The 72089-nt window shown below is 39.5% G+C and overlaps 1 long non-coding RNA gene across 2 annotated transcripts; it reads left to right on the forward strand.

The window, feature by feature from the left end:
* Positions 1-13226: 13226 nt before the first annotated feature.
* On the forward strand, positions 13227-50372 carry LOC125103204 (uncharacterized). Of its 2 annotated transcripts, none has more exons than XR_007128314.1 (4): positions 13227-13262; positions 25683-25759; positions 45214-45288; positions 49909-50372. It is a non-coding gene; the product is annotated as an uncharacterized LOC125103204 (long non-coding RNA). The 2 variants fall into 2 exon arrangements; XR_007128315.1 differs by lacking the exon at positions 49909-50372 and adding an exon at positions 45558-46289.
* Positions 50373-72089: the final 21717 nt, after the last annotated feature.

The following is a 72089-nucleotide window of genomic DNA, read 5'->3' on the forward strand; positions in this document are numbered from 1 at the left end:
AAGAAGCAGAAGACAGGGAGAGAGGCAGACCAGGCTAGGAGAAGAGGAATTTGCTTTTACACATGTGGCATTTAATATGAGTATTAGTTATCCAAATGGTGACACCAAGTAGACATTGGTACATACAAGTTTGGAGCTTGGGCAAGAGGCCAGGCATGGGGATGTAAACTCAGGAGCTATCAGTGAATAGATGTCTACAACCAAAAGCCTGATTGGTATTATTCTAGGGAGAGAGTGTGTTTTGGGTATTTTCTATGGCCATTAGCCTGGGATGGAGAGTACAATCGAGCCCATCAGTAAGAACATCTCACATCAGTTTCCCACCAAAAGTAGTTTCTCTCTGCTGGATCATATGTGCAGGTCCAAGATCTGTAACACACTGAAGAAGACAAAAAACTGGAAGGGTGACAGGTCTCTTTCTTTCATCTTTATTTCTTTCCAAGTCTTTATTCATCAAGCAAGTTTTCTAATGAATGCCAAACACAAATTAACTGAATGGCCTTTCTAGTTCCTGCTCCAGGAATTGGGATAGCAATGGATAGAAATTATGGGAAGCAGATGAGAGAAATAAATGTGACTCCTCCCCGTAGGAAACTTAAGTATTCAGAAAGAAAGGAAATTCACCAAAGAGATCATCCACAGGTACGGTGTTAATGTGAGTTCAGCCCAGGAAAAAGAAACCACTGATTTCATTCAGAAAAAGATCGAGGAAGTGAACCAGATCTGTAAAAATGGCAGAAGCTATCAAGAGTTGACTCTACTGGCTCTTGGGACCGACTGTCGTAACAGCACAGCTGATCACCCAGGAGCTAGTAAATATGAAGGCAGCACCAGATTTGTTAAACTCAAGAACACACTTGAATAATGGCCATTCAGGAATCCAGAAGCTGGAATCCAGAAGCTACCAGCACTGTGCTATTATGAAAACTGCCTCTTGACATTGATAAAGCCAGAGAATGGGACATGGAGCTCTCATTCCCACCACCACTCTCCCCCTGCACGCATACACGACTCTTCTCGACACCCCGGAGAATGGACAAGGAATTTTGCTACAGAAATATTGTTCATCTCCACACACCTCCCTTTTTTGCCATTTGAAAACAGCCAGAAGCAAAGGAAGATGGTTTCCCCGCTCACTGTAACCTTTGAAATCTAGCACAAGTTCACATACTTGTCAGAACCAATTTCCTGTCCTGGGTCCCAGTGACAACAGAGTCTAAGAAATGTAACTTTCAGCTGTATTGCTGCTGAGGTTCAGGGAGGCACCCTAGGATTGGTTCTCAACTGGGGGTGATTTTGCTCCCCCTCCCCAGCCCCAGAGATATCCAGCCATGTCTGGAGACGTTGTTGGTTGTCATGACTGGAGGTGGCTGAGTGCTAGAGGCATCTAGTGGGTGGAGGACAGGGACATTGCTAACCCTCCTCTAAAACACAAGACAGCTACCACAACAAAAAATTACCTGGCCTCAAATATCGATAGTGCTGAGGTTGAGCAAGCCTATGACAGAAAGAAGTAAAACAGAGATGGACAAAACCAAAACTTTGTGTCAGACTATTAATAGAGAAGGGGCCACATTAGTTATAGAAATAATTAGTGTCAAAGTGCTTTCTTGTTTTTGTTTTGTTTTTTATTTTTTTATTTTTATTTTTTTTTAAAGAAGGTCAATTAGACAGGAGTTGGAGTGCTGAGAGAGAGTTTCACGAATGACGTGGGACTGGAATCACATTCTGAAACTTGTGAGGTATGAGTAAGGAAGGGAAATAGCATAAGGCTTTCAGTCAGGGATAAGGAGCCTGGTTTGGGGATGCCTGGGTGGCTCAGTTGTTAAGCATCTGCCTTCTACTCAGGTCATGATCCCAGAGTCCTGGGATTGAGCCCCGCATCGGGCTCCCTGTTCAGCCGTGAGTCTCCTTCTCCCTCTCCCTCTCCCCCTCCCCCTGCTTATGCTCTTTCTCTCTCTCTCTGTCAAATAGATAAAATCTTTAAAAAAAGGTTTATAAGATGAAGGCATGATCAGTCTGATCACAATGGGTCCCTGAAGTTTTAAAATAGGTGTTTAAACAGGTGGTGTTTCATTATCAAGAGCTTTGGACATCTGCCTGAAAAGCTTGGACAGTGGCGTGGTGAAGCAGAAAGTCTTAAGATCAGGGCAAACATAGACTTGAACCTGATTCTTCCATACTCTATAGTGAGACCCTGGAAACCTTTCTTAGCTTTTCCAGGATGCAGTTTCCTCTCAGAGAGGTACCAGGACAGGCTTTCTGGTTTAGGTGAGATCAGCATGGTACATGGCCTCATTCCTCTTTGCCTTTTTGACAAGAGGGACCTTTTGGAGATTGAGGCATTCGTCCATTCAGGAAGGAACCAGACAATTCTCCAACCTGCAAGCCATTCCTTCAATGCAACCCCAGTACTGGGTTGTCTAACATCCTTGTCAAAGGCCAGGCAAAAGAATAAATGATCACACTGTAATTTTTTATTGCACTTTGTGGACTACTTCTATTAATTTATTCAACACTACTTAAGATCATCTGCATATGTGGAGTCATACAAGTATTACACTCTAGCTGAGACTATATATCTGCAAGTATTAAGCTGGATTCTAGACTCTACGTGTGCAAAGTGATAGATTAACAACATAATTACAGGTTACCTTGAACAACATGGATTTGAACCACACAGGTCCACCTTTATATAGATATTTTCCCCATAAATATAGTAAGTACCATACATGTATTTTCTCTTCCTTATGATTTTCTTAATAACATTTTCTTTTCTCTAGCTTAATTTGTTGTAAGCATATAATATATACAACATGCAAATGTATGTTCATCAACTATATGTGTTATTGGTAAGACTTCTGATCAACAGTAAGCTATTAATATTTCTATTCATGCAATGCCCCTTTTTTTGAGAGAGAGCGAGAGAGCGAGAGCATGCACATGGTATGAAGGGAGTGGTAGAGGGAAAGGCGGAGGGAAAGAGAATCTCAAGCAGGCTCCATGCTGAGCGTGGAGCCTGATGGAGGGCTCAGTCCCAGGACCCTGAGATCATGACGTCATCTCAAGAGTCGAATGCTTAACCAACAGATCCAGCCACCCAGGCGCCCCACCAATGCCCATTGTTTGAGTTGTTTTTTATGGTTGTATTGTAAGAGTTCTTCATCTATGCTGAATACTAGACACTTGTGTAGGATTTGCAAGTGTTTCCTCCTGTTCTGTGGGTTGCCTTTTCACTCTTTCCGTGGTAACTTTTCATGACCGAAAGTTTTTCGTTTTAACAAAATCCAATTTATCTATTTTTTTTTCTTTTGTTGCTTGTGCTTTTGGTGTCATATTTAAGAAACCATGGCCAAATCTGAGGTCATGAAAATTTACCCCTCTGTTTTCTTCCAAGAGCTTTATAGTTTCAGCTCTTATATTTAGGTCTTTGATCCATTTTGAGTCACATTGTCTTTTGAACCACCTTGCCTTTTGTGGAACTCAAATTCAGATGTTGCCTCCACCCCCATAACCCTACCTCCTCCAACAAATGTTCCCTGTTCACTGCCTACCTACGATGGTCTATTTAGGTCTTCTTTCTCTGGATGGCTCTCTACACCCAAGAGATACCTTCCTAAAAGTCCCCCCACCAATCTTCTTTCACCAAGGCCCCTTTAGATATCCAACTATTTGCCAGTGGCAGTGGGAAAACACGGAATAAACTGGTGGGTACTTGGAATTCAGAACAGCTGACCCGTGGAAGGTTTGCCCTCTCTAAGATCTATTCCATTTTACCAGTAGACTTTTTAGAAAATAGACTTTATTTTTCCGAGCACTTTTAGGGTCCCAGCAAAATGGAGAGGAAGGCACAGAGATTTCCCATATACTCCCACCCCCACACATGCACAGCCTCCCTTGTTATCAAAATCCCCTATCAGAGTGGGCCAGTTTGATAAATTGATGAGCCTACTTCAACACAAAAGAATAAGAATATTGAATAAGAATTAGCTCCTTGTAGACTCTATGGGTTTGGACAAATATATAATGACAAGTACCCACCACTGCAGAGCAGTTTCATTGCCCTAAAATTCCTCCATGTTCTACCTATGTGTTCCCTCCTCCCCCGATCCCTGGAAACCACTGATTTTTTTTTTTTTTTTTTTACTGCCTTTTCTAGGAAGTCATGTAGTTGGAGTCATCCAGTACGTAGCCTACTAGGAATTTTTAAAGTCCGTTTTTGCCTTACTTCCAACACTGGATCCACAAACCCTTTAAGGGGATTGTGATTTGTCTTCACATGTGTGAGGAGGCACTCGGTCAATATTTATGGAATGTGTGAAAGAATGACTAGTCATGACATTTCCATATCTTAGCAATCACCGACATGCAACATCTTTGGCGAGTAGGGCCCTCTCTGAAGCATCGATTAATAATGAACACCTAATGGGAAATTAAAGCAGCAGCAAGAGTCTGGAATCATCGTGGAGGGCTTGGGCAACACTTTTCCAACAAAGGCTTGGACCATCTACTTGTCTAAGGCACAGAGACACTTTTAGAGTCTGGGTCACAGATAGTAACCACAGGTACACATCAGATAATAATTGTGGCTTATAAGATGTCTTGTAATGTGGTTTGTTCATCCTGAGGTTATCATTGAAGATTAGGAACAAGGGAACAAAGAACCACCCTTACCTTCATAGGATAACGTTCCTTTGTAGGAATAATTCATTCAAAGCACTTCAAGATTTCCTACCCCAGGATTATAAGATACACATACCATTCTTTTCCCTCAAAGAATTGCTTGATTTCTGTGACATCTTTTCATGAAATTATTTTGTCGATTGTATACTCAGTATTAGGGTGAATTTATGTTTTACTTTAGAGTTGCTTATTATCAGCCACTTGAAAGAGCTAAACCTGTCTTTGGTTAGGCAAAAACATTTTGCTTTGGTGATACAAACACAACACATTGCAAAAGGTCTTTGACGTTAAAATATGGGAAATCAAATATTTAATGTTCAAGAGTCACACAGAAGAGCAATTTATTTGCCGGGAATTTCTACACTGGATATCTATATCTCTATATATCTAGATCTATATATATCTATATCTCTATATATCTAGATACACACAACACATACATATATATATGTGTGTGTGTATGTATGTGTGTGTATATATATGTATATATTTATTTTAATTCAAATGTTGGGCGGTTCAGCCAACAAGCTAATTATTGATATGTGTGTGTGTTTGTGTGTGTGTGTGTGTGTGTGTGTGTGTGTGTGTGAAGGGAGGTATGCATAAAATTGCCAACTGTTTTTACCCAAAGAACTGAACGTTGCCGAAAAGTGATAATTATATTGCAAAAAAAAAAAAAAGAATTAAAAAAATTTTTTGCTTAAACTTGAACAATTTTTTCCGACTTCCCTTCAGTTGACTTCTCTGTGTGTGTGTATGTTTTGTTGATTTGTTTTACAGGCTGTAAATGGTGGGAGGCCAGGCCTTGTGTCATCCCAATTCATGCTCTGAAAGGAAAGATGATTGTTGGTAGCTCTAGAGGGAGGGTGGGGTGAGGGAACTGGTCAGCAGATAATTAGGGAGTAAAGCCCTCCTGCTTCCTGTAGGCCATAAAAGGTTAAGAAAATACTGAAAAGGTGACAAAGGATTATTTTCATTTCCTATGTCCTAAGTCCCACCATAAATCTGTCTGGACACATAGTCTCTGCAAGTGTCGCCTGATGGGGGAGAGAAACTTTGAGCATCAGGACAAGGGAATGACATTGCTGAGACTGGCCTCTGGGTAACCAGGGGAGGTTGCCCTTGACTATGCATTGGGCCTTCTCTTTTCATGCCTATGCATTTGCTTTGTAGTTCCCTTCTCTTCCTCTTTCTCCTAGCCTCTTTTTCTTTTCCTTGGATCTTCTCATTTCCTTGGATAATATGAACTGGAAGCACATTTATATTTTTGTATTTGTTAATCAAAATTATAGTTTTTTTCTCCAAAAATTTATTTTTTTAAAGACTTTTTATTTCTTTTTCTGAGAGAGAGAGAGAGAGAGAGCATGAGCAGAGGAAGAGGGAGAGGGAGAAGCAGACTCCCTGCTGAGCAGAGAGCCTGACACGGGCTCATCCCAAGACTTTGAGATCATGTCCTGAGCTGAAGGCAGACGCTTAACTGACTGAGCCACCCAGGCGCCCCTTTCTTCCTCAAAAGTTTATAGTGCCTCAAATATATTCTGCGCCATCCACCCTGGTCTCTCCCCAGTCTCTCCGCCCCCCTAGTTCCATAGGCTGGCTGTTGGTTGCTTTATACACTAGTTTAGTTATTCTTAACAGAAAAAAAACCAAATTTCCTAACTCTGCCTAAGAAATGCTGGTGGACCCATGAAAATGCTTGAGAACTGTTACACTGGAATACATCTCTTCACTATTTATTTGCTCATTTCCTGCCTAGTGGCAGAAATTATTAAGGATTGCTCTTAAAATCTGAATAATTTGGAAAGATAGAGCAAAGGAAAAGCAGATCAGAAATTGAGTCAAAGGAATAATAAAGACAGAAATTTCAAAAGTACCAGGAACGCATCATGTTTTAAACTTGCCGAAATTGGTTCCTCTTCTCATTTTGGCTAACGAGATCTAACGTCTCTAAAAGTCTCTAATGAGACTTTGGCTGAGGTAGCAGGGGAGAGATCATCTTTGGAGAAAAGATTTCTCACTGGTTGCCTGGTTCATTGTTCTACAATCGAAGTGGAGGAAGGACAGTCATCTTTGCTGAGAGCAGGTTTCTCTAACACAAAGGGGGGAATCAGGGGCACGAAGGAATGATGTCGAGGGCTAGAATCAGAAAACAATAAAGAACTTGAACTCTTCTGATGTCTAGAATTTGCCTGATGTATTACATCCTAGATTTCATTTTATCTAAATCAGGATTTTTCAACCTCAACACTACTGACATTTTGGGCCAGATAATTCTTTTTTTTTTTTTAGGATTTTTATTTATTTATTTGACAGAGAGAGATCACAAGTAGGCAGAGAGGCAGGCAGAGAGAGAGGAGGAAGCAGGCTCCCTGCTGAGCAGAGAGCCCAATGGGGACTCGATCCCAGGACCCTGGGATCATGACCTGAGCCGAAGGCAGAGGCTTTTAACCCACTGAGCCACCCAGGCACCCCTGGGCTGGATAATTCTTTACTGTAGGGGAAATGTCCTGTGCACTGTAGGATGTTTAGTAGTGTCCTTGCCCCCTACCTGCTGGATACCAGGAGCCTCCTCCAGTTGTGACAAGTGAAAACGTCTCTGGGCATGGCCAAATGTCCCCTAGGTGGCAAAATTGCCCCTCATTGAGAACTACTGATCTAAATGGATTTTAAATCTATCAGGCATCCCCATGAACTGGAGAGATTCGTTTTCTTCCTTCAGGGAGTGCGAAATCTTTATTTGCAAAATTAAATGCATGAATTTGAACATTCAATGAATGAAGGAAAGGATACGTTGTTAACCCCAGTAAGCCTGTTTCTTCTTCTGAAAATCCTTCAAAAAATCTTTATTGAGCCCTTGCTTGGTGCCGAGTGGCATTCATGGTAACTGTTTCTTTAGTCATCGTGAAGATCATGTGAGAAGACAAGTGATTTATTATTTATTATTATTATTTATCATGGCCTTTGTTATTATTGGCATTTATTTAAAGCTTCATAGGTTTCAGAGTTATTTGTTTTAAAGATTTCACTTATTCATTTGAGAGAGAGAAAGACAGAGATACTGAGAGACAGAGCATGAGTGGGGAGGAGAGGGAGAAGCAGGCTCCCTGCTGATCAGGGAACGTAATGCAGAACCCCATTCCAGGACTCTGGGATCGTGACCTGAGCCGAAGGCAGATGCCTAGCCATCTCAGCCACTGAGGCACTCGAGTTATTTTTAACTGTGTTCTCTCTTAATTGTCTAAATAACTTAGTCGGATCTTGTTTTGGCTCCTGTTTTATAGATGGGGAAAGTAACACTCACGGAAGAGATGTATCCTGTTGATAAATAGTAGGTCCAAGATTCAACTATTAAATACAACTTGTCCTACCTCCCCCATATTGTCTGCTAAAATGAGAAGAACTGGCTGGACAAATGCCACAGAGTGGAATATCCAGGGAGGTATGGTTGGGATATCTATGGACATCTGTCTTTCCCTTCCCAGACGCAACTACTCCTAGACACCCCTATGTTATCCTGCTAGAAAATGAGAATAAAAAACGCAATGGGACACATTTGTGTTTTTTCTAAAATGAGCTAGTTTTCTAAAAGCGTGTGCACCCCATTCCAATTTCTGCTCAAAGAGGCTTCGTTAGCAGAAATGTTGGTCTGGTTGATCAAATGTTGATCTAAAACAGTCATCTGGGCTTTAGTAGGGGCAATTCAGACCAAGGATTTCCTAACCTCCTTCAAAACCACTCAACCTTTTCCAAGAAAACCTTTGGCTCTCTACAACTATGTAATGGACCATTTCTAAGGTTCCTCCCTCAAGGCCTTGTCATCTGTGCTTATGCCAATTTCTGCACAAAAGAGAGAGATCCACTGGGCCTTACTACCAACAAGTCCTTGCTCCCACATAATGTGACTTCAGCAAAATGCAGTTGATAATGTGAGACCCTTCTCTGCCAGAGCTGCATCCTCAAGATTGTGAGTCAGCAGGGATGGTTGGCCAATAAACAAAGACGCCATGAGAAGGTTGAGGAATAGAAATCACCAAGCAAAGATGTGACAGAAGTTAGATTTGTTCTGAACGTCAAATTCGGGTTTGGGAGAATATTGACCTTTACCATCAGAGAATCAACAGACTCATTTCCCCTATACACTTAGCAGCTCTTCCTTGGCCCTCTCCCTTGATCGTCACCACTCTAGCTCCCTCCACCTACACATGCAGACCAAGAAAACATTTACAGCTTGTGAATATTTCAGCAGTGTGGTTTTAAAAGGTACATTAAATTTATTCTAGATGTTGTGGGTAATGTTACATGATGGAATAAAGATCTCCAAAGAGCTATTCCTATTAATAAATTGGCAGCTAAAATGTTAAGAGCGAGTCTCCACTCTTGATTCTCAAAAAGGGAATCATATTAGCATGATAGAACTTCTCCTAGGAGAGTACCAGGATCTCTTCTGCCTAGGAAAAAACAAACAAACAAACACAAAACATATTTTTTTTTCTGTTTTAAGAGTTATAGGAAAGGAGGAAATAGAAAGAAAAATAAAAATGAAACTTGTATTTTGAGAAACAAATACATTAAAATACCACTTGAAGCCTTTAATTCGAAAACCTGGGAGACATTCCTTGTTAATTTAAAGTTCACTAGATAATAAAAAGCTCTACATTAATTGCAAATACTATATCATACCATATTCTATACACACATACATGAATTATACATCCAGCAATCATTTACTTGATGCTTCGGAACACAATCCTAAATCCATATGCATCCCATCCAAGAGATTACAAAAGTAAAAATTATTATTTCCTGGGCTCAGAGTGGCAGAAGGAGAAATTACAGGTCTGGGACTTCCTTGTCCTCTATCACCGTGTAAAATCTTAAGCATTTGCAAATGTGGAAAATATCGTCACTGAAAGTTTCTAGGGAAAAAAAATGCTTTCCATTCATGACGCTGCCTACATGCTATCATAACTTGGACTTCCTAGAAGAAGAAGCTACATCCTCCTTAAGTGTCACCCATAGCATTTAATTTTTTAATTTAATTTATTTATTTACTTATTTATTTATAAAACTTATTCTTTAAATGCAATTTGGGTAACATATTATTATGTTAGGGGAGCCTGGGTGGCTCAGTGGTTTAAAGCCTCTGCCTTCAGCTCAGGACATGATCCTGGTGGTCCTGGGATGGAGCCCTGCATCGGGCTCTCTGCTTGGCAGGGAGCCTGCTTCTTCCTCTCTCTCCGCCTGCCTCTCTGCCTACTTGTGATCTCTGTCAAATAAGTAGATAAAATCTTAAAAATAACATACTATTGTGTTATTATTACATTATAACATATTGTTAGTTCCAGGGGTAGAATTTAGTGATTCATCAGTCGCATAAGACACCTAGTGCTCATTCCATCAAGTGACCTCCTGAATGCCCATGAATGTTTTAGATGAATTGGACAAACTTCTTCTTCAAAAAGGCAAAACTGTATCTGAACCTTTTCAATCGCCACAGAGGGCCCTGTCACATGTTTCGGGGTCTGGTTGATTTAACTCTAAAAGCACTAGAAATAAACTTTAGGAAAGTCACTGAGTTTCAAATCTGTCACCTGTAAAATGTGAGTGGTACTAATAGCTAATGTTTATTGAATATTTGCTATATTCCAGGCATATGCTGGGACTTTATATTGCTTATTTCATTTAATCCTTCCAGTAACCTTTTAATGCAGTTTTCATTATTGTTCCCATTTCCCAGATGCAAAACTGAGGCTTAGGGGTTAAGCAAATTGAAGACGATCATACAACCAGTGAGTGTCCTAGTAGGAATTCAAGACAAGGTACAGTTCAGTATGAACGCTTAACCATATTCTATAAAGTTAAATAACCCTTAAAATTTCCAGGACAGTGTCTGGCACAGATAGTAATAAAACACTGCTGTGAATTTGAAAATAAAATTTGCCCTTAGGTATCTTTGTTTATGACAGAGGTTCTCAACTTTGGAGTATATTCAAATCACAAGGGCTATCTTAAAAAATAATAAAACTTTTGCTCATAACCCCATTACATAAAAATCGAATCAGAATCTTGGGATGGAGACTTAGGTGTCAGTTTTCTTTTTTATTTTTAAAGCTTCTGGAGTTCTGATTCTCAGTAAGACAGAAGCACATACCACCCCATTTCTCTCGCCGAATGCAGTTACAAAACTTGAACAGATTGCATGGAGCAACTATTTGAAGGCTCTGAAAAGTAAAAAGTAGTAAGTAAAAAAAAGCAGGTAGATTGGAGAAGAACACCAAAATTCTCAGTCCCATTTATTAATGATTTTACTTTTTTTCTATGGTGATGGGAATTTGGGCTCAAGCCATCCTAAAACTCAGAAGTGACCGTTGGCACAGATAGAAAGATCCTCAGGAGAAGAAAACATATCCCAATATACAAGGAGAGTGGGGGAAATCCATGATTTTATCATTTTTTCCTTTATTTCTATGTTCTTGTCCTCCCCCCCCCCACTCCACCCTGGTATTAGTGGCCAATAGATATTTAAAACTCTGAAGGAGGGGCCCATCCTCTCAGTTGGGAGCAACTCTGGTCTCAGGAGGGCAAGGGGAACTCTGCTACTTATTTTTCTTGTATGTCTACCCACTTGTTGGCCCTAGAAACAGACACATTGTAGAAAGTACTTGCCAGAGTGGACAAATAAAGCCCCCAGTTTTCTGCCAGAAGACCAAAGAGGGGAGCCTCAAAGAACTGGAATGCATCATGGAGATGGCAGAGAATGAGAAGTTTGAGAAAGACCATATGAAAGTGTTTATGCACTTCTGGTCCCATGAACTATACAAATATAGATTTGATGCTAACCAGCATCTCATAGGCTTTGAGAGCTGAACTGTGGGATAAATTACTGCTCAGGTCCCAGAATGACCACTGGATGGTGCAAATGTAGGACTGAGCCAAAGAGTAATGCAAGACTTTGGAAATGGGACAGACAGCAAAACTATAGGAGGCTGTTTGGAACTTGTGACCTGAATCCAACTAGGTTGTTTGGCTGATAAAACGAATACTTCAAAAGTCTCCATAGAGTTAAATAAGACCCAGGGTCTCATAAAATAACTTAAAATACCCAGGATAAGACTCCAAATCACTCAGCGTAAAACCCAAAGAAGAACCAGTTAAATTTCAACTTGGATGGGAAAAGGCAATCAACAAATGTCAACACTGAGGTGATAGAAATATTGGAGTTTTTTGACAAAGACTTTAAAGCAGCTATTACACATATGCTCCAAGAAGAGTAAATCCTCTTGGATTGACTGGAAAGATGGAATGTAGATTTCTTATCAAAGTAATGGAAGCTACCAGGTGCCTGGGTGGCTCAGATGGCTAAGTGTCTACCTTCAGCTCAGGTCATGATCTTAGGACCCTGGGACTGAGCCCCAAGTTGGGCTCTCTGCTCAGCAGGTAATCTGCTTCTCCCTCTCTCTCTACCCCACCCCCTATTCATGCTCTGACTCTCAAATAAATAAAATCTTTTTTAAGAGAAGAAATGAAAGCTATGAAGAACAACTAAATAAAAAATTTAGACCTAAAAAGTAGAATAACCAAAATTAAAACTCAGTAGATGAGGTCAAGAGCAGAATGGAAAAGACAAAGAGTCAGCAAATTGAAGATCTATCAATACAAATGATCAAATCTCAACAACTGAGTGAACAAAACACTGAAAAAAAACATAAACAGAGCCTTATGGACCTACGTGACAATATCAAAATATCTAATATTCATGTTATTGGAGGCCTAGATGGAGAGGAGAAAATGAAGTGCAAAAAAGAATTACTTGAAAAGAAAATTGCTAAAAATCTGAATTTTGTGAAAGACATAACCCTACAGATTCGAGAAGCTCAGGTGACTCCAAATGGGGGGAGAGGGAGGAGGGAACCCTGCAGAGAAATCCATGCCAAGACACATTATAATCAAACTGCTAAAAACTCAAGACAAAGAAAAAGTATTAAAGCAGTCAAAGCAAAAATGACACATTTCTTATAAGAAACAGTGTTTCAATAACTACAAATCTTTCATAACAAATCATGAAAGCAGAAGGGCTTTAGAAAGGACTATGAATCCAGAATTCTGTATTCAGCAAAAATAATTTTAAACAATGAAGAGAAATTAAAGATATTCTCAGAAGAAGAAAACCTAAGAATTCTTAAGCAACAGACCTACCAAAATCAAAACACAAACACTTTCTAAAAGGAAGTTCAGACAGAAGGGAAATGATATCAGATGGAAATTTGTAATGTCAAGAATAAAGGAAAAGCCACAAAAAAATGTTATATGTGTAGGTAAATATAGTAGACTACTCTTTAGTTCTTTAAAACCTGTAAGTTGAAAAAATTATAACAATGCCTGGTTGGGTTTTAGAAATATATAGATGTAATACATAAGATGCCTAAAACATTAATGGAAGAAGGCAAAATAATCTATATAGTGGTAAGTTTTCTCCATTCCACTTGAAGTGCTAAAATACTGACCCTAAGCAGACTGTAAAAAGTTAAGTACAGGGCGCCTGGGTGGCTCAGTGGGTTAAGCCGCTGCCTTCGGCTCAGGTCATGATCTCAGGGTCCTGGGATCGAGCCCCGCATCGGGCTCTCTGTCAGCAGGGAGCCTGCTTCCCTCTCTCTCTCTCTCTGCCTGCCTCTCTGCCTGCTTGTGATCTCTGTCAAATAAATAAATAAAATCTAAAAAAAAAAAAAGAAAAAAAAAGTTAAGTACAGTTACTGTAATCTCTAGAGAAACTATTTTTAAAAAGCCCAAAAAAACAAAACTATTCAAAGAATTATAGCTAAATACACAACAGAAAAATTAAAAGAGAATACTAAAAAAATAATAATAATAAAAATTAAAAAAATTTTAAAAAATCAAATAACCCCAAAGAAGACAGGGATGGGGAATAAAAACAAAGATATAAAACAAAACAAAGAGTAAATTGTAGACCTAAGTCCAAACACAGTGATAGTTGCCTTAAATGTAAATAGTCTGAGCACACCAATTATATATTGCCCATGTATATGCCGTCTACAAGAAACGCACTTTGAATATAATGATAAAGATAGGTTAAATGTAAAAGGATGAGGAAAGATAAGTCACACACGCCCGAATCAGAAGAAGTCTCAGTAGCTATATTAATTGTCAGGCAAAGTAGACTTCATAAAAAGGAAAATTGCTAGGGATAAAAAGGGACATTACACAGTGATAAAATGATCAATTCACCAAGAAGATGTAATAGTCCTAAATTTGTATGCCCCTTACAACAACTTTCAAAATACATAAAGCAAACACTGGAAGAATTGAAAGGAGAAACAGACCCACCCATAGTCATAGTTGGAGACTTCAATGTCTCTATCAGTCATTGACAGAATATATAGGCAAAACAGAAAAAATCAGGAAGTTGGAGAAAAGGCAACAGAGTAACATTAAAATGAGCGATAGAGGAAGAAAGATGTTTGAAATATTGCAGGCAAATATCACCTACCTCACAGTTTGCTTTATATACCTCAGTTATAAGAATGAAAATCCATATAGTACTTTCACCAGAGAACATTTTCTACAAACCAGAGGCATCCCTCTAAGCATTTCAGTTTGTTTCCCTAAAATATGATTGACCTGAGGCAAGTCATTTCTTACTTCTCAACTTCTTTTTCCTCATGGGCAAAATGAGGGGGTGGGGGTTGCCCCCACTCACCCCACCCTCCCTCCCACATGACTAGATTTTATCCAAGGTCCCTTCTAGCTCTGTGATTTTTCCTCTGCTTTTATTTTCCGGCGAATTTTTCCCTAGGCTGGTGTTTTCAAATCATTCAGTACTCATGGAGCCAAAATATCTTTTCATCTTCCTATTGTTTAATTTGCAAAGAAAGTATTAAAGATAAGACAGGGTGGGGACCTGAGTCACTGTCATTCAACCAAAAGGCTGTGGTCTGGAAATCTCCCCTCAGACAATAAGATTTCAAAACAAAGGTAGAAACCAACATGGAAAAAAAAAAAAACAAAAAAACACAAAAGTAGAACAAGTTCCAGCCAAACATATTGCTTTATTTTCTGCTGAAATCTCTTTTTCCCCTGTCATGGAGACACAGCTTAGGCAATATTTAACCAAATATTACTTACGCGTAATGAGAAACATGGTTATACGGCACTTGGAAAGTTATAAGTTACAAACAAAACCTGACAACTGTTCCAAGTTTGATAATATGAGAAGAAACAGAATAAATTAAAAGGTAAACCACATTCTTCTCAGCTTCCTGATGGGTTTTGTCCAAACAGCTTGAACAATTGCAAAATATTGTTCAGGTGATTCCCAGGCATTCTGCTATGACCATGGGTATATGAACGAAGTTTATTGAATATTTATAGTATTGCTCTAGTTTTAGAGCCTTTAGAAGACATAGGCATGTAGAAGATACGGTCTCTATGATTTTCTAGTTATTGTGAGGACTCCTCACTGGGCTCTTAAATTTCAGGAGGGCAGAGAGTGTGGTTGTTTTGCATATCACCGTGTAGCCAGTTCCTGGGACAGTGTGGCAGAGAGGATGTTCTTAGTACTAGTTAGACGATAGTAGAGGAAACTGACCACAGAGTTAACCTCAGCTAGCTCCTTACCAGAAGGATGCCTCTTCATGCAGAAGTGGATTATATGTATATGCCTTTAGGCATAAAATACTCACATACCATGGCCGATTTGTTGTATGTACATAGGTAACACATGATAAACAGATTTTGGTATTTGTTTTTACCTCTAGAGACCTCCTGACCCCGACTCCTGAAAGTAACAAGACTGATGAAAATTTTCAGTTTCCCTACTGGTTTTCTGACTGTCCAAGAGCTTCTAAAACCAGTCACCTGGGGATCTTGTTAAAATGCAGATTCTGATTTGGTGGATCTGGGACAGGATCTGAGATCTGCATTTCTTGCAAACTTCCGTTGGCTATGGTCTGTGGACGACACCTTTGGTAACAAGAAAATGTCGGCATTGCCAAATAGAAATGGTGTTCGGGTCCACGTGGAGGAAGTTATCATGGTTACCATGTGCAGCCTGGATGGAGTAATGAACACAGAATTTTAAACTGGAAAATGACCATACAGCTTATTTTGGAAGCACAAACCCTTAGGCATAAGGAGGTTAAAAGTGGTCTTCCTAATGTCCTACAGGCTGCTGCGGTTTTGTTCCCACTGAGACTGGGCTTTGGGACTCCAGATTTTAATCCTGTTCTTTCCACAAGCTGCTGTGTGTCACTGGTTAAAAAAGAAGTTTAAAATCAGCCACCATGGTCTCCTGGATGGAGGAAGGGCATCTCAGTGGAGATAAAAGTTGTGTTCTAGGCTTGAAGCCAAGCCTTGTTTAGCATAACCCAGGTGACTTCTTTCCCCAGATCACTGGCCTGGTGGCCTGTGTCTGGTTGAGATGAGGCCCCATGCTCAGAGCACACCAGAAAATATTTTCTGCAGCCTGGCTGGTAGTTCTGTTTCGGGGCAGGCTAGTTCAAGTCCCTGCTGCTTAGCCCCCAGACTGAATTTCTAGGGTCATCTCAACAGTGTGGTTCTCTAGCCCCACCTTGGAAAATGTCTGACTGCCCATTCGGATTTTACAACACTGGGGAATGTTACTCCTAAATAAACCTGAAGCACTATTTTAACCTGGTTTTGTCTTCATCGGACTGCAGAGGCTGCCCATTGAAAACGTAAATAAAACCCACATTTTCCATGTTGCCGGGAGATAACCAGCATTCTTCATAAAGCATTCTATGGGAGATTGTTTTCAAGGGGAAATTTTCATGCTAACCAAATCTCAGGACACCTACAAAATCTTAATTCTGTTTGTGACGTGTGCGTCGTCATCCGATGGGTTACGTTTCGGCTCATTGGGGGAGGGGATGCACAGGCAGGAAACACCAGTAACAATTTGGGCTTTTGAGCCCAAGGAAGGTACTGGTCAGGCGTCACTGTTCAACGCTGGAAGGTTTAGAACTTTCTGAATCCCTGGAATCCTTGTAGCAGTGACAGTCACTAGCTTACCCCTGAGTGAAGGAAAATCTTGGAATAAATGAGTATGAACCTATTTAAGCATCCCCTTCTGAGAAACTGAGTCCTTTTCAGGGACTTTCTCTCTGGAAACTCTTCCTTTCTGCCCCCCACTCCACCACCTTCAAGTGTTGAGTTGAAAGAGACAAAGCAAGTCAGCAAGAGGCGCAAAATCTTCTCGGTACAATGGAAAGCCATAGGGAGTGGACACACATGTCTGAGTGTGGGCTGTGTCTGTAACCAGCTCTGTGACCTTTAAGTTGCTTAACTTCTCTCCTGTTTCAATTACTGGTAATAAAGTAAAGAAATTGGACTAGAGGGTTTAAAAATATATATTTTTTTTAGCCTGAAATATCTAGGTGCCTACAGCTTAGTTTCTTTCTAGAGCTCATAAGCCCATCCGTGGGGTTCTGACTTATGAGACAAAAGCTCATTAATGAGAACAGTGTCCTATTTAGTTTGACATTGGAATTCACTTTAAAGAAGTCAAGATTACCTGGGTGATTGAAACATATATTAAATCCCCACCAAAGTCAGGGGGAGACCATTGCATAGCACATTATTAATTTTAAACTAATCAACATGGTGGTTTGTGGTTGATGGTCTACTTCATGTTGTTGGTTTTCTTTCTTTTCCTTTCCTTTTCTTTTTCTTTTTTTTTAATCCTTTGAAGTGTTCTTTTCCCTCGTCTGTCCTCAACTTCATCTAAGGCTAGTTTAACTGTTAAATGATGGAAACTGAACCTTGACACACTCCGGTGACTCCTCTGTCAGTATCCTACCCCAGCCAGGGGTAGGGAAGGTTTCTGACATAGAAACACAAAACCCCATCATTTAACAATAAAACACTGATTCTCACAGGAAGCAGGTCTTGCTTTGTTTTAATAAAAACAGTCTTAGGGCACATACCCATGCACAAACCACACATGGAAAAAGTGTGTCATTTGTACCTTTGGCTGAAGGAAAATGTTGATATTGTACCATGGTTAATAGAAATTGAATCAATGTCAAATCTCTAAATGACTTTCCCTCCACTGCAAATGGGAGAGGCAGAGTTTAGTATCCCAGAGAGAAAGGCAGAGGAAACTTGATCTGAAGTGACTTGGCATTTTGGTTCACGAAGAACGAGGTGCTGGGAGTCAGAGTTCAGCCTACGGAAGGGAGGAATCAAAAACTATGACAAGGGAGATAACGGACAATTACAGCAGAACTCACTCCAACCCACCATGCGGCTCTGTCACTCTTCCTTAATAATGGTGGAAAATGAAATAGATGAGCGAGAGGTCTTCATGGAGTGTTGCTTCAGGGAATGCGCTGCCAAGCTCACATGTGGCATGCTGTAACTTTACTACTCAGAATCATAAAAGAGCTGGGCATGATTCCCAGAACATTGCTAACTTTTCTTCTCTCTTCTGCGGTCCACATATTATAATTGTATGATTTCTTTTTTCCAGGGCCATTTTCAACTCTAGAAATGGAGAGAGTATGCGATGCACATGTTACCTAAGTTTAGATCCATTCCCTCCCCACGAATTCTGCCCCAACGTTTAGCTCCCATGGGAACAGTGGTGATTTAGAGGGCGTGAGAAAGACGATCCACCTCAGTCAGACATGAAACAATACTAGCACCAGCAACCGGATTCAAACTCCTGGAGACATCATGGGGTTTGAATTCACCCAGACCCCTTGCTCCTGGCAGGTGATCTCTTTAGAATGTAAGATGTCAGCCAACTCATCTCAACTCATTCCTTTTTATTCACCCCCAAAGTTCTGGGGATCATCTCCCATCCTTGCCTTTCTTCCTCCATCTCAGAGAAGGAAGGATCCTTCCTCCCTGCCAAGCCACCCTCACCTTGTATGTCCTGAACCCATCTCCTCTCTCTGGACTCTGCGGTCTGACCCAGGCAGGCACTGGTGTGGGCTCATCAACACAACTATGGAATCCCTTTCCTCAGCTCACTCCTTTGTGCACCCTGGCCCCCTTGACCTGGGACCCCCTAGCTCTTTGGTTCAGAAAGATGGGAATATTGTCTCAGTTGTAACTGCCCACATCCAAACCTCCCTCCCAGCTCTGTGCTTGAGTCTGGAGGTCACAGCCGTGGATAAGGAAAACGAAAACAAAAAGATACCTGGGAAATCCATTTCCTTACAGGCCACGTCTCTGAGTTCTAACCCCTCCCCCCCTCATCTGCCTGCACGTCCCCAACTTTCAGAGTCCTTTTAGCATCGTTTCATCTTAGACAGAGTCAGGTCATCCCAATAATTTTACCTCTCCTCTGGGTCTCTGCTCGTGGCCTTCAAGCAAGCCCTGTCTTTCTAAAACATCCTTCTCTCCACCCTGCCGCCTACCCTGTCCCATCCTGCTCTCATCTTTGTTCTCTCCAAGCTCCTTGAAGATGTACTTTTCCACATGAATAGGTTCCATCTCTGGCATAGCAGAGCACCGCGGTTTACCTCTCCTACAGATGCTTCTAAAAACTCCGGACAAAATATAAAGAAGCCATTACCTGAAGAGAAAAATTAAGCCAAAGCAGGCAGATTGGAGATGGAAACTGAAGCTTGGAGAAGTGACCTGCAAAGGAATGAATTTATCAGATCGATCTCTCTCTCTCTTTTTCTCTTTTCTCATAGCTTTGCCCTGAGGGCAGCCCCAAGCACAGAGCTGGGGAAGGGGTCAGCACTGAAGCCTGCTAAAACTGAGATAGTATTTCCAATTTTCTGGACTGAGAGCTGAAAGAAGGGGGCCTTGTGGACCAGAGTATAGAGAGGGGAGAGTTACCAAAAGGGTCCCACCATTCTATTGATGACCCCACACAAGGGTGTGCTCGGTCAGACCCAAAATAACATGCAAGGCTTTGAGAGCTGAATACACCCAACGTGAAGCCCAGATCTCATGAAGCTCTGAGTAGTGCACACACAGAACACACTCAAAGTAGCATAACAAGAGCTTTAAAAGATGAACTGAGATTAGAAGCACCACCCACAGAAGGCAAAACAGAACTTTCAGCCGGAACTTAACTAAGTTGATTGTCTGATGAATCAAACAAACAAATAAAAAAAAAAAAGGTAACACTTTCCAGAGAATTATAATAAGGATCTACATAAGAATATTCATGAGGGCCAGGATAAAATCCAAAATTGCTTAAAAATACATTAAGCTAAGAAAATGCAACCAGTTCTCAAGGGAAAAGACAGGCAATATATGTCAACACTGAGATGACCCAGATGTTAACATTCTCAAGTAGAGACTTTCAAAGCAGCTATTATAACTATGATCCACAAAATAAAGGTAAAAATACTTACAGTGAACAGAAAGAAACGAGTCCTCAACAGAAAAATGGAAACTATAAAAAGGAATTAATCAGAAACCACAACTGAAAAATAAAAGATCTCAAAATTGAAAGATTCATCGGGTAAATTCAACAGCAGAATGGAGATTATCATCTCAAAAAGAAAGAGTCTGTGAGCTGAAAGATAAAGCAATAAGAATGATCCAATCTAAAGAACAGGGAGGGAAAAAATAAAATGAAAATAGACCTGTAGAACCATATCAAAAGGTCATGGGAATATATATGTCATGGGAATTCCAGAAAGAGATGAAAAAGAAACTCGAGCTGAAAACTTCCCAAATTGGAGAAAGATGTAAAGTTATAGATTAGAGCAGCTCAGTATACCCCAAACATGATTATCTCAAAGTAAACCACACCTGACAAATCACTATCAAACTACTGAAAGACAAAGATGAAAAAGAAAATCTTGAAAGCTGCTAGGGAAAAATGACACATGACATGTGGGAGAACAATGATTCAAAGGACTGTGAACATCTCAGAATCCAGAGAGGCCAGAAGATAGTGGATCAATGTCTTCAAAGTGCTGAAACACCAAGAATGAGACAAGGCTATATCTAAGAGAGGCTGTAATGCAGGCTGATTACTAACTGTGGGTTCAGGTCCAGGAAATTGGGACAGAAATCTAGAGATTCGTGTGGTGGTGGGAGTCAAACAAGAAAATCCCTGCTTGACAATCATCATTTGCCCTGGCAACCTGAACGTCAGATCTCACACACACACTCACACATGCATGCGTGTGTACACAGAGTCCAAGAACTCATCAACAGCCTAGGAGCAGGAGCTACAAGAAAGGGCTCACAGGGATGTCAGATCTGTCTAGACATTAGCTGTCTTCTATATGTGTCCAAAATGCCTCACCCTTATCTACATGATTCCCTCTGCCTCAGTCCCCTACTTGCTTATCTCAATGTGACTAATATCTACTCATTCTCAACGGCCTATTCACATGTAGCCTCATTCATTCTATAACAAAAATTCCTGAATACTTCCTTTGTACTAGGACCTGAACCTCTCCATTAAGTCTTTCCAGATCTTCCTACTGAGAGCAATATCCCCCTCTCCCGAATTTGTGTTCTGATTCATCATACTCATTTTATACTTTGTGTTTGAGCTAGCTATATTAGAGCTAGCATGTAAACTGTGTATTACCTGAGCCTAGAGGCTGGGAGTCACTCAGCTTTGTGTTACCAGCACGGTTTATCGTGGTAACTGAAAGGTACTCATTGTTCAGTACTTTACATGAATGAAGTGAGTGGATACCTTTTTTCTCCCTAAGCTAATTAAAAAACTACCAGTCATTAAGAGTAGCATGAATCATTTCTATTTTTAAAAAATCACTTGATAAAATAATTATTTACTCTAATTAGCAAATGATTTTTTAAAAAGGTGGAAGACCAAAAGAACACTGCTATTTCTTAGAATTATCTCTCATAATTCTTTGGCATTTACCCACTTTCGTAAGACTCACAGAATGTACGCAGGGCTGGAAAAGAACTTAAGTGTGAAAGACCAAATCTTTATTTTACAAAGTAGAAAACTAAAAGGTGAAGCGTCTGCTTCAACACTCACAATCATTGAACCAGACTAGGATCTAGATCTTTCCAGTGTTCTCTCTGAATTCATGCTTCCTCTAATTCAGGGCTGGGAGATACAGATTTACTGAGATAATAGAAGACCAGAGACTGGTTGCTTGAGCCAGATGGTTGATGACATCATTGGAGGGGCTGGTCGTCTCCTGCCCCCTCCCACCAGATTGAGGATCTATTGTGAACGTTAACCCAATGTTTGCCTAGTCCTTCCCAAGTGACTAAGACTGAATTCAGCCACTACTCCTGTCTCTCTAGCCAGTTACTCTAGTTACCATTTATAACCCCTTCACTTAAAGTGGGAGGGTGGTCAGTAGAGGACACTGCAGAACCCCTTACCGCCTTTGGTACCTCAGTGTCCCTACTTGTGAAGGGTCATTGAAAATACCAGTAATCTCAGACCCGGAAATGGAATGCGTATCAGCTCACCACCAAATTAAACAGATTTCGGAGGCAAATAGAAACAAAAAGCTGGAGAAGTAGAAAGAATTTTAGGTGTAAAAGAAAAAAAAAGAACTAAAGAGATAATCCCTTTAAGACGCTGAGAGTGTGTGTGTGTGTGTGATTCCCAAAGTAAGAGGGCCAAGGTAATACTGCCAATGTTTAACTCCAAAATAGATAAAAGGTTAAAAAAAAAAAAGAGTCTGCTCTATTGAGGAAAAAAAGTCCTGAAATAACCTATCACTGGTGTTCAGAAGTCACAAGGTCATCATTCATCTTTATAAAAAGGGACTGTGAACAAAGACAAACAAGGTAAAGGATTTACTTTTACATAACATCAGGATAGGTGAAAGAAACAGCGATCATTCTGCAGGCCTCCGAGCATGACAGAGAAATTTAAAGCTTTAAGAAAGATTCTATGAAATGCTGCACTTCTGGTTTTGACAAATGCTTGGAGACATCTTGAAAGTCCTTTTGAGATGGACAGAAAATTTTGTTCACTGCTTCTTTCAAATAAGTAAAAATATATATACATTTTCAAAATCTGCCTGTCCTCTCCCTGTCTTGACCTAAAATCAGTCAGTCAGTCAATCAATCTGCAACTTTAGAGGCTTACATCTCATTTTACTACCTTAGACCTTAATATTTCTGGACTTAAACGTGGAGTAAGGTGTTACTCTCATGGTAGTTAACATGGCCGATTCCATTACTACTACCCTTGTAGTGTTCTCTTAAATCTGCTTATGCACACACACAAGAACCCATTTTTACAAAATGAGGAATGGAAAGAAAAGTCAATGTATTAGTCCAGTGAAATCTTGACACAGAGTTATCCCTAATTCAGGGGTCAATGCATAGGAGACCAGAGTCACAGACTGACCTAGAGCAAGAATAAAATATCTTCAAACTCTCCTGTTAATTTAAAAAGTTATACAAATTTGAAACTATATGCATGATATGTGCAGTTCTCTTTTACTATTAAAATGATACCCCCCACCCCTACCCAAATTTTCTAGTAAAATGGCATCCTTCAGTATAGTAAGCAGAGAAAGAAAGCCCATACCACTTTTGGTTGTCTTCTAACTATTTTCAGGCTAAGTGTTTTGTTTTGTTTTCCCTTTTGTATTATTAAAATCTCCATACCCACTAATGCTCTGCACTTTGCAAAATATAATACTAAGAAATCTTATATTTTTTTATTAACTTGCGGATTTTTCTGGGGCAGGAATATCATTGAAATGTTCCCTAAGGAGAAACCAAAAGAGAGAGGAATTTTCCTGGGCTTTCGATTGTAGCTTGTAGTGAATGGGAAAATCAGTTCTCACTTAGATCTACAGAGCTGTTTGTGAGCAGAAAATAGTTTTAATTATTGTGCCTATGCAACCAAGATTTTCTGGGACAATCCCAATTTCATTCTTTTCAATAAATGTGAATTTCTGTTAAGCTTGTAGGAAATTGTCCAACACACATACTCACAGAGGTGATTAAAGTCCATTGTGGAAAACTGTTCACTGCAGCATTATGGGTAACAACTGGAAGCAAGTAAATGCCCTTCAGTATGAGAATAGTTTAAGAAATTTTGGTACTTCATCTAATGCCAAGTAAATTTAGGCAGAGCTTTACGAACTGGCATGGAAAAATATCCAAGATATACCGTTCATTGAAAAATAGCAGGTCACAGAACAGGTGTTTAGTATACACCCAACCACATCACATTTAGGACAATTCTACCATATATGTTTGTAAACAGAAATTTTCTGCAGGACATTCCAGAAACAAACCAAAAGATTGCCTCTGGAGTTGGGATGGAAGGTTCAGGAAAAATGGAAAACTCTTATCATTCCAATATCTTAGCTCCCAGTATTTCTATGCCTCCTTCTACAAATTAAACACTCCGGGATTCCTCCAGTCCTCATGGCTTCCCACCATGTGTGAGACTCTGTGTTGTCATGAACTCCTGCGGTCCTGGCCACAAAATGGGAGCTTGCATGAGACCGATGTGAAATGGTTGGAAAAGAACAGGAAGCAAATGTCACAGAACTTAAAGGGATTAAACTTAATGGGGGAACTTAACAGGAACTAGCAATGGGGTTGACTGCTGAGGGCTTCGGCCAACAGGCCAACGTTGTGTCTAGAGGGATTAAGGATTCCAGTCACCAGCAATGTCAAGAAAGTTCTGATCAGAGGTGGTTATAGGAACTGCCAGGTAGAAGTAACACAGGAATTCAAGCACATGGAAGCATCGTTATTCAAGTTGTCCAGTGTTTCCCTTGGACTTGGTTTGTGGTGGATGTGGCTGGCTGGTTGCAGTGTAGCCCAATATCTATTCTGTTTGTCTTCCTCATAATAGAGGCCAATTGTTGTCAGGGACTACAAAGTACTCAGGTCAAAACATTCACTTTCCAGGATGCCCAGGTGGCTCAGTTGGTTAAGAATCTGCCTTCGGGGGGGTGCCTGGGTGGCTCAGTGGGTTAAAGCCTCTGCCTTCGGCTCGGGTCGTGGTCCCAGGGTCCTGGGATCGAGCCCCACATCGGGCTCTCTGCTCAGCAGGGAGCCTGCTTCCCCCTCTCTCTCTGCCTGCTTCTCTGCCTACTTGTGATCTCTGTCTGTCAAATGAATAAATAAAATTAAAAAAAAAAAAAAAGAATCTGCCTTCGGCTCAGGTAATAAACCCAGGGCCCTGGGATCGAGTCCTGAGAGCCTGCTTCTCTCGGCTCCTGGCTCAGTAGGGAGTCTGCTTCTCCTTCTGCACCTCCACCTGCTTGGTTTTTTTCCTCTCTCTATCAAGTAAATAAATAAAATCTTAAAAAAAATTCATTTCCTCAAACTCCCTTAATACAGAGGTGGCAGGCACTGTTACTCAGTATTGGACAGTAGGTTGAAAGCAAAGAGTCTTCTGGGAGACACTTGCTGAAATTATTCTTTTCTTGATAAAAATAAAAAGGACAGACTCAGCTGACTTGTGTCTTTAGCCCTTCATCTCTCAACCTACCTGGGAACAGATTTGACGTCCACGAATGGAAAAAAGCCATCTCGTAACCACAAAGACGAAAACCAAACATTGAGGATGGTAGAGCAGGTCATCCTTGATGACGTAGGGCAGATTCAGAGGTCTGAGGCTGCTGCCTCTTCTGGAGTTCCAGTTACAGAGCTAAGCTGCTGTAATCATTTCTATGGTCAAAGGTAACCCTGACCAATTCTGGATCTTCCAACAAAAACTCTGGAGTTGAGGAAACAGAGGGCTGTCAAGATTCTGGATGGATCATGAGAGCTCTGGGCAAGTGGGCTGTGATGGGGCAGAGCAGGGAAGTCTGAAAAATGGACTGAGAACCTCTAGAAGCCAGGGAGGCTGCACCTGGGAATCATGATTCTGTTTGTAGAGCAGGATCCTCCAGGAAACAAAAGGTGGGAGGCTTCTAGCATGGTACAAAATGGGGTGGGAGAAGGTGTCACTCTTCCCAGGATGAGCTGCTTTCTGGGTCTGCAGCATGTGGGCTAGATTCATTTTCCCAGATTCTTGGTGAGGCCATTGTGATGAAATCTGCACACCATTTCCTTCGCTCCTCTGCCAGGACTCTACCAGAGCTTCGGGCCCCATTTGCATCCAGCTGCCCATGGGTGTCAGTAGCTGTTGGACTTAGCAGAGTCAGTAAGTAGCCTGGGGTTGGGTACAGAGAGCAAGAGGGAAAGAATTACCCTTTCCAGTCATCTGCCTCCTAGAAGGGCGTGCCATCTCCTGCTTCCTTCTGTTATTTTTACTAATTAAAAAAGAAAGAAAGAAAGAGAAACAAAACTCCATCGTCAAGGAAAGGTGAGTAAAAAAAGATAAATAAATAAATAAATGCTAGCTGGAAGAGTTTCTTTTTTTTAAAATTTTTTTTTTAAACTTACTCAGAAGAATGCATTATCTGTTAGTAAGTAGTGTAAGCAATTATCTTTAGCGTGGAACTGGTATATTTTAGGCAATCCTACTGAAATGGTGTAAACAACATTTCCTGTGTCAAAAGCAGGGATCCAAGTCTGTTTTAGAATGGTCCTAATCTCCATCTATTATAATTTCCACCAATAACTTGTCTTTTTATATATGCTGGCATCTGTGTGAAAGACAGCATCCCACATTGACCAAGTCTCCATCTGGTGACAGGCGGGGGAACAGGAACGTAGACTGTCACTTTATGCAGATGGATTTCTATTAATACAAACAAGTGACCCTAAAAGAGAAATTGGCTAGCTCCAGCATAACTTTAAGAAGATTGTTCTGAATTTCCTGAAAGCAGGTTATTTCTAAATACATGGTGTTGCCTTTTAAACACAGATCAGGCATTTTGTCCTTCTAAGAGCTTGTTTTACAAAATGGGCTTGCCGTTCTGAGCCCATTTGCTTGGGGAGGGCGTGGAAGGAAAAAGATTGCAATGAGAGGAAAAGAGAGGGTCTCTTGTGGGAACAGCCCCAAGTTGTCCTGATCACTGGTTCAGGACCCATTCGGTTATAAATCCTGGAGAGGACAGGGTGTGGGGTGAGGGGCACAAAGGGGAAGGAGAGTGGTTAAATTCACGATGACTGTTGGCCATCCCTCTTTTCTCCTTCCTTCCTTACCATGAGAATATGTAGCTTTCAAATATCCTCAGTGCATCCATTGGGTAAATTTACATTCTGAACCTACACCTAAACCTTTACCAAAGGAGTCTGCTTTCGGGAATCACTAGAAACTCCTTCATTGTCTTCTTCCTCCTCAGTGACCCACCTCTGGCCAGCCATGGCAAACAGGGCACCAAGTGGGCCATGGAGAGACTCACCAGAATAATAACTCCTAGTTGTAAGTAACCCAGTGCCCTATCAGTACAGATTGAGTGATATTAGATCCATGCAGCACAATACTAAGATGCAGTGAAAAATAATATTTTGGAAGAGTTTTTTTCAAACTGGCTATTTCAGTACTACTTTTCCCCAATGTTTGGCTCTACTATTCTATACTTAATACATTTCTTTAAATTGACTCAAGTTTTAAAGCACATATTCCCACTCATTCTTATCCTAAATGATGGTATCTATGACATGCATTTGATGCGCTGATTATATTTTTCAGTACCCAGTAACCTAAACAGGGAAGTATTAAAATAAAAAAATGTTCAACTGAGTCTTAGCTAAAATCAGCCTGAGTCACCCCAGTGTTATTCTTCCTACCTTTTGGGAAAAACCTGCTTTAGAAAACTACATGGTGTTCCTGGAGCAAAGTCTATGCTGTTACTTGAAAGAAGCAAACTGTGTGATCAAAAGTTTGTGAAAATAATGTGAGTGTGTTCGTGTGTGTGTGCATGTGTGTATGACAAAGATACATATGTATCCTCCCCATGTTAATAGTGGTTAGCTCTATTGGTCTCAGATTGACTTATTTTTTTGTTGTTGTTTGTTTTCTCACAAGTGCCACCTTGATTTAAAAGTGATGACTAACTCATTTTTTTAAACTTTATTGAGACATAATTTACGTACTATAAAGTTCATCTTTTTAAGGTATAAAATTTGATTTTTTTTTGCATATCCACAGAGTTGTATACTATCAACAATACCTAGTATTAAGACATTCCATTATCCCAAAAGGAAACTCTGTACACATTACAGCCACTCTCCCATTGTTCCCTATACCCAGACCCTGGCAATCACTAATCTACTTTCTGTCCTGTGGATTTGCCTTTTCTGGAAATAACATAGAAATAGAAGCAGACAATGTATAGACTTTTGTGACTAGCTTCTTTCATTTCAAGTTCATCTATGTTGTACCATGTAGTAATACTTCTATTCTTCTTGTTGTAGAATAGCATTCCACTGCCTGAATATCTCACATTGTTATTTATCCATTCATTAGTTGATAGACATTTTTTTATTATTTCTACATTTTGGCTATTAAAATAATTCTTCTGTGAACATTTGGGTGCACGTTTACATGGACATGTATTTTCAATTTTCGTGGTTCTATACCCAGGAGTAGAATTGCTGAACTACGAAATAACTCTATGTTTAACAGTTTAAGGAACTACCAAACTGCTTTCCAAAGTGGCTGCATCATTTAAAAAGCCCACCAGCAGTGTATGAGGGTTCCAATATCTCCACAACCTCCCCAACATCTGTTACTTATCTGTCATTTTTATATTAGCCATCCTAGGGGATGTGAAATGGTACTGCATTATGGTTTTGATATATGTTTCCCAGATGACTAAAGATGTTGAGCATCTTTTCATGTGTTTACTAGCCCTTTGTACAGGCTTTGCTTTATTGCACTTTACAGATACCACATTTTTTACAAGTTGAAGGTTTGTGGCCATCTTGCAGCAAGCACGCCTGTCAGTGACATTTTTTTTCCTGGATCATTTGCTCATTTCATGTTTCTCTGTCACATTTTGGTAATTCTTGCTTTATTTCAGTGGTCCAGAACTGAACCCACCATATATCCTAAGAAGGCATATATGTCCTTTTAGGAGAAATGTCTATTCAGATCTTTTGACTATTTTTCAATTAGGTTATTTGTCTTTTTATTAATGAGTTATAGAAGTTCTTTATATAGTCTATATACAAATCCCTTTCAGATACATGCTTTCAAATATATTCTCCCATTTCATTTTCTTGATAGTGTTCTTTGAAGCACAAAAGTTTTAAATTTTGATTAAGTTCCATTATATTTTATTTTGTTGCTTGTGGTTTAGATGTTGTATCTAAGAGTTCATTGACTAATCTAAGGTCACAAAATGTATGCCTATGTTTTCTTCAAGGAGTTTTATAGTTTAGCAGTTATATTTAGGTCTACAATCCATTTTGTGTTAATATTTGTATACTGTTTGAGGAAAGAGTCAGATTTCCTTCTTTTTCATGGATATCCAGTTGTTCAATCACCATTTGTTGAAAAGACTGTTTTTCCCCTATTAAGGGGGATTTTGGCACCATTGTCAAAAATCAGTTGATCACAAATTCACAAATATAAGAGTTTAATTCTGTACTCTCAATGCTATTCCATTGATCTGTATGTCTAGACTCACACCAGTACCTCACCATCTTGATTATTGTAGCTTTGTATTAAATTTTGAAATTGGGAAGTATGATTCTTTAAACTTTGTTTCTCTTTCTCAAGACTCTTTTGGCTATTTTGGGTTTCTTAAATTTCCATCTGAATTCTGGGTTCAGTTTATTTCTTTCTGCCCAACAAAAGGCAGCTAGGATTCTAATACAGGTCACAATGAATTTGTAGATCAGTTTGGGGAGTAGTACCACCTTAATAATACTAAGTCTTCTGATCCATGAACATGGGATTTTTTTTCATTTAGTTAGATTTCCTTTAATTTCTTTCAACAATGCCTTTTAGTCTTCAGTATATAAACTTATACTTCTTTTGTTGAATTTATTCCTAGGTATTTTTTTTTATGTTATTATTATAAGTGGATTCAAATTGAGTTTTACCTTCCTCTTTATCTTTTCCTAAATCTTAAAATTATTTCTACTGATAACCTGATACTCTTATAAGGAGAAAGAATATGAAAAATGTTTCAGCTTCATGAAGATTTGAGAATCCGGGATATGTATTTTTCTGAGGATTTTTTTTTTTTGATGTCTGAATTTGTGTTGTAGTTTGATTCGAATAATTCATGCAGTTTCTAATAGAGCTTTGAGAAATTAGCTTCATCTTAACTGCATGTTTAACACATTGTAAATATGCAAAGTACAAGTGTATTACTTGTAACATACCAGATTTTAGGCTCATTATTTAATGAAAATGAAAGATGTTTTGTTGGAAGTAAGATCAATAAACCCTTGCTTTATAACCTTTAGTCTATAAAGCAAGTCAAAGCACTTCATGGTCCTACGGAGTAGAGGGGAAAGGGGGATGAGGATCTCAGTGAGAAGAAAAAAAATATGTTTTCTTGGTCCAAATTTTCAATGCAGCTGACCCAACAGAGAAATTAGCTGAATCATCTGCCCATGCCCAAATCTCACTCCATGCTGTAAATTACCTTTCCCTTGAAGGTTTATTACACTGTAGCTTTAAATCAGCTCCCATCAGCTAACTGAATCACCAGGCCCCTTGGAGACCTCCATTGGAAATCTCAACCAAAGACTTGAATTTACGGTTTCAACCTGTCCTTCACAGTATTAAGGATTGGTTGATTGGTTGATTCGTTGGTTGGTTGGTTGGTTGGTTTTAAATCAAATAGAACTTTCTCAAATTAGTGACAGGACATTTCTTTTGAGCTGTTAGCTGTTTTAGTGAATATAGGGCTTGTTTTGTTATTGTAGTGGCTACAGGGAGTCAGGTCATCTGTAACAGATCTAAAAGATGCCCGGATCACAGAGATGGTCCCCTGAGGAAGGCTGATACCTCCACATCTAAAATCATAGCTCTCGGCGAGAAAAATCACAGGCCAAAATATTCTACAAGGAGAACAAGAGCCCAGCTGCAGCAGTCGCTCAGATGAGCTCTTGGAAAAATAGTCTATAACCTAGGACTATTGGCCTTTACCTTACCAGAAGGTGTACACTGAAACTCAGAATTTTCTCTATATATTTTATTTTATTTTAGAAACAAATCTATGGTCCTCAGCCTCAGAGAGACAAGAACACAGTTGATAATGGTATTCGAATCCTCTTAACAACTTCCAGCCTTTCAAACAAAAACCTGGGTAAATTGAATCTCTTCTCGCAAAACCTAGACTTCAAAAGTCCTGTATACCAATTTCTCTACCCTCTTTTCTCAACATAAAAAGGAACAAGAAAGAACTGAAGATGCAGTCAGTCCCTGGGGTATCTCTAAGATAAAACAGACAAGGTGTCCTGACACTCCTCTCTATAAAAGACCTATTCCTTTCTTTCACAACCAGAACCAGCCCAGAATTCTGCAGCCCTTCAAGGACTCAGATGCTGTGCACATCCAAATAACACTAATCTCACCTCTCAAGAGAGGAAATTGAGTCAAGGAGTCCAGGTAAGAAAGGTCAGGGTCTTCTACAGGCCCTCCTGGGGATGAGCAAGAGGCTATCACACTGAAAGCAAAGCGAATAAAAGTGTCAAGGTTTTAACCAATATTCTCCTCATGAGGTAGAATCCTGTGTGATAACATTTTCATCAGTACAAACACTCAGGCAAATTGTTCTGTTCCTCTCTCCCTGGGAAGCTTAACCCAAACCCTCAGCCAATCTTTTTCTCAGCAGTCACAGAACACTCTCTTGCCCTGCATCTGTATGATTTCTTTGCAAGACTTTCCCTCTGCAGATGGACTGATAGGTCCACGTTCTTCCCTTTACCGCTATGCCTGGCTCTGAGAAGCTAGGCTTAGCCAACTATAGGTCAGCAACTAGAGAGCCATTTAAGGTTAAGTCCTCAAAGAGAAATACTCTTTTTTTTTTTTTCCTGACAGTGACAGGGTCTAAGAAAGTGCCTTCAGGTGACGAATCATCTTGTTCTTAAATGAGGCAAAATAGAAAAGCAAACATATAATAGACTTTATAATGTTTCTTTTAGACTTTAACGTCACCTGTTTACAGAATGCGCCATGTTTCAGAATATCCTTCCTCATGTGAATCTTCATTTCTGCCTTGCATTCTCAAGCTTCAAGGCCAAGGAATCCTAGTGGAAGAAAAGCCTCTGGCTGGATTGATTTTTACTGTCATTAGAAGGTTATCTTATAGAATACCAGGTGAACAGGATTCATTTTATTCAGATAGCGAGAATGGACTCCACATCCTCGTCCAGTTTCCTGATGGGATCAGCCTGGCCTATAATTATATATCAATCCTTGCCCCTAATGGGCACACAGATTCCTTTAATGTGTGGAATCCCTTTGACAATTTTCAGCATACATTACCTGACTGAACACTTGTTGGGAAATTGAATGACAGGTTTGGCAATGGTTCTTTAAAATGTCATCTACAGAAAACAAGAAGAGTGAAGATTCATCCCTCTTGATCATTTCACCAGACATGTCTGCATGAATCCACAAGGGCTAAATGAATTGCATCATGACTCACTGATGGCAAATTGGGTGAACGTGGGATATACTTCACTTACATTTCTAGTCAAGAGGGATTATCACTGTCTATTAAGTAATCTTTACATATTTGCTTTTCTCTATTTTCATTTTTCCCCCCTCTATTTTCAAAATAAGTATTTTAAATTGGATTAAAAGACATTAGTTCCCCTTAAACTTACCCTAACCACAATGTCAGGTGCTTATTAATAATTAAAAATGTTAATTGAATGAATCCATAGAACAAAAATGGAGAATCAGGTGGTATAATGCTAAGTAAAAATGAATAACTTAAAATTGGAGTTATATTGCTAAAATATATAAAAATTGAATACATATATGGACAACTTTAAAAGACAACGGACAAATGAAAACATTGATTTTGTTATGGGGTCAAATTGAAGGAATTTCCTATCTTGACATATCTAACACTAATTACAACAAAAAATTAAGACTAAAACCAACACTAAAATTGGATGAATCTGATCATACACAAAACTATGTGTATGTGAGGCTATGAAATTAGAAAGCTAATAATATTACAGGAGTTGATCAAAAGATTTGAAGCATGGTCTCAAGGTATCTACCTCAGTTTACCTAGCCAAAAATGACAGATAAACTATAGATAAACCCTTCTTGACTGCCGTCTTTGGATAATCCTATATTTCAGTTCAATAAAGACTTATTTATTTATTTATTTGATTTATGAGTGAGAGAGAGAGAGAGAGGGAGAATCTGAGGCAAACTTCCCACTGAGTGCAGAGCAAGAGGTAGGGTTTGATCTCACCACCCTGAAATTATAACCTGAGCCAAAACCAAGAGTAGGACACTCAGCTGACTGGGCCACCCAGGCACCCCTAACAAAGACTTTTAAGAAGGAAAAGGAAAAAACTGGCAAGGTTAAAAAGAAAAACATCCTTTTCTAAAACTGGATTATATAAACCTCAAAGTGAGTATTAAGTTGAACTGTCAGGGCCAACAATAAGGAAATAGGAATAGTGGCCCCCTCTGATGTGACCCCTGCCAAAAGGGTACCAAGAGCATCAAACTTCCTTGCCTTCATGAATTCTTTCTCTTGACCTTAAATCTCTTGACTTGAAACTCATGAACTCTTAAAATTTTATGGATCCTAGTTTTGACTCTAGAGAAAATATGCACTTTAAGCATCTGCTCCATCATCTAAAGCTGAGAAAACTCCCACAAATATAGTCAGACTTGCTGTGTCCCCATGTTAATTTAGTGGCCCCCAATTTTCGTTCTCCTTGGCAGTATCCTTGGCAGACCATCTCACAATGGTCTCTTCTCTCTTTTTAGTACTATTATTTTTTGCTTTTATTGGAATTATATTGAAATAATTATAGGTTTAATGCAATTCTGAAAGATGATAGAGTCTTCATACACTCGGCCCAGATGTTCCTCCAATGGTAACATTTTATAAAATTATAGTGTAACAGCACAACTAGGATATTGACTTTGAGACAATCCCTGATCTAATTCAGATTGTGTCTAACTGTGTGTGTGTGTGTGTGTGTGGTGTCAAGTTTTTTTTTTTTAAATTCACATATAATGTATTATTTGCCCCAGGGGTACAGGTCTGTGAATCATTAGGCTTACACACTTCACAGCACTCACCATAGCACATACCCTCCCTAATGTCCATAAGCCAACCACCCTCTCCTTATCCTCCTCCCCCTGGCAACCCTCAATTTGTTTTGTGAGATTAAGAGTCTCTTACAGTTTGTCTCCCTCCTGATCCCATCTTGTTTCATTTTTTCCTTCCCTATCCCTCAAACCCCCCACTGTGCCTCTCAAATTCCTCATATCAGGTGGATCATATGATAATTGTCTTTCTCTGACTGACTTATTTCACTCAGCATAATACCCTCTAGTTACACCTGTGTCATTGCAAATGTCAAGATTTCATTTCATTTGATGGCTGCATTGTATTCCATTGTATATATATACCACATCTTCTTTATCCGTTCATCTGCTGATGGACATCTAGGTTCTTTCCATAGCTTGGCTATTGTGGACATTGCTGCTATAAACATTCGGGTGCACGTGCCCCTTTGGATCACTACATTTGTAGCTTTATGGTAAATACCTTGCAGTGCAATTGCTGGGTCATAGGGTAGCTTTATTTTTGACTTTTTGAGGAACCTCCATGCTGTTTTCCAGAGTGGCTGCACCAGCTTGCATTCCCACCAACAGTGTAGGAGGGTTCCCCTTTCTCCACATCCTCGCTAATATCTGTCGTTTCCTGACTTGTTAATTATAGCCATTCTGACTGGTGTGAGGTGGTATCTCATTGTGGTTTTGATTTGTATTTCCCTGATGCCAAGTGATGTGGAGCACTTTTTCATGTGTCTGTTTGCCATCTGGATGTCTTCTTTGCAGAAATGTCTGTTCATGGCCTCTGCCCATTTCTTGATTGGACTATTTGTTCTTTGGGTGTTGAGTTTGATAAGTTCTTTATAGATTTTGGATACTAGCCCTTTATCTGATATGCCATTTGCAAATATCTTCTCCCATTCTATCAGTTGTCTTTTGGTTTTGTTGACTGTTTCCTTTGCTGTGCAAAAGCTTTTGATCTTGATAAAGTCCCAGTAGTTGATTTTGCCCTTGCTTCCTTGTCTTTGGCGATGTTTCTAGGAAGAAGTTGCTGCAGCTGAAGTTGAAGAGGTTGCTGCCTGTGTTCTCTTCAAGGATTTTGATGGATTCCTGTCTCACATTGAGGTCTTTTATCCATTTTAAGTCTATTTTTGTGTGTGGTGTAAGGAAATGATCCAGTTTCATTTTTCTGCATGTGGCTGTCCAATTTTCCCAACAACATTTTTTGAAAAGACTGACTTTTTTCCATTGGACATTCTTTCCTGCTTTGTCAAGGATTAGTTGACCATAGAGTTGAGGGTCCATTTCTGGGCTCTCTATTCCTTTCTATTGATCTATGTGTCTGTTTTTGTGCCAGTACCATACTGTCTTGATGATGGCAGCTTTGTAATAGAGCTTGAAGTCTGGAATTGTGATGCCGCCAACTTTGGTTTTCTTTTTCAACATTTCTCTGGCTATTTGGGGTCTTTTCTGGTTCTATATAAACTTTAGGATTATTTGTTCCATTTCCTTGAAAAACATTGATGGTATTTTGATAGGGATTGCATTAAATGTGTAGATTGCTTTAGGTAGCATAGACATTTTCACAATATTTGTTCTTCCAATCCATGAGCATGGAACATTTTTCCATTTCCTCAATTTCTTTCATGAGTACTTTATAGTTTTATGAGTATAGATTCTTTGCCTCTTTGGTTAGGTTTATTCCTAGGTATCTTATGGTTTTAGGTGCAACTGTAAATGGTATTGACTCCTTAATTTCTCTTTCTTCTGTCTTGTTGTTGGTGTATAGAAATGCAACTGATTTCTGAGCATTGATTTTATATCTTGACCCTTTACTGAATTCCTGTACAAGTTCTAGCAGATTTGGAGTGGAGTCTTTTGGGTTTTCCACAGAAAGTATCATATCATCTGCAAAGAGTGAGAGTTTGACTTCTTCTTTGCCGATTTGGATGCCTTTTATTTCTTTTTGTTGTCTGATTGCTGATGCTAGGACTTCTAGTACTATGTTGAATAGCAGTGGTGATAATGGACATCCTGGCTGTGTTCCTGACCTTAGCAGAAAAGCTCTTAGTTTTTCTCCATTGAGAATGATATTCACTGTGGTTTTTTCATAGATGGCTTTGATGATATTGAGGTATCTACTCTCTATCCCTACACTGTGAAGAGTTTTGATCAAGAATGGATGTTGTACTTTGTCAAATGCTTTTTTCAGCATCTATTGAGAGTATCATATGGTTCTTGTTCTTTCTTTTATTAATGTATTGTATCACATTGATTGATTTGCGGATGTTGAACCAACCTTGCAGCCCTGGAATAAATCCCACTTAGTCGTGGTGAATAATCCTTTTAATGTACTGTTGGATCCTATTGGCTAGTATTTTGGTGAGAATTTTTGTATCTGTGTTCATCAAGGATATTGGTTGGCAATTCTCTTTTTTGATGGGGTCTTTGTCTGGTTTGGGAATCAAGGTAATGCTGGCCTCATAAAATGAGTTTGGAAGTTTCTATCCATTTCTATTTTTTGGAACAGTTTCAGAAGAATAGGTATTATTTTTCCTTAAATGTTTGGTCGAATTCCCCTGGGAAGCCATCTGGCCCTGGGCTCTTGTTTGTTGGGAGATTTTGGATGACTGCTTCAATCTCCTTACTGGTTATGGGTCTGTTCAGGTTTTCTGTTTCTTCCTGGTTCAATTTTGGTAGTTCATATGTCTTTAGGGATGCATCCATTTCTTCCAGATTGTCAAATTTGCTGGCGTATAGTTGCTCATAATATATTCTTATAATTGTTTGTATTTTTTGGTGCTGGTTATGATCTCTCCTCTTTCATTCATGATTTTATTTATTTGGGCCCTTTCTCTTTTCTTTTTGATAAGTCTGGCCAGGGGTTTATCAATCTTATTCTTTCAAAGAACCAGCTCCTAAAACAAACAAACAAACAAACAAACCCATCTCCTAGTTTTCTTGATTTGCTCTACTGTTTCATTGATTTCTCTTCTGATCTTTATTATTTTTCTTCTCCTGCTGGGTTTAGGCTTTATTTGCTATTCTTTCTCCAGCTCCTTTAGGTGTAGGGTTAGGTTGTGTACTTGAGACCTTTCTTGTTTCTTGAGAAAGGCTTGTATCGCTATATACTTTCTTCTTAGGACTGCCTTTGCTGTGTCCCACAGATTTTGAACAGTTGTGTTTTCATTATCTTTTGTTTCCATGAATTTTTTCTATTCTTTTTTAATTTCCTGATTGAACCATTCATCCTTTAGTAGGATGCTCTTTAGCCTCCATGTATCTGGGTTCTTTCCAACTTTCCTCTTGTGATTGAGCTCTAGCTTCAGAGCATTGTGGTCTGCAAATATGCAGAGAATGATCCCAATCTTTTGGTACTGGTTGAGACCTGATTTGTGACCCAGGATGTGATCTATTCTGGAGAATGTTCCATGTGCACTACAGAAGAATATGCATTCTGTTTCTTTGGGATGGAACGTTCTGAATAGATCTGTGATGTCCATCTGGTCCAGTGTGTCATTTAAGGCTTTTATTTACTTATTGATCTTTTGCTTGGATGATCTGTCCATTTCAGCGAGGGGGCGTTAAAGCACCCTACTATTATTGTATTATTGTCAGTGTGTTTCTTTGGTTTTGTTATTGATTGGTTTATATAGTTGGCTGCTCCCATGTTAGGGGCATAGATCTTTAAAATCGTTAGATCTTCTTGTTGGAAAGGCCCTTTGAGTATGACATAGTGTCCTTCCTCATATCTTATTATAGTCTTTGGCTTAAAATCTAATTTATCTGATATAAGGATTGCCACCCCAGATTTCTTTTGATGCCCATTAGTATGGTAAATTGTTTTCCACCCCCTCACTTTAAATTTGGAGGTGTTTGGGGGTTTAAAATGAGTTTCTTGTACATAGCATATTGATGGGTTTTGTTTTTTTATCCATTCTGCTAGCCTGTGTCTTTTGATTGGGGCATTGAGCCCATTTACATTCAAGGTAACTATTGAGAGATACGAATTTAGTTCCATCATATTGCCTGTAAGGTGACTATTACTGTATATAGTCTCTGTGCCTTTCTGGTCTACTACTTTTAGGCTCTCTCTTTGCTTAGAGGACCCCTTTCAATATTTCCTGTAGGGCTGGTTTGGTGTTCACAAATTCTTTTAGTTTTTGTTTGTCCTGGAAGCTTTTTTATCTCTCCTTGTATTTTCAATGATAGCCTAGCTGGATATAGTATTCTTGGCTGCATGTTTTTCTCAACTAGTGCTCTGAATATATCATGCTGGTTCTTTCTGGCCTGCCAGGTCTCTGTGGATAACTCTGCTGCCAAACTAATATTTTTACCATTGTATGTTACAGACTTCTTGTCTGGAGCTGATTTCAGGATTTTCTTTGTTGGTAAGACTTGTAAGTTTTACTATTAGATGATGGGGTGTGGACTTATTTTTATTGATTTCAAGGGGGGTTCTCTGTGTCTCCTGGATTTTGATGCTTGTTCCCTTTGCCATATTAGGGAAATTCTCTACTATAATTCTCTCCAATATACCTTCTGCCCCCCTCTCTCTTTCTTCTTCTGAAATCCCAGTCATTCTAATATTGTTTCATCTTATGGTATCACTTATCTCTTGAATTCTCCCTTTGTGGTCCAGCGGTTGTTTGTCTCTCTTGTCTCTTTTGCTCAGCTTCTTTATTCTTCATCATTTGGTCTTCTGTATCATTAATTCTCTCTTCTGCCTCATTTATCCTAGAAGTAAGAGCCTCCATTCTTTACTGCACCTCATTAAAAGCTTTTTTGATTTCAGCTTGGTTAGATTTTAGTTCTTTTATTTCTCCAGAAAAGGGATTTTATTTCTCCAGACAGGGTTTCTCTAAAATCTTCCTTGTCTTTTTTGAGCCCAGCTAGCACCTTGAGAATCATCATTCTGAACTCTAGATCTGACATAGTCCCAATGTCTGTATTGATTAGGTCCCTAGCCTTTGGTACTGCCTCTTGTTCTTTTTTTTGTGGTGACTTTTTCTGCCTTATCCAGATAAGAATATATGAATGAGAGAATAAAATACTAAAAAGGTGCCAAAGACCCCAGAAAAATGTATGCTTACCAAATCAGAAGAGACCCCCAAATTGGGGGGAGAAGAAAGGGAGTAAAAAAATTTTTTTTTAATTTTTGTATATGTATAATAAATTTTATATAAATATGTATAAATAAAAAAGTATAAATTTTGTATATGTATACTCTCTCTCTATATATATATATAATATATATATATATATATAATATATATATATATATATATTAGACTGGTGAATAGAACAGAGCCACCCACTTGATACTTGATTTTGGGTGTATTTTGGTTTCTTAGAAGAAACTACCTCCCAAAATTTTAAAGAAAGAAAAATTATATATATACAAAAATAATAGTAAACATGATGAATGTATAGAATATGACTGTAAAGATGACAATTTAAAAAGAAGTTCTAAAAAAGGAATTGATAAGATAAGTTTGTTGGAAAAAGAAAGAAAAAGAAAGTGGAGAGAATTTGCTCAGGCTGGAGACTAGAACAAAGCCCTGTGCTAAATTTAGGGTATATTTTGATCTATTAGAAGAATTGTATCCCAAAAATATACATATAGGTTATATGTATAACCTATATATGTATACACAAAATAAAGTTAAATACAATATGTATCTAAATTTATGTTAGATACAAATACAAAAATAAAGTTAGATACAATGAAGGATATAATATGACTATAATAATGAAGGCTCAAAAAAATTTTTTAGAAAGGTATCGTTACGATAAACTAGTTAAAAAACATTAAAAGAGGAAAGAGGAAAAGTTTAAAAAATTAGAATAAGAAAAAAGTAAAATTTAAAAAATTTAATTAACTTCACAAGACTAAAGAATCATGGGGAGAAAGCCATGAATTCCATGCTTTGCTTTCCCCTTCTCTGGAATTCCACTGCTCTCTTTGATCAGTAAGCTTGGTCTTGGCTGGATGTTCTTGCTGATCTTCTGGGGGAAGGGCCTGTTGTAGTGACTCTCAAATGTCTCTGCGGGAGGCAGAATTGCACCACCCTTGCCAGGGGCCGGGCTAAGCAATCTGCTCATGTTCACTGTCTGGAGGTTTTGTTCCCTGAACACTTTCCATAGAGCTCTGGAGGACAGGAATGAAGATGGCGGCCGCCCAGTCTCCAGCCCAGAGGAGCTGAGAGATCAGGCCCTGCTCCTCAGTGTGCCCTCAGAGAAAAGCTGTCAATCCCTCCTGTCTCCCTGGTCTCCTACCCCGCTCTGAGCTCACCTGGCCTATGACCGAGCATTTCTATCTCTGGCCCACAGCCTGCTTGACGTCTCCAAACCCAGCAGATTCCTACCGCGTGTTCCTGAGTTGCTTCTCCTGGAGGAGGAATGTAAGTTTCCTGAGATCTGCCACTTGTGGGGTTCCTGCTCAAAGAGCAATGGCCCAATTGTGTCACAGATCATAGTTTAAGGGAACCCCAAGCTGAGAGCTCACTCCTCAGCTCCATCTCTGCTGCCAGCTTCCGTGTTCTGATACCTGGCAACTCTGCCACACTCAGACACCTCTGATCCTTCTGTGACTCCATGGTACCTGAGACCACACTGTCCCTGTGAGGGTTCCACCCCCGCTTAGCCTCTGGATCACCATCCCTCAGTGGAGCAGACTTCTAAAAGTTCGGATTTTGTGCTCCATTGCTCCACCACTTGCCAGGAGCCAGTCCCTCCCTGCCACGGTCTGTCTCCCTGTAGCTTTGGATTCACTTCTCTGCATGTCCTACCTTTCAGAAAGTGGTCAATTTTCTGTTTCTAGAATTGCTGCTCTTCTTCTCTTCCATCTCCTATTGGGTTTGTATGTGTTTGGAATGGTTTGATAACTATCTAGCTGAACTCCTGTGACCTGATGTCTTCTCAGTCTGCTACTCCTCTGCCATCTTGACTCTCCATTTGTCAAGTTTTATACCATTTTTTGTGAGGCGAACATGATAACCACTACACTACGGAAACAAGTTTTATACCATTTTTTGGATGGCCTCCAGTTTTTGCCAAATTATTTCCTCTAATGTTCTCTTCAGTCACAGTGCATTCAGAATATTTTCAAAGTGCAATCCACACAACAATTAATCTGGAGTGTTCTGCATCTGCCCCAAATTGGAGACTCACTTGTTTACGATTCATCTGTTCAATGGTCCACATCTACTTTCTTTTTAGCATTACAGGGAATGAATTTTCTTGGACTTAGATGAATGTGAGTCATCTTTGGGTTAATCTGCTCCATCTGGGTATAGATTCCAACTTCTTCATGGTTTATTCATTCATTCAAAAAATATTTACTGGTTGATTACAGAGTCCTCAAAGTAGTGTCTGAGGAGCTCGGTGTACAGTGGGAAACAACAACCAGGATCTCTGCTCTCAGAAGACTTATGATCTAAGCATCCCAGATCATGCCAACTATGAACTTCTAGAATCAAGGAGGTAGGGATTAGCTGAAAGGGTGGATGTGCTTTTTAAAAGTTCAGTGCAATTTCCTCATTTGTCTTAACAAATAAATGACCTTCATCTGGCTTCCCTGGGAATCCACCTCCTTAAAGAAAGAAGAGAATATATTACAAGTGGGATTCAAAGAGAAATACTGTGGGAACATTCAGTTTCTGACATCTCAAGGGGTTACACAGCATAAGCCAAGCAACCTAAACCATTTTCTTGAACGAAAATTTCTCAAATTCTTGTCCTTTAGTGTGGCACCAGCCAAGCTTGAAGAACCTAGTCCATACAGTTCATCTAAGTGGAGAGAGGGGATCCTTTCCAACGAGAAGCTTGATGTAGAATGCCACAACCGGGAAAGACTTGGGGGGAAAAAAAAAACAAAACAAAAAACAAAGAGAAACAAATAAAAAGAGTTGCACTTATACCGCACATTCAGGTTATAGTGTGAGTGAAATTTGCTATCAGGCTACCTGAACATTAAAGAAACAAAAACTATAATCACCGAAAATATTAGAACTGTATCTAAAGTTCAACCAGAACAAAGTCCTTAGCCTCAGCCTGACTTATTCAGAATCTTGGAATATATCTTGGGGGTAACTCTTCAGGGTCCACCCTCCTAAAACTCATTCTCCTACCTAGACTCTGCATAGAGTATTTTACGGTGGAAATTACCAGATGGTTCCACCTGCCTTTTACCAGTCCAAACCTTACTCATCCGTTCCTTGGGCAAGGATTTGCAACCAAATTCTTGTTCAAGTGCTTGCCTTGACTCAAGGCTCTTTTTTTAGAGTAAATACTGCCTTTGCACCGACACCCTGTTATCAGCTGTTGTGCACAAGTCTGGTAGCCCCTTTTCTGGGCTAGCATACCAGTTAGGATACTAAATTTGCATAACAGAATGTCGTCTTTGCCACCTGCACACCTGTTACCTAAAGCATATGGCTCTCTCTTTAATCAACAGCACAAAACAGAGGCTCTACAAGCACTCCTAGGAGATTTCAGTCCTGCTTCTGATCCAGCCCTTGGCAATAGCTTGCTGGAAACATCTGATATTTGAAGGAGAGACTAGAAGACATGCTAACTACACATTCTTCTAGGTACCTAAGTAAAACATTTCCCTGTTAAGTGTAAATATTTCAAAAACAATGTACCTGGATGCTTTTCTGTGATCTACCCTCCCCCCATAGAAGCTCTTGCACTAAAATGGATTATGATGGAGGTAAACACAGATTTACGTGTGGTCTATTTCAGCATCATTTGCAACTCTGTATCTGATGAGCACCTTTGAAAACGCAAGATTTGCAGAAAGCTGGAGGAGCCCCTGTCCCTCTCGAATGTGTGGAGTCCTGGTGTGGTTCTCAGGTGCCTAGCTCTGAACCTCTTTTTTTTGTGTGAAAAATAAACATCTGAATTTTTCAAACCACTGTTATTTCGAGATTTTTCTGTTACATGCAGTGAGAGTCGTGAACAATCACAATCCTAAAAATCCTTTTGGTGTTCATTACTTCATTAAGCAATTTTTTTTATCACCCCAAATATGCTAGGCACCCTTCTAAGTATCTACAAATGGATAAAATATGGTCCCTATGCTGAAGGAACAAAGAAAATAATATATAACACAAGCCATGTATGTAATTGTATTTATTTATTTATTGAAAATATACACCTTTATTTATTTACTTTACAGGCAGTTTAAGTCCTTAAGGGGTACGGCATCTCACAGATTCTGCAGCCAATGGCTTTGGCAGAAAGATTCCTTTGGAATTCGGCATGAGCCTTGCCACTGTTTCCATAAGCATAAGTTACTTTTCCCCACATCGCTGTTTTGTTCCGTTTGCCAACAGGAGTCACTGTGTTGTCCTCTGCGTTGTACATGTAAGTGCATCTCTTGCCTAGAAAGAATTCAGTGTCATCTCGAGCATAAACATCTTCAATTTTAAGAAGAGCTGTGTGCTCCCGCTGGTTCTGGAGACCCTTGCTTATAGCCAGCAAACATGGCCTTGGACCACAGCCTTCCACACACATTTGTTGTTTTAGTTCTGTTCCCCAGGGGGACCCCACAGGCTCCAAGATGGTGGAAAGGGTACCACATGTATGATTTAAAATTTTCTGGTAGCCACACTTAACAACAAGCAAAAGTAGCAGGTAAAACAGATTGAATTATTTATTTTCTTTAACCCAGTATATCACAAATATTACTACTAAATCAATATAAAAATAGAGTAGTGATATTGACGCATTAGCAGATAGAGGTTTTGAGAAATGGGAAAATCATTGGAAATGCTGTCTTCATTTTGTTGGTTTCCTTTCTTATGCAAATGCTTTTTGGTTTGCTGTGGTCCCATTTGTCTATTTTTGCTTTTGTTGCTTATGGTTTTGATGGCGTATCTAAAAAATCATTGCCAAGACTAATGTCAAAGATTTCCATCTATGTTTTCTTCTAAGAGTTTTACAGTTTCCAGTCTTATGTTTAAGCCTTTAGTTCATCATTTGTTAGAGACTATCCTTTCCCCATTGGGTGTTCTTGATACCCTGGTTGAGGCTTAGTTCTGTTTGAGTTTACTTTTAGACTTCTCTTCCATTGGTCCATATGTCCGTCTTAATGCCGGTGCTGTGCTGGTTTAATTACAGTAGCTTTGTAATATATTTTGAAATAAAGGAGTGTGATACCTCTAGCTTTGTTCTTCTTTCTTAAGATGGCTTTGAATATTTGGGATCTTCTGTGTTTCCATATGAATTTCAGGATTGTTCTTTATATTTTTTATAAAAAAATACCATAAGGATTTTGATGGGGATAACATTGCATCTGTAGATTGCTCTGGGTAGTATGGATATTTTAAAGATAATAAGTCTTCCAATTAGCGAACATAGAATATCTTTCCATTTATTTGTGTGTTTTTTTCTTCTTTTTTTTAATTAAAATTTTATTTATTTATTTGACAGATAGAGATCACAAGTAGGCAGAGAGGCAGGCAGAGAGAGAGAGGAGGAAGCAGGCTCTCCACTGACCAGAGAGCCCAATGTGGGGCTCGATCCCAGAACCCTGGGATCAGGACCCAAGCTGAAGGCAGAGGCTTTAACCCACTGAGTCACCCAGGAGCCCCTGTGTGTGCGTGTGTGTGTGTGTTTTAAGATTTTATTTATTTATTTGTCAGAGAGAGAGAGAGCGAGCACAAGCAGAGGGAGTGGTAGGCAGAGGGAGAAGTGGGATCCCTGATGATCAAGGAGCTGGATGTGGGACTCACTTCCAGGACCTGGGATCATGACCTGAGCTGAAGACAGATGCTTAACAACTGAGTCACCCAGTCATCCTTCATTTATTTGTGTTTGTAAAATAAAATTTTCACCCTTGTACACTGTTAGTGGGAATGTAAAATGGTACAGCCACTATGGGAAATAGTATAATGTTTTTTCAAAAAATAAAAAAAATAGAACTAACGATATTCATTGCAGCATTCTTCACAATAGCCAAAGTAGGGAAACAATCCCAATGTATATCAATAGATAAATGAAGAAAGAAAATGTGCATATATATACAGGGAAATATTATTTAGCCTTTAAAAAGAAGGAAACCCTACCACGTGTGACAAAATGAATGAAACTGAAGAACATTATGCTAAATGAAATGGGCCAGTGACAGGACAAATACTGCATGATTCTGCTTATATGAGGTACCTAAAATACTCACACTTACAGAAGCAGAGAGTAGAATGTTGGTTGCAAGGGGTTAGGGGAGGGGGAAATGGGATTTTGTTCAACAGAAATAAAGTTTCAATTCTGTAAAATGAGAAACTTTTGGAAATCTGCTGCACAATACCATGTCTTAGGCAACAATATAGGGTTGTACACTTAAAAATTTTTCAAATAGATCTCATGTTAAATATTCTTATCAAAATTTTTAAAAGTGGAAAATACTAGTATTGAGATATTTTACATCTTTTTTTCTTAAACCAGGCCTTCAAAATCCAGTGTATATTTTATATTTATAGCACATCTCAATTTGGACCAGTTCATTTCTAGTGCTCAAGGGCATACGTGACTAACATTAAACAGTGCATATCTAGGTGAGTATATATATATGTGTGCACACACAATCCAATGTGTAGATATTACTTTCAATTATTTCTGTTATTAAGTATTATAATTTACCAGTTCTTTCAAACTATATAGTTAGTTATATATATTTCAGTTATATATAACTATATATAGTGTATATACATACATATATGTATATACATGTATATATATGTATATGTATATGTATGTATGCATTTGCATGAATTTGGGGGAAATCATGATGTAATTTTTAACTTAATTTTCATTTTTTCCTCAGCTCCACTATTTCCTACCTGTGACTTCTGCTCCCTTGTGGAGATAATTACTTTCAACTCTTCTGTTTCTTTTTATATGTATCATAATATTTTTAAACAATAGGCTTACACTACTATTTTATGATTTTTACATTTAACCAATCCTTGTCTTTCTTTTATGGAGATGAAAATTTAACTCTCTTATACTTTCTCTCTTATACATGTACACATACATACTTTCTTTTTTTTCATGTTCCCAGTAATCAGTATTATGTTTAAATTATTCAAATTGGGATAGAGAATGTGATATATTTACTGTCTCATACAAATTTTTGTTTTTCTAGAGTTTATAATTGCCTTAGTGTTTTCATGTGGTTTTCTATAATATCATGACTTTTTCCTCTTAGCATTCCTACATAGATATAAAATAAACTATCTTAGCATGGGTGAGCCATAAGCAATTGTAATTATTTTGTTTTTTCCTCATCAATATCTCTTGTGGAATTCTCTAACCACCTGATATAATGTGAACTTGACCCCTGAGCCTCAGACATAGCTTTCATCCTGGATCTTTTTTTCATCACAGCACTAGGATGTCCTTTTGATCCTGTTTTCCTCTCCTGTTGCTTGGATCTATTACTGTCTTCCTCTTTATTGGTTTACTCTCTTGCTTGGGTAGAACATATCCTCCTGTCACTTCATGAGACAAGGATATATGTAAAGTGGACTTTTGAGATCTTGTGTGCTACAACACATTCTATTTCCTTCTGATCCTTGGTTAATAACAGCTTTTTGAGTATAATTCTAGGTTGAACTGATTTTTCCCTCAGAATTTTCAAAATACCATTTTGTTATATGATAGCTACTGATTTTGCAGTTCAAAAATCTAGCTCCAAATGATTAGTAATCACTGGTCTTGATCTTCTCTTTCCTCTAGCAGTCTTTGAGTTTACTTCTTTTTCCAGGTTCTAAAATTTCACTATTATATGAGTTGATGAGTTTTTTCTTCATTTGTTTCAGGCTTCAATGGACCCTTTAAATCTGTAAATACGTTTTTCAGTTCTTGAAATTTTTCTTGTGTAATTTATTTGATATCTTCCTTTCATTTCTCTATTTTTTTGATTACTAGAACTTTTATTAATCTATCAAAATCCCCTAATTTACTTTTCTATTTTCCATATCAGTATCCCCTTATTATACTTTCTGAGAGATTTCCCCAAATTTATCTTCTAAGCCTTATATTTAATTTCTGTTATTCCATGTTAACAATTTTCAAAAACTCATGTTGATTCAATTCCACCAACATTTATGGAGTATCTCTTATTATAAGTTACTATATTTGGGGCTGGTTGTGGGGGAAAAAACAAAAATAAAAATATCTCTCAATTTGAAGATCTTATCATCTATAAAGATATGCACAAGTATTTATAAAATAAAAGCTACTTTAATTTGATTCAACAAATCTGAAGTAGGGAAGGAAGAAATGTCATCACTATTATTCTCATTTCTAAATCAGAACTGCAACTAATGAGCACATCAGCAAGTTAATTAAAATATATTACTAGTGATCACATTGAGAAACCTGGCAAATTTTCCTTTCAGATGGATAATACTCAAGGTAAAACTCTGATTGACATTAGTTCAGTAATTCTAATATATGTCTCATAGGCCATGATAGATATAATGAGTATAAAGTTAAATTCTGAAGAAAATCTATCCCATCCTGTTACAGAATATTTTGAGATCAAATAATAAAACTCTTTAAAAGTATGTAGGATATTCAACTACTGGCACACCCTACATGAAGACATCACTCAATTGGTTTTTGTCCTGGTTAAAAAAAGAATCCTCTAACCAAGGTCATATATGGGATTATTCACAAGTCTTGAATCTAGTAATAGGATGGATAATGGGAAGGCAAGAAGGGATATTTCACAGTTTTGACTCAAAATGTCTGAGCAGCATTTATAATAGAGCAACATAAAAGAATTGCTGTTTGACACAAACAGCAGGGGAATCCAATCCACTTGCCCAGAATTATGAAAGAAGACAGGGTTCTAGAACAGGAAGTTAGAAGTCAAGGCAGTATTGCTTTGAGCTAACCCATTCAAATAAACAGTAGCTTTTCTTCACCCTACTCCCAGCTTTATTGAGATATAATTGACATATAACATTACATAAGTTTAAGGTGTACAGTGTGTTGATTCAATACACTTATAATATTACAAAATGGTAACCACCATAGAGTGGCTAACACCCCCATCCTGTCACATAATTACCACTTCTCTTTTGTGGTGAGAACATTTAAGATTTATTCTCTTAACAATTTTCAAGTACATAATACAGTATTATTAACTATAATCACCATGCTTTATGTTAGACCCCCAGAACTTACTCATCTTAAAACTGGAAGTTAATATTCACTGGCCAGCATCTCCCCATTTCCCCCACCCTTCCCCAGCCCCTGATCACCACCATTCTGCTCTCCAGTCTTATGAGTTCAGCTTTTTAGATGCCATAATATGTTATACACTATTTGTCTTTCTCAGACTTATTTCATTTAGCATAATGACAGCACATTCCATCCATGTTGTCACAAATGGCAAGATTTCCTTCTTTCTTGTGGCTAAATAATATTAAAAAAAATATATATATATATATGTATGTAACATATATGTATAGTATATGACTAGGCAATATATACTATATATAATATATAACATATATTATATATATTACAATAATGTAATATCTTCTTAATGCAAACATCCCACTGATGGATACTTAGGTTGTTTCCCTATCTTGGCTATTGTGAGTAGTGCTGCATTGAGCATGGGAATGCAGATATCTCTTCAATATCATGTTTTCATTTCCTTTGGATATATACACAGAAGTAAGATTGCTGGATCATATGGTAGTTCTACTTTTAACTATTTGAGCAACCTTCATAGTGCTTTCTACTGTGGCTGGACCAGTTTACATTCCTATCTTCTTATTGGTAGTGCATAAGGATTCCCTTTTATCCACATCCTTGCCAGCACTTGTCTTCTCTTGTCGTCTTGATGATAGCCCTTCTAACAGGTATGAGGTGATAGTTCACTGTGGTTTGGATTTGCATTTCTCTGATGATGAGTGATGTTGAGTACCTTTTCATATGTATGTTGAACATTTGAATGTCTTCTTTGGAAAAAATGTCTATTCAGGTCTTTGGCCCATTTTTAAAATCAGATTATCTGAGGTTTTTTTGCTATTAAGTTGTATGAGTTCTTTTTATATTTTGGGTATTAACCCCCTATCGGAGATATGATTTGCAGCCATTTTCTCCCATTCCAAAGGCTACCTTTTCATTTTATTGATTGTTTCTTTTGCTGTGCACACGCTTTTTAGTTTGATGTAATTTTTCCTCTCTCTGTGTGTGTGTGTGCACGCGTGCCTGCCTGTGCGTGTTCCACACCACCAAGCCAATCTCTGACATTAGCTGGGTGTCCTACAATTTAATTCAGACACTATTTACCCAGAGTACCTGGAGATATCTCACAGGTTACAGGCTCAGCCCTCCAACACTGTCCCTCCCCCCGCCACACACTTCAGGCACCAATCCCAAATCCAGGTAGTTCCCTGAGCTTCTAACCCCCCGGCTATAGATCAGGTTCCAGCAAACCACTCCTTGGGTTAAATTAATTTGCTAGAGCAGCTCCCAGAACTCCAAGAAATATATTACTTATTTGAGTACTGGTTTATTATAAAAAGATATAATTCAGGAATAGCCATATGGAAGAAATGCTTAGGGCAAGATATGGCTCAGAGCTTCCATGCTGTCTCTAGGCATGCCACTTTCTGAGCCCCTCCACAGGTTCACCGACCTGGAAGTTCTCTGAATCTTCTCTCTTTAGGTTTTCATGGAGGATTTGTTATAGAGCATAGTTGATTAAATCATCAGCCATTCAAGACTGAACTCAGTCTATGGCCCCAGTACCCCATCCCAGATTTCAGTGTGGGACTGAAAATTCCAACCCTCTAACCACATGGTTGGGCCCTTTGGCAATCTGTCCACATCCTTAGGTGAGCTAAGGGGTTATCCAAAAGTCACCATTTACATAACAGTAGACACCTTTTTATGTCTCTCATAACTTAGGAATTTCCAAGGGTTTTGGAGTTCTATGCTAAAAAAAAGGGTAAAGACCAAATTCTTCATTATAAGCCACAATATCAGAGTCTTCAATACATTTCAAGTTAATTTTCATGAATGGTATAAGAGTCTAATTTCATTTTTCTGCATCTATTATCCTGTTTTCCCAACACCATTTTTGAAGAGACTATCCTTTCCCCATTGAATATTCTTGGCTCCTTAAATAACAACTTTTCATGCCCTAGGGTCCAGAAGCAAAAGCCAGCTGAAACTGGTGGATGCGAACATTGTTTTGTCTGCAGATATAAAAGATGCTTCCCCAAGGGCTATGCTGGCATTTGACAATGCTAAAGAAAGCCTAACTGTTCTGCGACTATTATTCCTCCTTGGACTCTTCAATTTCAAGGGCACATCATCCCCAGGTCCAAGTTTTGGGAGTAGCTGCAAGTGATACAGCACATAACTTTATTAAATGGTTTGGTCATGATCTTTAGCACCATGTCTGTTACAGCAAACAAAGTTCTGTTGAGGAATAAATCCACAGTAGGGCAGTGGACAGCAAAATGAACGGTGTTCTTGCATGCCTAAAATAAATAGGTCATAACAACCCATTTCATTGGCTTAACCAATTCAGACCTCTATAAGGCTGATCCAATCCTCTGTGTAGTGTTTTTTTTTTTTTAAATTCAATTTGAAGATCTAATTGGCTTTATAAAATGATTCATGAATCAGGCAGAATCACATCTTAAAAGTAGGGAGACAATCCAAAGTGCTCCCAAAAGGGAAAGGTTTTTAAAGGCAGGAAGTTATAAACAGAAAGAAGGGATTATTTCAGGTGAGGCCACCTTCATTTGGGGACCAAAGGGTCGTATGTGGATTATCTCTCCTCTTCCTTTGGGGAATGAAGAAGACCCATGTGACTGATCACATTATTGGTACTGACCAGAAAATTCTTGACTGACCAGTTAAGAATACATATCTGGGGGAGGTTGGAAGTGCAGTTAAGTTAGGTTTGAAGCCTCAGTTTGGTGACTTGGCCCAAGTGACACCATTTTGCATCTGTGGTTTTCTTTTGAATAGTGTCCATTGGCTAGTTACATGACATAAGAAACCAAATGGTTCATGTGCTTAGTAGATTTCTTCATTGAAAATGTCATCTTTGTATCTCAAGAGCCTAACACAGTGTCTGGCACAGCATAAGTGCTCCATAAATATTTGTTGGATAAATGAGCTCTAAGAAGTCTTGGACTAAGCAATTTGGTTCTCTTCTCACTACCTACTGTGCTAAAAATCTCCTTGGCTGATTCTATATGACACTTAGGAGACCTTTCTTGTTTTTTTACATTTCATATAAAAAAGGTTCAAAGAAAAAAGCTGAATAGTACTTCGGCATATATTTATGGAACACCTGCCATGTTCAAGGCACTGTTGGGGAAAGAAAACTCTAAGGCAATGTTTTCCCTACAATCGCTTAAAGCCTCAAAGAAAAAATAAGATATGAATATGGAAATGCATTCTCAGAATTACAGAATTTCTAACTAATAAATGCAGCCATATGAAATTGGTATGCCTCAAATATTGCATATGAATTACAAAGTAAGTCTCCTGCTTGTTGAATGCTTCAAGTTGTTGAATGTTGAGACCGAATAACCCTGAGCCATCCCTGGCCATGAGTAATGGTCTTATTTTCAGAGTTTTCCTTACTAGGTACAAGTACTCCCCAGTTTTTGAAAGCTTGCATTACACACTTTGCTTTTAGGAAGGGCCTACACTGGTATCTGCTTTCACTAACCAAAAGATACCTTGAGACCATTTCGTTTATAAGAAAAAAGGCAAAAAGTGAAAATAGCGTTCAGCAGGTTTTGCAGGGAGCCGTGATAGAGGCAGCAGGCCCCTGAGCTGCAAGAATTGATCCCCCCACCCCTCACCCAGGCTCCTTCTCCCACCACCCTCAGCCTCTCCGCATTGAGCCTCCATAGCTGTGAACCGTGTCTGGGAACATCTGTGCTTCACATCTATTTATTTTGTGCATCTATTAGCAAGATGTGTCCTAACGTATCAGGAAAGGATAAGAGACATTATTTGGGGGGGTCTGGAAAAGCTCAAAAGCGTTTACATACAAATGAATGGTAATTGCTTTTTCAAGTTGTGCCATTTTGGCTTACAAAAGGTTTCAAAGGAGCGTTCTACTTTCAAATGGGGGTGGGGGAGAAACCTATACTTTTTTTAAGTCAATTTTTTTAAAGATTTTATTTATTTATTTGACAGAGAGAGACACAGTGAGAGAGGGAACACAGGCAGGGGAAGTGAGAGAGGGAGAAGCACGCTTCCTGCCAAGCAGGGAGCCCAATGTGGGGTTCCATCCCAGGACCCTGGAATCATGACCCAACCCCAAGGCAGACGCTTAACGAGTGAGCCACCCAGGCGCCCAGAGAAACCTGCCTTTTAAAAAACAGCTGTAAAGTTGCTGAGTGTGGTAGTCTCCACTTGCCCTTTCTCCAAGCCATTCTCTTTTGTCTGCCAGCTGACCTCTCTCCACACCACTGACTACATCACTCAGACTCCATGGTCCACTGGCTTTTGGTTCCATTGGGCCATTGGGAGGCAGTGGCAGGAGATGAGGGGCACAGAGAGAAAGATCAGAGTGTTTATTCACCTCTCTGCCTGGGAACTGTTCTGATAACAGCTGGACCTCTCTTGATTACAGATCCCTTCTCGAGACCCGCTACTCCACCTCACACCAGGAACGCTCTTCACTTTTGCCCCCGTGATGGTTAATTTCATATGCCAAGTTGACCGGGCCATGGGGTGCCCAAACATTTGGTTAATGTTATTTCTGAGTGTGTCTGTGAGGCTGTTTACGGATGAGTGTTGGGCTGGCAGAAGGAAAGGGCTACTTAAGATGGCGAAAGTTCCCGCCACAAAACCTGAGCTCGGACAGGAGAACAAAGACCCAAGCAAGAATCTGAAAACCCCTTGCCCCGGGCTCCCGGGCTCCCGTGGACCAAGGGGGACCCTGACAAGCAGTAATCTGAGACCCCCGTCCCGGGCTCCCGTGGACCAATAGGAACCCGACGAGCAGGCCAAATATCCATATAAGGGAAACTTGCCAACAGACCCCTGAACTCCCCTCGAGGCCCCTTAAAAGCCCCCTCCTCCCTGCCTTGGGCGTGACTTCCGCCACTCTGCTTTCCAGAGTCTCCGAACCTCGCCCACCTCCTCCCGGCGCAACTTTCCTGGCTCCCCTTCTCCTGAGCCCTGAAACTTCGCCGGAGAGGGCCTTTAATAAATCTTGCCTTGCACCCACTTTGCCTGGTGTTGTGTTTATCTCGCGGGAAAAACTTTACAATGAGATTAGCATTTGACTCAGTGGACTGTGTAAGGGAGATTGTTCACCCCAGTGAGGGTAGGTCTCATCTAATCTGTTGAAGGCCTGAGTAAACTAAAAGGCTGAATAAAAAAGAATTCTTTCTCTCTACCTGACTGTCTTTGAGCTGGGACATCAGCCTTCTCCTGCTGTTGGACTCAGACAAGAACTGGAACCATACCGTCAGCAATCCTGCTTCTGCAGCCTTCGGTTTCAGGCTGTAGCTCAAACCCATGGGCTCTTCTGGGTCTCCGAGTAGCCCACCTGCACCTCTGGGGACTTCTTGGCCTCTGTAACTGCATGAACTAATTCCTAATTAGTTAATGAACTAATGAACATATTATATATATGTATATCTATATATAAATATATACGTGCATCCATCCATACATACGTACGTATCTTACTGGTTCTTTCCCTTTGGAGAACACTAACTAATACTCCCTTTCAGACCCAGAGATGTAACAGCTTCCCACTACTGTCAGCCTCTGAGTGCCTCAACATTGCTTGTTGGTTCCTTCAGCCCTGCTCACACCTCTGTAAATAGTCCCTGCTATAAAGTTTCTCAAAATCCCAGTTGAGGCTGCCATCTGTCTCCTACCAGAAGGCTGCCTGAAGCAGTTTCCCAGAACCATCTTCTTGTTTACTATACCAGCTGGGATGACACTGGAGTTCACATGCCTGAGCTCAGAGGTACCTTAACACCCACTTCCAAAACTGCCGGCCTCCAAACACTCCCACTCACGGAACTAGGTTTGCTCAGCAATGGCCAATCTCCCTCAGTCAAGTGAAGGCTGGGCATCACCTAGAAAATGAAGAATTTGTAGAGCTCATTTATTACAAGGGAGTTCTCCAATATGGGAGTGTTGGAGAAGCAACTGATGTATAAAGATTTTGTTTTATTTAAATATAGGATGATAACAGGTTACTCATGCTTCGGATTGCCTACTTTGTCTGAATCTTTTGTGAAAATACCACCGTAAGTTGAAAGACAGTAAGATATAGCTAAAATAATCCCTTTTCACTGTGTTTTGGGTACATGATGGATCAAACAGGTTTGGGTCCATTGGTTTTCATCCTTCAGGCATTTTTAATAATTTTATTTATTAAAGAAAACATGTTCTTTGTTCCAAACAACTGACTTTCATACTTTTGTTATGAGATTTCTCTTGTCTCACAATTGTTTGTTTATATATCCAGAGTAGTATACCTGTTCTCACAGCAACACCTTTACCTTATCATTTTATCTATAACCGTACTAGTAAACAAGTCACTCTAAGCATTCATTAAAGGGAAATAATGAATAAATAGCAATGAACCTTGAAATTTAACTCATTTATAAATTGCGAACACTGAAACTAACCAGTATCTCTCCTGTGGCAGAGAGGGCTCCTCTCTCCTTCCTGTAAATGGTCCTGCCCCTCATTTCTTTCCAAACTACTTCTTATCTATTGTATGTTGCAATTCTTTTTGAAGTTGATTAGCAACCTGTGAAATTGCACAAAAATTCCAAGGCAAGCTGTTCTTTCCCTTCCTGTGGCTTGCAGACTGCCTTTTACCAATGTAAATAAAAGTCTGCCATTTACAAATCCTCACCTACAAGCACACAAATCACAATACATCCCTTCTACTCTTCAAACGTTCATGTCGACACAGGAGAATTAACAGTTTCTATAATCATAGAGAAGTCTGAGTTTTGTTTTGTTTTGTTTTGTTTTTCCTCTCTCACTCTGCTGATATTTTATATAGTGATTTGGTGACTCAGTGGTAAACCTCAGAATTTTATTTATTTATTTTTTATTTATTTATTTTTGAAAAGCAGACTGCCACGTGCAGCGCCTCATTTGGGTGTGTCTGGAGTCTCGACTCTCCCACGTTCCCCTACAGATGGACCTTGAGAGCTTGTTTGGAAGTCCTAGCTGGGGAGCACAGCTACTCCTATACCCTTGACTGAAGAAGGGTCCTCTCCTCCATCAGGGAAGGTCGTCCTCTTTGACCGAGCACGCAGCTTCGGGAGGGACTCACATGGAGCAGTGAGGGAGGAAGGGGACACCCGCCTAGCCAGTCAGATCAGCCGAATCAACACTGGCAATCTATAGGGTGACAGATGTTGCAACCAGATCACCCTCACATCCAAACCTAAGAATTTTAAATTCCGGAACAAATTTTCACAGTGGTCTTCGTTACTCCTTGCAATGCAGGTTTTCTCCTGCTGTGTGTGTGTGTGTGTGTGTGTGTGTGTGTGTGTGTGTGTGAAATATATATATATATATATATATATATTCCCCCATTTTTTGAAGAGAGAGATGGAGGCAACTTCTTTCCTGCTTTTTGTATGTTTTTCCCAGGTACAAGTGTCAGTAATTAACCCTCAGTAAACGGAACAATCTATCACTTGCCACTCCTTTGGCCTATAGAGTTCAACAGAAATGGATGTTTGCTCGGTCTTAGGTGGAGACACAGGGAACTCTAGCAATTCTCTGAAGCTATTCCTTGTTGAATTAGAAGAACTTTGATGTATTAGTAGCCAGAAGTTAGTTATAAAGCATCAGTGGCTTACCGCAATAGGAGTGACTTGATACTCATTGAACAATCCAACGAAGGGTTCCAGGTAGGTGGGCAGATTTCCTCCAGCAGTGATGCAGGGACCCAGGCTCCATCCATATCAAAGCTCTTCCATGTAGTAGGAACTGAGTCCTTGGAGACCAAAAGCCAATGGGAGAAGAGCATGGAGCGTGTCCAATGAGAGCTTGTTCACATTCCATTATGGAGACCTCGGCCATGTGGCTCCAACTCAACCCAAAGAAGCTGAAAAACTTGGGCCCCAGCTAAGCAGCTACTTCCCAATCGCAACACCCACTGAGAGAAAAGAACACAGGTATGTCTGTGGTCCACAAGTTGACTCTGCCACAGGAAGCAGTGGGCCCAGGGGATCTGACCCCCAACAGAATTCACATAGACTGAGGGAAGAGGCAGGAGCTAAATCTGAAACTGGGAATGTGAGAGATATCCTCAGCACGTTGTTCTTTTGGTCTACACCACAGGGCCTGGTATTGTTGTTATCTCTCCTTTGAGTGGGAAGTCCAGATGTCTCACCTCCCAAGATATGGAAGACATATACTGGAGATAGCAGTCATTTCCTCCCTGCACCCATGCTTCCTTCTTGGAGAACAATCCACCCCTTCATTCTAATGGTCTCACCATACAAACCCCACTGAGAGCAATGGATCCCGTGTCTTATTCCTTTCATGCTTGGTCACAGTTGACTAGAACAGGGTTAGACACCAAGTCAAGCCAAGCTAATCAGGTACCATCTCCCAAAAACTGAGGTTTGGGATTCAAAGATACTTAGTTGGTCTGTGTTAAACTCCCCGGTGAGAAAAAGCTGGTATTGGCCATCTCTGGTTCAGCCTGTGTTATAGCTGCTCAGAAAGTCAATCTGGGGGGGGGGTGCCTAGGTGGCTCAGTCAATTGAGCACTGAACTTTGGCTCAGACCATGATCCCAGGGTCCTGGGATCCAGCCCTGGGATTGGGCTTCCTGCACAGCAGGGAGTCTGCTTGCTCCTCTTCCTCTCCCTCTGCCCCTCCCCCTGCTTATGTGCTCTCTCTCTCTCTCTCTCTCAAAAATAAATAAAATCTTTAAAAAAAATAAGAAAGTTGATCGGGGGTAGCATAGAGAAACAGAAAGACTGAGAGAAACACTGAGTCCTAACATCAGTTCCTGGTTCTCTCAGGTTAGCAGCTCCCAAAAGTGTCTTTCCAAAAGATATCTTTTTGAGTTGGAGCTATCATGAATGAGTTTAATTCCTTATAGTCAATTAGCCCCTAAAATTTTTTTCTACTTGGTTGCAGAGCATTATCTCCCTAATGACAATAATGGAGTATAATTGTAAAGTAAACCACATCCACGGGATTTATTACCACACTCCAGAAATAGGACCCATTCTATGCCCAAACATTAAGAACATTCCAGGGGTAGCACAGAAAAAGACAAAGTCAAACACAGTGCCAGTTGCAAGCCAAATACCAAATCCTGTGAGCTTTCTTTGGATGGTATGGAAAACCAGATAAAGTGAAATCATGGATTCCCTGGAAAGTGTTCTTGAAGACCAGAGACTAAAAAGCCTACAATGTTTTTCATGACTATGTATGCCATTGTTAGTGTGGCAAACAAAGAAATGGTTCCCAAGGTTGTATGCATCTTAATCCTCAAACCTGTAAATGTTACTTTGTATGGCAAAAGGGACTTTGCAGATGTGATTAAATTAAGGATCTTTAGACTAGGAGATTATTCTGGATTACCTGGGTGAGCCTAATATAATTACCAAAGGCCTTATAAGAGGAAGGCAAAAAAATCAAAGTATAAGAAAGAGATAGGACTTAAGACCCATTTCAGACTTCTGATCATGAGGAATAGTAGAGATTAAATTTGTCTTGTTTTATGCAACTAAATCTGTGGTAATTTTTTGGTAGCAGCAATAGGAAACTAACACAGGTAGTAAATAGTTCCTTGAATATATTTCACAATGAGCTCAACAAAGGTATGAAAGAATGCACCCTACTTTTCCTGGCATTTTATGGAGGAAGGAGGGGAAGCCTCCTCACCAAATGGCTCTTTCAAAAACAGGTTGGAGGGGTTGCTTATGCAGGAAGATAAGAGTAGGTCTTTATCTTCAATTCCAAAAATGCTGAGTCAGGAAGAGAAGTAGTTCTCATAGAGATCATTCCTTTTTTACAGACAAGTGGGTTTAGAGACATGACCTCTTCACCAGGTATATCAACCTTCTAGAATAAATAAAGTTCTCCCCTTGAGCACTTTTGTAGAGCACATAGAGGTTACTAGGCCTCTTTATATCTTTATCTCTTTAATGAAAAGGTCCTCTTCTTGATACAGATTTGTTGGCAGTTGCTCATCTTGGAGAAGAGAGGATTACTATCTTTCATAACTTTCGGTTCACCAATAGGAATTTTTTGGCCTCAGAGCATCCAAGCTTTGCAAATTGAGACAGACAGGAAGGAAGGAAGGAAGGAAGGATACATTCAGATCAATTATAGTTTCTTTTTCAGACATTTCTCTTGCAGTAGACAATGGTAGTTATTGGTTTCTAACTTCCTAAGAAGATTTCCTCCCTCATTCTCTTCTTCTCAGAGCCTGCCTGTCCACTACAAGGGTAGGCATGTGAACAAAGCTTAGCTAATCCAAGTCCTCAATGGGACTGATACACAGATATTGGAATTGCTAAAAGAGACAATACCAATCTGGGGTATCTTCCCACCACAATGGTTGAGACTGTCCTTAGAATGGCTTGAAGCAGAGCCTAGTATATATAAGCAGAGGAAAGGGACAAAGACCTATGGCATGGAGTCTTAAATGTTAATCCCTATGTTCCTGTCCTAGAGATTTCTCTTCAGCTTTGTGAACCACCCCAAACTTCTTTTCAGCAGCATAAGCCAATTCGTTCCTTTTTTGCTTCAGTTAGTTTGAATTGTGTTTCTGATTCTTTTGACAACTAAATGAGCACTTCTGGTTATATTAGAAAATATGTCAATATATAAAAGTTAAATTTTATTTCCGTGAGTTCCAAAAACCTATTTTGTAGTCAAAGAACATATTTTGTATGATTCCAATCCTTTTAAGGTTTAATAAGAGTTGTGTGATAGTGCAAGCTACGGTGTATCTTCATGAATGTTCCCTGTGCACTTGAAAGGAAGGTTGATTCTGCTGGTGTAGGATGGCATGTTCTATAAATGTCAGTTAGGTCAAGCTGGTTAATAAGATTGTTCAAGTTTTTTAAACTCTAACAGATTTTCTGCTTACTTGTTCTATCAGTTATTGATAGAGAGGTATTGGAAGCCCCAACTATAACCGTGAATTTGCTTATTTCCTCTTTCAGTTCCATCAGTTTTCACTTTGTGTGTTTTTCTGTATTATGAAGTGCATATATATTTAGGATTCTTACATCTTCCTCCATGAAATGATCCATTTGCCATTATGAAATATTTCTCTTTACTCTTCATAATATTTCTTGTTCCAAAGTCTACTCTGGATATTAATATAACTCTTCAGTGTAGCTTTCTTTAATTGGTATTTGCATGATCTATCTGTTCCATGCTTTCACTCTTAACCTATATGCATTTTTATATCAAAAATTATATTTTATACATAACATGTAAGCAGATCTTCCTTTGTGATCCAGTCTGACAATCTCTGCTTGTTAATTATAGTGCATAGACCATTTACATTTGATATATTTTATTTTATTGGGATTAAATCTATCACCTTTTTAGTTATTTTGTCTTTGTTTTATATATTCTCAGTCACCTTTTTCCTTTCCTGCCTTATTTTGGATTACTTGCACATTTTGGGGGATTCCATTTCATCACCACTCCACTATTGCTAACCTCCTCTGCTTTATTTTTCAGTGTTTGCCCCAAGGTTTATAATATACTTCTTTAACTTCTTACCATAGTCCATCTTCAAGTGGCATTCTATCACATCATGTATAATGTAAGAGCCTGAAAATAGTATACTTCTACTTCTACTCTCTTGTCTTTTATATCACTGTTGTCAAACATTTGACTTTGATATATGTTATAGACCCCAAAATGTATTTCTATTAATTTTGCTTTAAAAGTAAATCACCTCTTAGAGTGCCTGGGTGGCTCAGCTTGTTAAGTCTCTGCCTTTGGCCCAGGTTATGATCCTAGGGTCCTGTAAGCAAGCCCTGAGTCAGGCTCCTTGCTCAATAGGGAGTCTGTTTCTCCCAATCCCTCTGCTCCTCTCCTGTTTACACTCTCATGTGTGCACATTCTCTTTCTCTCTCAAATAAATGAATAAATAAAATCTTTTTTTTAAAAAGCAATCATCTCTTTTTTTTTCTTCAACTATTTTTATTTATTTAAGATTTTATTTATTTATTTGACAGAGAGAGAGAGAGAGATCACAAGTAGGCAGAGCAGCAAGTGGGGGGGACGAGGAAGCAGAGAGCCTGATGCGGGGCTCGATCCCCAGACCCTGAGATCATGACCAAAGGCAAGGCTTAACCCACTGAGCCACCCAGGCGCACCCCCTCAAAAAGCAATCATCTCTTAAAGACATTTTAAAAGAATAAGACATTTCTTTTATAATTACCTATACATTTTTCATTTCTTTCACTCTGCATTCCTTCATTTTTGTATATAGATCTAAATTTCCATCTAATTAATGTCCTCTAGCTAAAGAGTGTTCTTTAAAATTCTTGTGGTGCAGTTCTATTGGGAAAACAGTCTCTCAGCTTTTATTTGTCTGAAAAATCTTTATTTTGCCTTTATTTTTTAAAGGTATTTTTCTGAGTATAGAATTCTGGATTGACAGGTTTTCTCAGTACTTTAAAGATGTTGCTCCACTGTTGCCTAGCTTGCATCATTTCTGACAGAAAGTCTGGTATGTCATTCTGATTTTGTTTTTCTATACATAATAGGTCTTCCATCTCTTCCACCCCTGATGCTTTCAGGGTTTTCTTTTTGTTACAGGTTTTAAGCAATTTGTTTACAATGTTCTTGTACAGTTTTCTTCGTGTTTGGGTTCAGTAGGCTGCTTGGATCTGTAAGTTTATACTTTTCATCAAGTTTAAAAAATATTTAGGAAATATTTCTTCAAGTATTTTCCTATTCCTTCTTTCCTTTCTTTTGGGATTCTACTTATGTGTTTATCAAATGTCTCGCTATTTCTCACAGGGCACTGATTTTCTTTTCATTTTTTCTAGGCTTCAAAAAAATTTTCTGTTTTATTTTAAGAGTTTCTATTGCTGTGTTTCCAAGTTCACTGCAATATCCAATCTGCTGTTAATCCTATTCACCATAGTTTTCATTTCAAGTATAGTGTTTTTCATTTCTAAAATATTTATTTTGTTCTTTTCTTTTCTTTCTTTCTTTCTTTCTTTCTTTCTTTCTTTTTTTTTTTTTTTTTTTGGTCTTTCCTTTCTCACCTCATCATATGCATGTTTTCCTTAATATCCTTAACCATATTTATAAGATTTATAATAGCTGCTTTGGTGATCTTGTCTGCTAATTCCATCATCTTTATTATTTCTGGGTTGATTCTATTGATTAATTTTTTGTTACAAGTCATATTTCCCCACTACTTTGAATGCTTGTTCACCTTTTCACTGGATACTGGATATTGTGAACTTTACATTATTGGATGCTGGATTATGTTGTATTCACTTAGTGTGGAACTTTGTTCTGGCATACAGTTACATAGTTTCAGATCAGTTTGATCCATTTAAGGCTTGCTTTTAACCTTTGCAAGAGCAAGGACAGAGAGGTTGTTAGTCTAGGGCTAATTTAGTTCCACACCCAGGAACAGCACTCTCTGAACTCTGTGCCCAAAGCCCATTTATTACAAGGTTTCTCCCTTCTAACTGGTGGAAAGTGACCTACTCCCAGTTTTATGTGATATTGGGAAATTTTCAGCATTCTCTCCAATGGCTCTTTCTCAAACTTTTTCTGCCAAAAAATTGAGAGGATCTCTATGCACATATCTGGATCTTCCTCTCTCTCTCTCTCTCTCTCTTTCTTTCCTTCTCTTGCTCCCTTTCTCTCTCTCTCTCTCTCTCTCTCTCTCTCACACACACACACACACACACACACACTACTTTAAGACCACAGAAATATCCTGCTTTTCAAATTTTCCTGTGAAATTTATCATTAGTAATGCTTCTTGCCTGATTCCATTTTTACATGGATGCTTGCAAAATGACTTTTGAAATTTTACTAGTTGATCTCTGGTATTCAACTTTAAGCAAGGACCCTCTCTTATCTCCAAATTAATTATCTGTTATTATCAGTACGAATGTATGATTTCTTATTTTTCTATGGTTTACATTTCAATACTATACTATTATTTTTATATTTAGATTTTCTCAGACTGGGCCATTGAGAGTTCCTTCAATTTGAGACACATCCCTGGACTTTCAACTGCTTATTTCCAACAAGATTAAGATGCAGGGAATAAGATTCCTAAGGTCAAATCACCAGACAGTCCTAAAAGCTACTATTATTTTCTCATTATACAGTTCCCTATAGCCAGGATAGACATTAGCCATCAAGCTAATGAGTTCAATTTATATTTTTTCAAATCTTCAAATCTGACACATTTTTTTGGTATACTGATGTTACAAGTTCATATCTGTATATATGAAATCTGAAGAAGGTGCTCCTATACCTCAGTGGCTCAGTTGGTTAAACGTCCCACTCTTGTTTCTGCTCGGGTCATGATCTCAGAGCCATGAGATTGAGCCCCCTGTCAAGCTCTGCACTCAGTGGGGAGTCTGCTCAATATTCTCTCTCTTTCTTTCCCTTTGCCCCTACTCTGCTCGTGCCCTCTCTCTCTCTAAAATAAATAAACAAATCTTTAAAAAAATCTGTAGATACAACTCTGTCTGTTTGTTAGATCACCATAAGGCAAGATCTGACATATTGTACATTAGTTCACATGTGTTTATGCAAGAAGCCATCTCAAAGTATGAACCTCATGGCTACATAGTCTGATGATGATGATGATGATAATGATGATGGTGTAGGTGTGTGTCCACTTTTGTTAAAAAACCATCAAACCATCCTAAGAACAGGCTGTCAGTTGTTAAAACCGCAGTGAAGGTAGCATTGTGTACCACTGGTTATCAAAACCAGACTAGGCTTGATGCTTGCAAATAGTTGCTACTGGGATCAGTGAAGTCCAGCAAAACATAGATGAGGGGGGAAGCTGGAATTAAAGCTAAAGCCATGTCCAAAGTAGAGGCTTGATATAAGGTACAAAGCATAAGACTCTGGCCTCCAGGTCAGGGAGAAGCAGAGGGGAAAGCCCAGTACCCTGGATAGCTCCTAGAACAGGACAACTTCATGGACTAAGGCTTATCTTTAGAACACCATTTTGATTCTTTGCTCTATCTGAAATTCTCAAGTTCGTGAAAAACTTTTATACATTCAGGTACCCACTCCCTATATGCTCAGACTTTTAATGGTTTTCATTCTTGTGATGGTTGATTTTATGTGTCAACTTGACTAGGCCACAGAGTACCCAGCTGCTTAGACAAGCATTATTCCAAGTGTTTCTGTGAGGATGTTTCTGGATGAAATTAACATTTGAATCAATATACGGAGTAAACCAGATTGCCCTTTCCAATGTGGGTGAACCTCATTCAGTCAGTTGGGGGCCTGAATAAGAACAAAAAGACTGAGTAAGAGGGACTGATGAACTGCCTTCTGCTGGGACAGACTCAGATAGAAACATTGGCACCCCTTGGGTCATGAGCCTGCCAGCTTTTGGACTAGAACTTATGTCATTGTCTCTCCTGGGTCTCCAGCTTGCTGACTGTAGATATTGGGACTCTGTCTCTATGACTGCATGAGGCAATTCCTTATAATGAATCCATAGATACATAAGTAAATAGGTAAATGATAGATGATAGATAGATAGACAGACAGACTATTGGTTCTATTTCTCTGGAGAACATAAACTAATGCAATCCTCTTAAGAGCTTTTGCAATTTTTACATTGAGTGGAGGGATTCTAATGGAATATTCGTATCTTTAGATCTACAAAAGCCAGAATAAAGACCAGGGAATGTAGCATCAAACAAACAAGAAAAAACATAATTAATAACGTTTCCCCTTTACCTCTATGTGAATGTGGCAGCTGAGTGTAGTCTCTCGGGATATCTTCCTGCATGTATGTGCAGCATGTGAAAGCCTCAGAGGGCTATGAGCCAAGCTCCCACAAACTCATATTTTAACCCTTTCCTGTCATTCAGCTTTTGACATACAACAGCACCATGGTCCACGGCTCTGCCTTCCCAGCGAAGCTGCCACATGTCACCAAGCCCTGCATTTCTCTCTCGCACATTTTGCATAATCAGTTTCTATTCTGTCGTGTTCCCTCACACATGGTGCTCAGAGACTTTTCTGGAAAAATAGAGAATATTTTTCAGCTCAGATGAGTAGCATGATTTTACGTTGCTCAGACTGTTTGGTAAATGAAGTCAATTACTCCTATATCTGTCAGTTGAAGAGAAAGACACATGGGTGAGTAGAACCTGCTTTTGGATCTGGAGACCACCCCTTTGCCTACATGGTTATTGCTTGAGTCTCTGCAAAGCCTTCTAAATGTTTCCCTCCTTTTAGCATATTCTGTATTCTATAAGCTCCTCTTTGAACAAACTGCTAAAAGTCCCCTTTACTATTTAACTTAGAGAACCAATTTCATCAATGACGGGCTACCCAATCTAGTAGCATCACCTCTTCTCTGAGCCTCACCTTTCTGAGATGTAACAGTGGGATAATAACATTGTGCCTTCACTGAAGGGTTGTTAGGAGCATTTACTGAGACTGTACGTGAAGAGCTTTGTGAATCATCTGGTCTTAGCGGGTATTCATTATTTCTCAAAATTTTTATATGGCTTCTCATTACCTAAAGTTCAAACTCTACCCTGGCATTTAAACAACTCTAAGACCCAAATCCACCCAAACACCTTCTTATTGTTTTTACTTTCTATTACTCTGAGATATGAATCTTCTTTCCAAGTTAGCCATGTGTACCTAAGTTCTCACTTGGTGTGCCTGATGTGGAATAATCAAGTCTGAAGAAATTCAGAACATTGAGGAAATGTGACAGAAACACCAGATGAGCTGGCAAAACTTAGATTTAAATAAACATTTTAGACATAGATCTTTTTTTCACCCAAATCGGAATGGGAGAGTGCAGCAACTCAGTGTACTTAACTTGGCAAAAATGACCAGCGTTTGATTTCTAGGCACTGATATTTTCCAAGTGCATGGCCTTAGGAAGCTTATTTTAACTCCCTCAGATTTCCTTTCTTTCCCTGTTAAAAAGTTTGAACCTTACCAGATTGCTGGGAGGAGTGGATGAGGTAATATATGTTAGGAAGAAGAAAAGAAAGAATGAGAGAAAGAAAGGAAGGAAGGAAGGAAGGAAGGAAGGAAGAGAGGAAAGAAGGGGGAGTAGAAAAGAAGAAAGAGAGAGAGAGGGAGAGAGAGAGAGAGAGAAAGAAAGAAAGAAAGAAAGAAAGAAAGAAAGAAAGAAAGAAAAGCTTCTAAATGGTAAAGGATTATGCAAATGTTGATTTGCCATTAATGGGTCATTTTGAGGACTGGAGAATTCTAAATGCTTGACAGACACCTGCAGAGAAGTTCTTTTGATCAACAAATCTTCCTGTAATCCCTGGGGGTAGATAATCCCATTATTCCCTCAAGAGGTCCATCCTCAAATTCTGTAAGCAGTGCCATTCTAAGGGCAGATGAAAAGCAGCCCAACAACCTAAAAACACTAATATTTCCTAAACTTGAAGAAACAGATATTATCTGCTCAAGGCACTGCCTTGCCTCCCAGCACCCAGGGATGATTCAAACCTCCTTCCATTTACAGCCAGGTTTTGATCACTGAGGGAGTGTCCACTCAGTTTGGGGCTTTGTTTTTCTCCCTCTTCCTGCCCACTGCATCCTTCTTTTTTTTTTTTAAAGATTTATTTATTTATTTGACAGACAGAGATCACAAGTAGGCAGAAAGGCAGGCAGAGAGGGGTGGGGGGAAGCAGGCTCCCCACTGAGGAGAGAGCCTGATGTGGGGCTCAATCCCAGGACCCTGGGATCATGACCTGAGCTGAAGGCAGAGGTTTTAACCCACTGAGCCACCCAGGTGCCCCCACTGCATCCTTCTTAATCATCCCCTACCCATTAGGGGAGTGGCAGAGGGAGAAGCAGACTCCCCGCTGGGGAGGGAGTCTGAAGCCGTCTTGATCCCAGGACTCTGGGATTCATGACCTGAGCAGAAGGCAGACGCCTAACCAGCTGAGACACCCAGGTGCCCGATACGTTTGCTTTTAAAAGTTTTGTTTAGAAGTGACAGCTCTTGCTCTAAAATATTTAGATCAGCATGATCCTTACTTCTAATAAAACCTGACCAAATTCCTCAAAAGGCCCCCAGACTGTTAGATGGGTTGGTAAAGGCAAACTCTGGTTGAGAGAAGGATCCCGAAAGGCTCGACACACAGCAGGCTGTGCAACATAAAGAACTGAAAAAGCTGGGCAGTGACCAGCAAGGAGGCACTGCGGGGTTCCCGCCTCGACGTCCCAGGCCCTAGGGCCGCCTGAGAAGGTTCTTCAAGGGAGATAAGTCAAAGGATAATCAACTACACCAGTTTCTGCTGAACCAACTCCGCAGGGCTTGTGCAGGCCAGCAGGAGCGGCCTCTCCGTGGGTGAACCAGGAAAGAAACAATTGATTAACTCCAGTAAGTCCATATGCATACCTTTTAACAGGTTAAGCTGGTGAAGGAGCAGGTCAGGTAAGATGTGGTTTGTGAGCACTCTATGAGCTTCATTCATCTTCGACCATTCTTCCCACGGATCGCTAGAGGTGGGCTCTCCTGGAGCCCCTCTGATAGAAATTCAGCTTCTTTGGCAAAGAGCCACAAAGCATAGGGATGGTTGTGGGGGGTTGCCTATATGGCTTTTTTGTTTCCTTTTTTCCTTTTACATATAATGAAATGCTACTTGATAGGCTGGCTGGGAAACCGGGGCTCCAAAATGGCGAACTATCCCGCCACCCTCACTGCGGCCTCCTCGTCACTGTCAGGAGACTGAAACTCTCCACCCAGGAGCTTCCAAATTGCAAACTGGCCATCACCGCTCCATACCTTCCTATCACCACATATCCAATGGGCGGAAGGCTATGCCCTACCTCAACCCGATAAAAGGACCTCGCCAACTCCCTCCCAGTGCGACTTCCCCGACTCACTATCCCCCTCTCTCTCTCTCTCTTTCTGTGAGTCACGGAACCTCGCCCGAGGGTGCTTGCAATAAAGTTCATCTCTCGGATCCATTTGCCTCGTAGCCTCTTTTCTTACCATCACCAGTGGGAGCAACTTTCCACTACTCAGTTCCTTAGGGCTCTTTGAACATTGAAGGACATCAGGCCAGGAAACAGGATTCATCCAGAGTGTGGCTCCCCTGGAGTAGTGGCCTTCAGAACAGGAGTGAGCAGGACTGAAGGGAAAGTGAGCATCCTTCAGCCAAAACCTGATGGAGCTAGTATATTCCTCACCTGAGTTGCATTCAGGAAGCATACTTCCAAGACATATTTGCTCCCCTGAAAACAAGATGCCTAAACATCTGTGGGGAGACAAAGGAAAACATGGGGAAGGGACCCAGAGATGAATATTTCAGCAGAAACGTGGGAAGAAGTACACTGCAACTTGCAAACAGCCTTCTGTACTGCATGCCATAAATTAACACAATATAAATTTATACATATTTACACCACATAGTCTCTAACTATATAAATCCTCAATACTCAGACTTGTGGGGTAGGTGTAAGAGAACAGTCCATATGTTTATTCATGTTCTGTGCAGCTCTAGGGAACTCAGTGATTTTTACACACACACACACACACACACACACACACACACACACACACTGTATAACTAAAGGTGATTCTAAATGTTGAAATCAAATTAATGCCTACCAGCAAAACTCTATTTTTCAAAATGTTGCCATTTTCCAAGATATGCACAGCCAAAGAGAATTTTAATTCTATTTAACTGAGTATTTATCTCGTTGCCTTATGTGTCCCAAAACTTCAACAGTTACTGATGTACACATAAAGAGTGTGTGGAATCAACTTTTTATTGATGAAAGAGAGGATATAAGTCACTCTTCCCTGGGCTCTTCCACTGCAGGAAAGGAGCAGGATTAAAATACAAGATCTTGTCATTTCTACTCTGAAGCTCCTTCAGGGACCAGACTTTGTGATACCTGGGATGAGGGTGGGGAATTGGTGAGATCAGAGTCAGAAGAGCTGAGCAGGTTTGGGTCCTGGCTCTGCCATTTGCTGACATGTTGTCCTTGGACGAGTCCCTGAACCTCTGGGAGATCCAGATCCTTGGGAAGATAATAACATCTGCCACGGGTACCTCTAAAAAAATGGCAAGAGTCAAGACACAAGACTCAGTGTAAAAGTCCTTGGCAACTGTAATGTTTTCACATATACTGTCAAGTCATTGTTATGGGTTCTTTCATAATCTGATGCTAAGCAAACAAAATGCATTCAGTCCCTTTTACAGCTTTCTTGGAAGAAATCTACAGCTGAGTTGCTGTTGACACTCTTTGTTTCAGAAGAATGCCATCCACAATGGTCAGAGAAGCCTATCACAGCGCCGATTGCCAACTGGCTTTGGCACATGCACGTGTGTGGGCAGGGACCGTCAGTATGCTGGACACAGCCCAGTACCCAGTGGGCACTTATTAAATTTGGAATAACAGTGCATATTTTCGGGGCAAATGGCTGTCTAACACAAACAAGGCAGCAATTTCCCCACGTGTCACTACTTAAAGGTATAGCGGATATACAGTGAGCAGAGCCAGTGAATAACGATAAAATAGTTACACTCATTACAGCCAAAGTAACAAAGTAACTGCTACCCAAGGAAGAGTGGAAACTTCATCGCTGCTCTGCTTTACAAGGACAGTATATAGAATCCTTTTCAGATAACACTTTGTCTCTGTTTCAGCATGATTTGCTTCTCCCACTTGGTGCCTGAGATTATATTAGTAATACATTATTTGAAGGCTGGAGAGGAAAAATGTTTTCTTCTGCTCCCTGCCCACATCCTTATAGGCATGGAAAAGGGCTACACATCACAGAGATGCCCTTAGATTCCATGTGACATCCAAGACATAATCAAAAGGGCACACAGAATCATTGAGTGAGGCTATGTTCCTATTGATACCCCTGTCCACACCACCATCGCAACCATTGCCACCTTGCTGAGTAGGGCACTGAGCAGCACTGCAGAATCACCCAGCCCCGTGCTCAGTGACATCATCTGGGGTTTCCTTCTGAGGGTTAGAGTTTGGCATGTGTATGAAAGAGGAGCAACACATGAAGGACACACAAGAGTGACATCCCCATCTCAACCTCATCCCCTGAAGTGGAGGAAGGACCAATGACGAACAAAAGATATTTAAAAAGTTCTCAAGTTCTCATTCTCAGGTTTTCTTTTACTCCACCCACAGACTGCTGGGGATTACGAGGTGAAGTTCAGAATGCCCAATCAAGAGTAACATTTGAAATTTTGAGCTCACACATCGCTTTGCTAAATCTGATGAAATCCATAGATGCCCTTCCTAGAAACATACATGTGACACAATTTGTGGAAACAATTTTAGGAGGCTGATTGCCACTTCTAACCCAGTTTAAGAGTTGTGCTCTGAAGAATCAAGGGGAAAATAGCAAGGAGTGATGATTTATTAGGCCGATTCTTTCTCTCGGGCCAACATGGGGAAGAGGGGGGTACTACTTCCTTATTGCCACTGGAACACATCATTACAAATTATCTGGAGGTCAGAAGCCTAAAATGGCTCAGTAGGGCGTGTTCTTTCTGGAGGCTCTAGGGAAGGATCTATTTCCTTGACTATTCCAGCTTTTAGAGCCTGCTAGAATCCTTTGATTCACAGCCACACTTCACGCATACCTCATCTTTCATCATTTTCTCTCCTTCTCTGACTCTAACCCCCCATACCACCTCTTATAAAGACCCTGAGATTGCAGTAGACCCACTGGGATAATCCAAGATAATCTCATTTCAAAATCTTTAACTGAATCATATCTGCAAAGTCCTTCTTGCCATGGAAGGTCACATATTACCAGGTTCCCCAGTTTAGAGAATGGACAGCTTTGGGGACTGCTATTTGGCCCACCACAGGGTGCTTCAAATGTTTCATTTTGCACATGACCATTTGATGTTTGGGCTTCAGGGCAGAAAAGCTGGCCAGAAATTGAAAATGGGCATGCAATTATTAGTTTTCTCCAAGGTTCTATCTCAGGAAATTTGCCAAATCTGGGCAATGGGAAGAAATTATTTTACCACCATGTTTGAGAAGCCAAGATTCTCTTTCAAACCGTAGCTCCAGAGAAAATCACTTGGGCTCACTCTATCTTGAATGAAACTATGCAAACTATTTGAATGATAATTTTAATGGTAACAACACAAAAAGAAAACAGAGAACAAGGAGATGGTCAAGCTAAATTGAGACTGTGGGCTTGGAGTAATTTATATCACTCCCCCCTCCATTTTCTGTATCTTTGAAAGTCATTTTTTTCCTTAAGTAGCTACATTACCTAGCTAATCTCCTCAACTATCCCCTTCATTTTATTTAGATAGCTAGGATAATGTACAAGCTGGGATCTGAATGCATAGAAAAAAGAAATGTACATGGGCCAGAATGTGTTAGGACTTCACAATTACCTGGAGAAATTTCTGCAGATTTCATATAACATGAAGAGGGCTATTCTTAGCAAAATTCACACTTGGTATGCTCAGTTTCAATATGAACTCAATATTTGAGGAAGAGGAAATTAAATCAGCATTTGGGTGGTTGTTTTCTTTTCTGATCTACACCAGACTGGTGTGTCTGGATCCTGTGATCAAGATAGATTTTCATTATCCTGGTTTTTGTCTGTGACCTGTCAGAGCGGGCGACTGGGCCTGAACTGAAAGGCACCACATATGCTTCTGAAATGCTTAATTGTAGCAACACAGAAACATTGAATAAGCTTCACATTGAAAATGTTGTCAGTTCTCTTCCTAAGCCCCTCAGTGCTAAAACTGGGCAAAAAATAGACGGTTGAGCAAAGGCTGTTGTTTCCCTGATGTTCTCAGAAGCCAGTTCTCAGTTCTTGGCTTAGCCTTAGTGCCGAGTTTGAACTGAGGCTGGTGAGCAGGAAAATGCCATACAATTTCCCACAATGGAAATCAATTGTAGGCTTTGCATTTTTCTGGGGCATTGCACTAGAGTTCTGTTGATCTGGTTCTTTTGCTTTAAATGGAAAACCCTCCAGGGAAGTTTTGTGTACTCTAAACAAGATCTCTGTAGGATCAGATAATAGGATCTGTGTGAATGTAATACAAAAGAGAGAGAGAGGCGCATGCTAATGCAGATTAGAAATTATTCAGCTGAGACTTTCATTTACTGAGGCACATAATATAAAAATGCCACTCTCTCAACTGCCATTTTATTGTGATTTCTCAAAAGCTTTGGGGAAACTTATTTTTAAAACAAAACCAGTTTAACTCTCAAGAAGTCAGGTTGAAAAACAGAACTTAGTATATGTTTCCCACAGATACTTGTCTATACTATTTATATTTTAAATTGTACATGCCTTTAAGGTAACCTTTGAAATAAACAATAGTGGATATTCATATGATTATCACTGATTTCATTTGGGTAGTCAAGGAACAATTGATTTGAAAGGGGATCTTTTTTTTAAAGGGAAATATAATTAAATATCCTAACTTAATGTATAAGGAAATAATGTATACAGTGAAGATACTACTTTTAGTACTATGATAACCAGTAAAGACTGTGTCATGAAATCCCATAAATGCCAAGAATGTTAATCTTGGCATATCCAAATGTGTCAAAAATGTTAGTTCTTGGCACATTCCTTCCTGAATTAGTCAGGGTTCTCCAGAGATACAGATCAATAGGAGATAGATAGATAGATAGATAGACAGATAGATAATAGATAAGTTTATTAGAAAGAATTGGCTCATGCAGTTATGAAGGACCACTAGTCCTAAGATTTGAAATCAGCAAGCTGAAGATCCAGAAAAGCCAACCACCATCAACAGTTTGAGTTTAAAGGCCTGAAGACCAGGATAGCTAAAGGTGTTCTAGTCTAAAGACCAGTAGGCTCAAGACCCAGGAAGATCCAAAGTTTTAGTTCAAGTTTGAAGGAAGGATGGAACAATGTCCCAGTTCAAAGACAAATAGACAAGAAGAATTCCCTTTTACTGGAGAGAGAGTCCATTTTTTGTTCAATTCAGGACTTCAACTGATTGGATGAGGCCCACCCCCAATGGCTGGAGCAATCTGCTTTACTCAGTTGACTGACTCAAATATTAATCTCATCCAGAGACATACTCACAGACACACAAAGAATAATGTTTGACCAAATATCTGGGTGCCCCATGGCTCAGTCAGGTTGACATATAAAATTA

The sequence above is a fragment of the Lutra lutra genome, chromosome 6, assembly GCF_902655055.1.
Source record: "Lutra lutra chromosome 6, mLutLut1.2, whole genome shotgun sequence".
Taxonomy (NCBI): domain Eukaryota; kingdom Metazoa; phylum Chordata; class Mammalia; order Carnivora; family Mustelidae; genus Lutra; species Lutra lutra.